This window comes from Capsicum annuum, chromosome 3 (genome assembly GCF_002878395.1).
Source record: "Capsicum annuum cultivar UCD-10X-F1 chromosome 3, UCD10Xv1.1, whole genome shotgun sequence".
NCBI lineage: Eukaryota > Viridiplantae > Streptophyta > Magnoliopsida > Solanales > Solanaceae > Capsicum > Capsicum annuum.
The window spans coordinates 28,093,935-28,149,443 of NC_061113.1; the positions used below are offsets into that span (position 1 = coordinate 28,093,935).

A 55,509-nucleotide genomic window follows, 5' to 3' on the forward strand; every position below is an offset into this window, starting at 1 on the left:
TCTATTAGAAACTAGTAGTATGAATTCTTGTTTGTATGTTTTCAAGCAATATTGGGGTATGTTTGACTCGTATGTGCAACAAGTGATCGATCGTCTATAGATAGTTTTTGAAAACTGAGCAAACAGCTGATTGATAGACGATTTGTATTTAGTAAAAGTACAATCATAAACTTCTTTTTCCCCCTCTATCAAGTATGGAATATAGGAATATTCTTAACCATTATATGATATATTCTAACAGACAACTTACTAGCTAATTATTAAGGAAAAAATTATTTATTCAGTTTGGAAATTGTTTCTTCTCCTTCCTTTATTTGATTCTTTTTTCTTTTCCAGTGATTCTATTTTGGTATGTGTTTTTTTTTTCACCCAGAAAGGATAAATAGTGTTCCCACTTACCTTCTTCTAATATTTCATGTCCATAATGTCATATAAACAGAAATAAAGGGAGTATTATCTTTTAAAAGTCTAGCCAGTGAATCTTTTATGAAGGATAGTAGTGAGATGATTGCGGGACCGCAAACTAGGCCTATACAATGTAAAATTGTGCATGGTACACCATGTATAAGTTTAAACTCTTAGAAAATAAACACCTATGTTTATTTGAAGTGGTCTCTTAGGTGAATCAAAAGTAAAAGGCATACATAATACTGATGAATTTTTATTCTGTCTACTTTTTGAATATTTTGTGTCATAGGTGCGATGAGCTAATTACCATTGAAAGTCTACCAAGAAGTCACGGTTTTTCTCTTACCAGTATTATTCTCCTCTCTCTGCCAAATTAAATTAAAGGAAAAAGCAACATGTTAATCTTAGATTGCATTCTCTAGTCTCGATGTTATCACTGCTGCATGGAAAATAGTTTCCTTTTGTTTTAAATTCATTCCCAATTTTTCTTTGTTTTATATCCATTCTCATTTTTTATTAACTATTTTGTTTTAATTTAGTTTGTATGGACACCTTATGATGACATTCTTCATACCTTATCTCCCTGTTGCACAACTAGAAAGTCGATGTGGCAAACGAGGGTGCCGATATTATGTTTAGAAGTCATAGAGTGGCACCCAGCTGATAGAGTAATGCGACAGTTCAGGGTTTCACAACACATTCCAGAAGCTCCTCTATGACTAGCTGACCACACTAGGCATGATGGTCGATCTACAATAGACCAAGATTTCATTTCAGAGCATATGCGTTGTGTTGGTTTGTGGATTCATTAGCAACCTAGATTTGTGGAGGAACATGATAATGCCAACTTAGATGCCTATATGAGATGGTATTTGAAACACGGTCGATTGTTATTGGCAACTCTACTCTCAGTGATTCTAGGTACGTGGCGATTGCGCCTGCATATGAAGCGATGCGTAGAGGCCTATTATGGATAGAGAAACCAAGACTAGAGTTTAGGGAATTGAGATGGCTAATGATATTATAAGGATCTGTGATCAGGCAAATCAAGGCTTGCAGGGGCCCATAGTTCCAGACGAACAATATCAGCAGTCACTCGAGATGCATGAAGGAAGTGGGGAAGGACATGGACTTGTAAATTCATGTGGACGTGGACGTAGTGATGTAACTGTGCGTAGAGGAGTATGTGGTCGTGGACGTGGACATGATGTCCTCATACACGAGGGAGTAGGTGACCCTGTTGATGACCCTGTTAGACATTATGAGCCAGAGCCTCAGGCAGTGGCAGATGACCCATCTTTTCATCCATCACCGTTGATTCCAGGTTGTTCATCCATGCCTGAGCCGCATAATTTCTCCACATATGTTGCTCTGGCTTGGGTTGATGAACCCAACCGACAGTCCTATTGCGACATGCCTTCTCGAATCCTGACTTCTACTCTACGTTTGAGTTTTGGATCGCCAGAATTTGGAGATATGGCGGTTAGTATTAACAATGACTTTATAAATTTTTTTATTTTGCTTTTTGATTATCTAATTCTTTTTCTAACAGTAAATTATTAATCAGTCTCAGGATTTGCTTTGCTCGTCGTCATCCATTTCGGTTCAGACCTCTGACATGGATGCATCTCGTGGACCAATGAATATTACGGAGGAGACACAGGTAATTATTACAATATATGCACTAATATTCATAATTCGCTTAAAATTATTTATTTATGTGTTTATTTTTTGTAGATTTCGGCACGTAAGAATAATCATAAAAGCAAGCATTATGCTGATCCGGTTGCTGCTATGAATAGGAGGGACACCAGAGATGGAGACGATGCTGCGAATGGGGGGCTCAGGCCGCAAGCGTTGATACGACATAGGAGTTGTGGCACGTAGTTGTGTTGTCCGTTTAAAAATAAAACTAATTATTTATTTTTTAATACTTCTTTGTACATACATGCCTTGGTGACTTCTTTTGTAGTTGAAAGTTGTAATATATATATATATATATATATATCTTTCTGAATATGTTATGTTCGATTTATCTTTGAAAGCATGGTGTCTTAAAGTTGGTGGTGGTAGTGGAGACTTGTAATATTTTGTTGGTGAAGGTGACTTGTATGCCACTTTGGATGAAAGTATGCCACTTTGAATACAAGAGATCTCTGGAGATTAAACAAGCAGGAACGAAACTTCCCACCCAAATAGATTTTAGTTATTTTACACTTTGTATTAATCAATACATGATACAAGCTGGTGTTTACAAAATAGAAAAGAAAAATGAATGTGCAAATAATATGGTTTCATTCTGGACTTCTCTACATGATCAATATGGTGAAAACGATTAGAATCTCTAAAGATTATCTCTCTTCCTTCTGATACTGATATAAACTTCATTGTTTTATGACAATTTCCACATACTCGAAGATTTTTTAATATCCTGATAGGCTTTTGTTCAGCTGTGCTAATAAGACCAAAGGCCATAGCAATTTTATCACCATGTTGGAAAAGATATTGCTCTTTTTGTTCATCCTTGTGCATGGTCCATTTTTCTAAGTCGATATTCATCAACCACTCGTATGCTGGAAAGTGTGTCTCCTTGATCAATTTCATTTGTAACAAGAACTTTTTCTCTTGGGTAGCAGTTGCAATAGCCCATAGTAGATTGTTCAATCGGACACTTTTGTAAGCCCTCTGATAATTGGCCTTCAAATGCCTTAAGCAATAATGGTGATAGGCAAAAGGAGCTTGCCAGTTATGCCCTGTAGAGACACTTTTAAGTATGTCGTGATGTCTGTCAGATATCAACGTAATACCTTGACGACCACGCACGACATGTTGATGCAAATCGCTCAAAAACTTGGTCCATGTATCAAGACTTTCATTCGTTGATATTGCAAAAGCCAAAGGAAAAATAGAGCCATTGCCATCCGTACCAACCGCAATCAACAACTTGATATCATACTTACCATATACATGTGTTCCGTGTATTAATATCACCGGTCGACAATAACGAAAGCCATCAACACATGGCTTAAACGTCCAAAACACATAATTGAAAATGCGTTCATTAACTCCCTCATGGTGTTCGAATCTCCATTCATCGACAAAGCCTGGATTGAAATATTTCATAGCAGCGATGTACCTTGTCAATTCACGAAATAAACCCTCCCAAATTCCATAGACTTGTTCAAAGGCACGCTTTCATCCAAGATATGCCTTTCGCCGACTAATTATTTTGCGGTACTTATTGAGAACGGAGATTTGACATTCTTTGATAGGATACCTATGAACAATAACGCTTAATAATTATAAACGAAAAGATAAGTATTTTTTTTATAGTCAAATGAACTCAATAAAAATTAGTACCTCAGTGTTTTTCTAATATACGGCTCAAGAACAGTTGCAATCATGTTTATATCCAAATTTATGTGAGCTCTGTTACAATCACGCATATTACAAGTGTGTTCGCCGATGTATTTTCTGATTTTCCACAAGTTATTACTACTATCCTTGGTAGCACAAAGTTTGAAAGAACAACTTTGATCTACACATTTGCAACAAATTCTGAAGACTTCTTTTTCCGACTTAACAATAAAAAACTCCCTCCCTTCTTTAATATGATAGAGTTTAACCGCTCGTCTAGATCTTTTTTTGATTTGAACAATATCTGACTAAAAAGAAAAAAATTATCATTTTAAAAATTAGTCGGTTCACGCCACACACCTGCAGGGACAAAAACATTTTCATGCATATCCACAAACACATCGGGTCCTTCCTGAAAATGATTAAGAAATGAAATTTCATTAGAATAAAAACCGAGTCTATTATTTGATTGTGACACTGGTGGCGGTCTTTGAATCGATGTCCATGGAATTGATTCCTATTGAGGATAAGGGCCCATGGACATGAATATTTGTTCAGAACTGAACCTCACATCGGTATTATTAGGCTCACTATCATCACTCTGTGACAATTCACCATAATTTACTTGATCACCATTTTCAATATCTTCTGGAACAACATGTTGATCTCGCATGATATTATCCCTGTATTTTATATAGTTAAATATCTTCAATACATGTAAAAAAAATATAAATTAATATAAGCATGATTATATTTTTCATACCGATAATAGTCGATAGCATCAAAATTCAATGACAGAGGAATATTTGAAGATGTTCTAGCATTGTCCATCAATTCAAGTTGTGATGATTGACCATAATTATAATCCCATCCAAAAAATTCATCATTATTCATCTCACACAGAGTTAAGCTCCTGAAAAAAATATAACAAACATATGACATAACAACGTTTAACAAAGCAGTGATAATAAAAATTATTAATAATAAAATGAATTCATGGATGTTACCGGTCACTTTCATTCAAAGTTTCATTCAGATCGGGTATTGAAGATTGTGTTGCCATGTTACCAGACATGATGTATTGAGAAGCATAATCAGAAGGAGCCCTTAAAAATTCAGTTAATGACTCATCGTCACTGATAATCTATTCCCCATAATTTATCAGTCCTTGTGATGTGAAGGAATTTGGGTATTGTCCTATTATAAATAGATCATAATCGCCACGTTTAATTTTCATCCTTCTAAAAATTGAATCAACAAATTCTTCATAACCGATTGAAATTGCATACTTGACAGTGCACTTGGGAGAAATACTATAATATATTGTATTACCCTCGTGGACAACTTCACCGTCCCAAAAAAATGCAACTTTGACACATTCACTCATTCTCTAAGACTCAAATAAATAAAAATCCAATTGAATTATAAATTTTTTTGGAGATGTTGAAGTGATGAAGATAAAGTATGCTCTATAGATGTTCTCTTTATATAGAATTTTTTATAGCCGTTGAAGAAACTAAACTTTTGATAGAGTGCACAAAAAATATGCACCATATTGAAATGTCTTATCAATGTGAATGAACTTGACATGTTAGAGTAAGATGTGTCAGAATATATGGATAGTGCACAAACATTATGCGCTATCTGTTATATAAAAATATTAAAAAGTGCATAAATTTAGTGTACTGTGTAAAAAAAATTTATAAACAAAGTGTAAATTTAATATATACAATAAAAGAAAGTATCAATTTAGTATATACAAAATAAAAAATTTATGATGTTGTATGAAAAATGTAGATACTACATCAAAATGCTAGATAGTGCACTATTCGAATGCACAAAATTAAAAAAATAAATTCAAATTTTAGAATAATATATGACCAAAAACAATAGTGCACTATATGAAATAAATTAAATAAGTACTAAATAAAAAAAAGTGCAATAAATAGTGTTATATAAAATAAATAAAGAAAATAGAAAAAGTACACTCAAATCACTATATATTAAAAAAAATCCATTTAAATAATGTAATATATGAAATAAATAAATAAATAAATAAATAAAATAGAATGGATAATGCACAAAATAAGTGCACTATATCAAAAATAATTAATAGTGCACTATTTTTTTTGCAATATATAAAAAAATAGATAGTACACTAATTATGTTCATATATAACAAAAAGATATATGGTGCAATAATTTTATGCATAATGTGAAAAATAAATGAATGGTGCACAAAAATAGTGCACTGCATATTTTTTTTTCATATAGTGCACATAATTGAGAAAAAAAATAGATAGTGCAAAAAAAATGTGCATCTTATAAAAATAAATAAATGATGCACAAAAATAGTACACCATATATTTTTATCAGAATGGATGGTGTACTTTTTTTGTGCACCATATATTTTTTTTTCATATAGTGCACAAGAAAAGTGCACCATATAAAAAAAATGAATGGTGCACAAAAAAAATGCATCATATATTTTTTTTCATATGGTGCACTTTTTTTGTGCACCATATATTTTTTTTCATATGGTGTACAAAAAAAGTACACCATATATAAAAAAAATGAATAGTGCACAAAAAAAGTGTACCATCCACTTTTAACTCCATTACTTGCAAACGTTAGAGAAAATATAATATGGTGCACAGAAAAAGTGCACCAAGCCTATTTTGATTACTTTCTACTTTAATAGCATGTTTTTGTCACTTTTTAAAATTTGTGGCATATTTTGATCGCAGGCTCTTCGTTTGAAAAAGGACATTTAAGATTTTGATGGTTTTTGTGTCATAATTGATTAGGATTTGAGTGCAGAAAAAACAAAATTGTTCAATTGTTTCAACTTAGACTATCATAATTATGTAAGTATCGAATATATCTGAGAATTGAAATTTTGAGTACAAAAGTCTGCATGTTTTAAATAAGAGTGTTAGGTGGGTCGGGTCGGGTCAATTAGAAATCGACCCGTGAATTTTAATCGGGTTGTGGGCCGATTTCGATTCGAGCTTGGTTAAACGGGCTGGTCAGGTTTCGGGCCCAACAGTAATTTTTTTTAAAAACAACTCTGAACCGGCTCACTTAACCTAACCCGGTCCAACCCACCTAAAATCGATTAAAAATCCGGTCAAAACCAGTCAAACCCCCCCCCAAAAAATCTCCAATACCCACCTATATACATTTTAAATACGTTAAACAATATATATACACAATATATATAGTATATACTGCATTAGAATTTAAAAAATATATACATATATACACAATTATACATGTAATCGTGTATACGACTATACGTTAGTTAAATATATATACTACTCTAAATAAAACATATACTACAAGATATATACAACAATATAATGATATATATAATAATTTATAAAACATATACACATGTATACGTTAAATATATACTACTTTAGAAAATATACACACATATATACGTACCATTCAATATATGTGCTACTTTAAATAAAACATATACTACAATATATACACACACACTATATATATTTAGTTATATACTAATTTATAAAACATATACACATGTATACATTAAATATATAGTACTTTAGAAAATATATACACATATATACGTACCATTCAATATATATACTTCTTTAAATAAAACATATACTACAATATATATATACTACAATATATACACACACTATATATAGTTATATACTAATTTATAAAACATATACACATGTATACGTTAAATATATATGTCTATAGAAGATATATACACATATATACTTACCATTCAATATATATGTACTACTTTAAATAAAATATATACTACACTATATACACACACTATATATATAGTTATATACTAATTTATAAAACATATACACATGTAGACGTTAAATATATACTACTTTAGAAAATATATACACATATATACGTACCATTCAATATATGTACTTCTTTAAATAAAACATATACTAAAATATACACACACACTAAATATATAGTTCTATACTAATTTATAAAACATATATACATGTATACGTTAAATATATACTACTTTAGAAAAAATATATACATATATACGTACCATTCAATATATACGTATTACTTTAAATAAAATATACTATAATATATACACACACTATATATATAGTTATATACTAATTTATAAAATATATACGCATGTATACGTTAAATATATACGTCTATAGAAGATATATACACATATATACGTACCATTCAATATATATGTACTACTTTAAATAAAATATATACTACAATATATATACTATAATATATACACACACTATATATATAGTTATATATTAATTTATAAAACATATACACATGTATACGTTAAACATATACTACTTTAGAAAATATATTCACATATATACGTACCATTCAATATATGTACTACTTTAAATAAAACATATACTACAATATATATACACACACTATACATATATAGTTATATACTAATTTATAAAAAATATACACATGTATATGTTAAATATATACTACTTTAGAAAATATAATATACGTACATTCAATTTATGTACTTCTTTAAGTAAAACATATACTACAATATATATATACTACAATATATACACACACTAAATATATAGTTATATACTAATTTATAAAATATATACACATGTATACGTTAAATATATACTACGTTAGAAAATACACACACATATATACGTACCATTCAATATATACGTACTACTTTAAATAAAATATACTACAATATATACACAAACTATATATATAGTTATATACTAATTTATATAATATATGAATTAAAAAATTCAATTTAAAAAAAAAAATTAATCGGGCTGGGCCAGTTAACCGGCGGGCTTGGCCTGGTTTTGTTCCGGAATGGGTTAACCGGACCCAAAAAAATTAACCTAGCCCAGGACCCGGGATCCTACAGCCCGTGGGGTGACCGGGCCGGATTTGCTTAGTGGGTCGGGTTAGGCTGGGTCAACCCGGCCCATTTGACAGGCTTAGTTTTAAACCAAACTTCAATATTAAGTTCAAGAACAACTTTCAAGAATTACAATGAAGTTACAATAACTTCAAACACAAGTCCAAATGAATAATCAAATGAATTATCAAAATAAAGTGTTTATCAACTTTAAGAAAGAAGATGAAGTAGAAAATTGTAGAATCAAGTCCACCGGAATGCACAATGTGTCTTTAAGAAATTTATTCCCCTCAAGTATCCAAGGTTATGGAATCTTTCCTCCTAGGATAAAATGATTCTCTTTCTGAAAATAGCGGTACCTCAAATTTTCAGAAACTTCAAACACACTCAATGATTTGATGATCACACAAGAGTTTTTAGAAGAAGAAGAAGATTGTATTTTACTAAAATTAATTGTCTTTACCTGAGGAAAAATTTAGGTATTTATAGCCATCAAGATGTTGCTTCATGAAGAAAAGCAATGGTTCAGAAAGGTGCACCCCTTCATAAAGATGCAACTCTTAGGAAATGTACAACTCGTCGAAAAGTCACAACCCATTGGAAAGGTCATAATCATTCAATTAGAAAAGATACTTATTTTAATTTCATCCTTTCTTTTAATATCTTTTTGAAAAAAACACCATCCTTTTATTTTCCAATCACACCTCTTAATAACCCAACAATCCCCCATGTGAATGGGGAATTGCTATCTTATCAAAAATTTATGGAAAAGTATGTGATCAATAAGCAAAAACTGATTGCATCTGGATAAGTGGATTTTTCATTTAATTTTTTGTAGTGACATGCATCGGATGCACTCGGTCAATCGGTAGATTTAATATCTTTGAACCACTGAACTTTAATGTACACTTAGACAACCCATATTACACAATCAGCCTTTTACTATTTATGGTTCTCACGATTTGCTCGTTTCAGTCATAAACACTTCCAAGTTTCATGAGAGCGTAGAAAATAGTCCTTTACTAACATTCTTCTTGAAACGGCTTTCACTTCACCCTCACATAGGTAATTTCTAAACATTCAATCCTATAGATTAAACTATTTGGTCAAATCTGTCAAATTTATATAACCATTAAAAAGTTTCACACCATAAGCCTTATCCTTATTTTATAAACATTGTCTAATTAATGAGAATGGATTGAGTATAATGACAATATTGAACCGTTAGCCGCAACTTTGTTTGATCTCCTTGAACCTAGCTCTTGGGATCTCCAGTTTGCTAGGTAGAGTTACTGCCATGCTGATTTGTCCTAGGCCGTAAATCCATTTCCTTCAATTTTCTCTTAACTCCCTCTCTAAGATAGGCCTTTTGTAAGTGGATCCGACACATTATCCTTTGACTTCACATAATCAATAGTGATAATTCCACTAGAGAGTAGTTCTCTAACAATATTATGTCACCATTTTATATGATGAGATTTATCGTTATATATCATGCTCTCTTCCCTATATATCGCCACTTGACTATTACATTGTATACATACTAGTGCCAATAGTTTGGACCAATAAGGAATATCTTCCGAGAAATTTCAGAGCTATTCAGCTTTTTCACCAATTTTATCTAATGCGATAAATTCAGATTCCATTATAGAGCGGGCAATACATGTTTGTTTGGATGATTTTTAAGAGATTTCTCCTCTACCTAAAGTAAATACATATCCACTCGTAGATTTTACTTCATTCGATTCGGTGATCCAATTTGCATCACTATGTCTTTCAATTGCCGCTAGATATTTATTATAATGCAAAACATAATCTTTAGTGTATTTAAGATATCCCAAAATTCTTTTCATTGCCATTCAATGAATTTTATTGGGATTACTCATGTCCAACTCAATTTACTAATATCACATTTTATGTCTGGCCATGTACAGTTTATGATATGCATTAAACATCCCAACACTCCTGCGTTGTTCAACTGTGAGTCACTTTCACCTTCATTCTTTTGAAGTGCAAAGCTCACATCAATGGAGTCTTGGCAATACCGAAATTCAAATACTTGAACTAGTCAAGTACCTTTTCAATGTAATGAGACTGTGACAACACCAACCCCTGTGGAGTTTTATGGATTCACATTCCTAAAATCACATCCGCAACTCCAAGGTCTTTCATATCAAACTTGCTCTCAAGTATTCGTTTCGTAGCATTTATGTCAAAAATGTCTCTACTGATGATAAACGTATCATCCACATACAAACAAATAATGACTTTGTGATTTAGATTGTATTTAATGTACACACATTTATCACATTCAATTATCTTAAATCCGTTTGTCGACATGGTTTGGTCAAACTTTACATGCCACTGTTTGGGTGCTTGTTTTATTCAATAAAGTGACTTAACAAGTTTGCCTTTTTTTCTTTACCATGAACCACAAACCCTCAGGTTGTTCAATGTCAATTTCTTCCTCCAACTCTCCATTTAGAAATGTTGTTTTCACATCCATTTGATGGATTTTAAGACTATATACCGTCACCAAGGCAACTAATATCCGAATTGATGTTATTCTCATTACAGGCGAGTATGTATCAAAATAATCAAGGTCTTCCTTTTGTTTGAAGTCTTCCATTACAAGTTTTGCCTTTATTTGTCAATAGTACCATCCGTTTTCATTTTTCTTTTGAAGATCAATTTAGAACCTAAAGGATTATTTCCTGGAGTAAGATCAACCAATTTCCAAGTAAGGTTGCTCAAGATTGAATCAATCTCACTATTCACTGCCTTTTCCAAAAAGATGAGTTTGAATATGACATTGTTTCTTTAAACGTTTGAGGCTCATTTTCTAGGAGAAACATTACAAAATTCGATCCAAAAAAAGTTGACATTCTTTGACGTGTACTACGTCTTGGATTCTCATCATTATGTACATTCTCTCTTGATACATCTCGAGATCTTTTAAACCCTCCACTAGACTATACATGTCTAGTTTTATACGGATAAATGTGTCCCAAGAACTTAGCATTATCTAATTCAATTACCTTATTTTTATTTATATTCGGATGTTCGGATTTCTGAATTAAAAATCGACATGCTTTACTGCTTTAAGCATATCCAATGAATATGCGGTCCACAGTCTTAGGTTCTATCTTTACCCTTTTAGGCATAGAAACTTGAACCTTCATTAGACACCGCCACACTTTGAAATATTTCAAGTTGAGTTTTCTTTATTTCAATTTTTCATACGGAATTCAAAATGTCTTACTATGGGGCACTCTATTGAGTATTCAATTAGCTGTGAGGATAGCTTTCCTCCACAAGTTTTGCGATAAGTTTGAACTTATAAGTAAGACATTCACCATTTCCTTAAATATTCGGTTTTTTCTTTCCGCAATTACATTTGATTGAGGTGAATACGAGGCAGCAGTTTGATGGATAATTTTATTTTCTACACATATCTCCACAAAATGAGATTTATATTCTCCACTTCTATCACTTCTTATCGTTTTGATCTTTTTCTTTAACTGATTTTCAACTTCTGTTTTATATTTGCCTAAATGCATCTATTGCTTCCATCCTTTCTATTTAGCAAATAGACATAACAGTACCTAGTGCGATTGTCAATAAAAGTTCTAAAACACTTTTTTCCACCACGAGATGGTGTTGACTTCATATCACAAATGTTTGTGTGGATTAAGTATAAGGGATTGAAATCTCTTTCAACGGATTTATACGGATGTTTAACATACTTTGATTCTACACACACTTGACACTTTGATTTACGACACTCAAAGTTTGACAAAAATTTTAAGTTAATCAATTTTCGTAAAGTTTTGTAATTGACATGTCCTAACCGTTTATGCCACAAGACATTTGACTCTAGCAAGTAAAAAGAAGCCTCAGCTTTCTTCATTTCAACAACCATTACATAAAGTTTGAAAAAGTCTCCATTGAAGTAGCCCTTTCTTACATACATTTCATTCTTGCTTATTACAATTTTCTCCTAAATAAACACATACGTAAATTCATTTTTAACGAGAAGTGTTGTCGATACTAAGTTTTTTTCTAATAGTAGGATCATGGAGAATATTGTTAAGAGTCAACACCTTGTCGGAATTCACTTTTGAAAATATCTTCTCACTTCCTTCAACCTTAGTTGTTGCATTATTTCTCATAAAGATCACTTTTTTAGGACCAGCGGGATCATAAGTAGCAAAGACTTCTTTATCCATTCAAATATGTCTAGTAACTTCTAAATTAAAGCACCATTCATTTGGATATCCAACTAGATTGTTTTTAATGATCATATCACATAGATTTTTAATTTTTCTAGTTGTTTCCAACATGTTTATCTAATCTCTTTACTTTTTCTTTTTCAGAACTTGACTATTTGGAGCTTTGTGGCCAACATCACTACAAATATAGCAATTGCCTTTGAATATTTTCTTATTCTGCTCTATCTCTTGTCCAGAAGACTTCTTCTCTTATTATTATTTTGAGCATCATCTTTAACAAAATTTGCAATCATCATTGATGATTTTTCATTCAGCTTATTATCCTCGTCTATCTTAGAATGACTTACAATATCTTTCAAATCAGAAAATTGATATTCAATCATTATTTTTTTTCCTAGAATATGATGATCTATACTTGTGAACATTTGCGTTTCAAGTTTGGCCAGACAAAATGGCATTATTTGCTTTCATTCTTTGAAGCTCATACCAAAATATTTTTCTTGTTTCTGTCATTTTCATTGCTAGAGCAATATCTAAACGACTTAATGACGCAACATTGGTTGTCGTTGGGACAACAACCTTCACAACCAAATCAATTAGTATTTCAGAATACTAACAATAAAAAATTTAATCTTTAGCCAACTTGTTTCTAGTCAATGATGAAGTTTTTATATCTTCAAATCATCAATCGAATGAACTTTGAAATATGATGAAGTTTTTATGACTTCAAATCAGAATCAAATTCAAACAGAGTGAAACCCCACATATTTTAAACTCCAGAAATTAATACAGAGATGTTAACAAATTGGTGAAGTTTTTATATTCTTTGAACCAAATTCCCACATCGATATCTCGATGAAGTTTTTATATTCTTCTATCCGAGAGAGTAGAAATTAAAAGATTTTAGTCTCCATAAAATCCGACCCAATACAGATTAATCAAATACTTGATTTATAAATGTTGATAATCTTTTTCACCAAACAAGCACAAAAAATAAATATTTTTATAATTTTCTTAAAATTGTTGTTTTTCTCGGATTTGTTAAAATCTGTATTTTCCAACAATAACTTCAAACACATGTCCAAATTAACATATGAACAATAAAATGAAGTTTAAAATCCGTATTTACAACTTTGAATTTTTAACAACAAGTTCAACTTAACTTATGAACATCGACAAAATGAAGTTCAAACTATTTTTATGGAAAATAGCAAAACCAAATATTAAGAACTTCAACACAAGTTCAACCAACTTATGAACTATCAAAATGAATTTTCAAGAACTTCAAACACAAATTCAAAAAGTTGAAGAACTATCAATATGAAGTTCAAACTATTTACTGAAAAACAGTAAATCAAACAATACAGATAAGTATAAATTCCTTAATATTGTTGTTCCGGTTATAAAAGTCTGTATGTTTCAAACCAAACTTCAATACTAAGTTCAAGAACTACAATAAACTTACAACAACTTCAAACACAAGTTTAAATGAATAATCAAATGAATTATCAAACTGAAGTGTTTATCAACTTTAAGAAAGAAGATGAAGTAGAAAATTGTAGAATCAAGTCCACTGAAATGCACGGTGTGTCCTTAAGGAATTTATTCCCCTCACATACCCGAGGTTATGAAATCTTTTCTCCCAGGATAAAATGATTCTCTTTCTGAAAATAACGGTACCTCAAATTTTCTGAAACTTCGAACACACTCAACGATTTGATGATCACACGAGAGTTTTAAAAGGAGAAGATTATTTTTCTACTAAAAAATAATTGTCTTTACCTGAAAAAAATCAGGTATTTATAGCCATCAAGGTGTTGCTTCATGAAGAGAAACAATGGTTCAGAAAGGTGCACCCCTTCGTAAAGATGCAACTCTTCGAAAAGGTGCAACTCTTCAAAAAGTCACAACCCATTGAAAAGGTCAAATCATTCAATCTGAAAAGGTGTCTATTCAAATTGCATCCTTTCTCTTAATGTCTTTTCGAAAAAAAAAAATACATTTTCATTTTTCATTCACACCTCTTAATAACCCAACAAGAATTAATCAATGTGTGGTCACAATCACTTCTTTTTATTGATCTCATACCACAAAACAAAAACATCCACATTATAGTCCTTACGGAGTCTTGATTAGGGAGAGATTTCTCCGATTATGTTTTATGCTTTTTTATGATATTAGTTTTAGTATGTAGGTTGTTTGACCAAATCATATCTGTAATATGCTTTTTAATATGTTTTACTTTGTCATTTGAATTTTCACCTCTATAATTTGTAAACTATTAGTTTTCGCATGACTCCCTCTCTATTTGAACCCAACAACTGGTATCAAAGTTTGTGGTCAACGATTCTATGAGTCTAATGGTTCAAATTAAGGACAAATTAATCAGGTTGCAGCAACTTGATGATAATGAAGATTATTTTTAGTAAAAAAAGAAGTCAAAAAAAAACTACAAGTAGAGATAATTGTCAATTATATTTTTAACAATTCTACTATTACATTTTTGAAAATAAAGCTCACTTTTAACCCTGTAAAAGACTTAAATATTTTTAACCCGGAAGAGCTCATATATTTTTAACCCAAAAGGAGCTTCATTTTTAAGTATGTCAAACAACAAATATGACGATTATGAGAAGACGAAGATAATGCATATGAAGAAAGCTGATTAAGTTTTGTCGAGAAAATCAAGTCCAAAAGTAGAAATTTACTAATGTTTTTGCCTTAATTTTCTTACCAAATTTGAGTATTAATTTTACGTTAAAGAAAAATAAAAGTAATACCATAATTACTTTTATTTTTTCTAAAAGAAAATATAATTTTTTTTATATTTGGCTAACCCCTTCTTGAAGGAAAATTTTGAGATCTTTATAAATAGAAGACGCCTCTCAAATCACAACATAATAATATTCACAATATAGTCCTTAAAGAGTCTTGTTTAGGATAAATTTCTTTCATTAGATTTTGTTTTTTCAATATTAGCTTTTAATATGTAGATTGAATGACTAAATCATATTTATATTATGCATTTTAGTATGTTTTTCTTATTTGTCTGAATTATCACTTCTATGATTTGTAAATTATTAGTTTCTGCATGACGCCCTTTCAATTTTGAATCCAACAATTTCTAATTCTATCTTTTTTTGTATGTTCATACACCCATCGTAATATTTTCATTTTTGTCACTTTCATTTTTTTATATGTGAGAGTTTTTAACTGATCAAACAGTATCTTAATGATAAGGAAGTTGTTGTTAATGGTCTCTTTTGCGTGCTCTTTTTTTTTTTTTTGTTTTTGTTTTTGCTAAGCATAATGCTGCATACATGTGCAGATTTTTTTTCAAAATTGTAATTAGTTTTTCCCACCTTGTATGCACGTGGCGTCGTAGACCATACATTTTTTCCAACAGTACATAAAGTTTTTTTTACACAATAATTATTTTCTTTAAAAATTCCAACAGTATATAAAGATTTTTTTTACAAACTAATTATTTTATTTTTTTAAAAAAGAACATAAATAAGAAACACATTCTCTCTCAAACAACAGATCGTTTCTTTTGCAAATACTTCTCAAGTTCCGTTCAAATGTTCAAGAATATGTGTTAATGTCAACTTTTATTCCTTTTAGTTTAATTTTTAGAATCTTTAAACGTTAAATTTTGATTTTGTTTCTGATCATTTTGTAAAAGTTGCCTTTTAAGTTTGGCGGCACCTGTTCATTAGACGAGACTCAAAATATGAGCCTTTATTTTATTTATTTTATATCAAAATACACTGAATGACATTCTCGTCAATTCCTTCATTTATCTTCATTTGTCTGAATAACATATTCAAGATACATGAAACTTTCCTCTTTTAAATGCTTATGACTTTCGTAAACCTCATATATTACGTCATTAAATTTACACTTAAAATATTTTATCTCAATCCTATTTGAGCTAAACTCTTTAGACTCTAGAGTGGATTTTCATAAGTGTATTTCAAATTAATTAACTAAATTATCTTTCCATCCATCTTTACTTGTTCATTTTTTTTCATTTTGAAATGCCCAACAATACTTGTCCAATTTATGAAATTAATGAATAATTTATCTATTTTATCTTGGTATTAAATATGATACATCACTCATTGTATTTTTTAAATAAAAAATTATTATATTCAAAGGATGCCATAACAAAATCATCCTTTTATTTATTGCTTTTTAAAATATATGAAGTCAAAAGTGGACAAATATTTATGAACAGAGGGAGTATAATTACAAACTTTTTTCCATTTTAATTGTGTCTGCTTTAGACTAGACACGAAATTTAAAAGTAAAAAGGAATTTTAAATTTTTTAATTTTCTAAATTAAAGCTATAGAAAATATATCAAGATAATTTCTTAATCTTATATATTAAATATTTTATATAAAAAGTCAAATTAAAAATTGGCCAAAAAAAAAAGCAACACAAAATGAAGGAGTTCTACTACTGTGCAAGACATCAACATCTGTTGACCAAAGTTATTTTTTTCTTAGCATCTTCTATACCAAAAAAAAGCCAAAATAATAATTGAAAAGAAAAAAACAATTTTCCAAACCTCCCCAAAGTCAATACAATCATATATACATCGCCGGCGCATCATCGGAGAGAAATCTCATCATATAAAAATCCCAGCATCAATGTTTACTACACGTCAGATCGCTGCCGTTACCCTAACACTTCCTCTCTTAATCACCGCCGCCGTCATTACGACCGTTGACTCCGCCGCCGTTGACGTGGCCGTCGACGGTGTCACTTCGCTCACCGCTTACGACTTACTGTCAAGCTACGGCTTCCCTATTGGAATTCTACCAAAAGGTGTTACTGGATACAATCTGGATAAGAGTACCGGGAAGTTCAGTGTTCATCTTAACGGCGATTGCAGTTTTGCTCTAGAAGGTTCTTATCAGCTTCGGTATAAATCGAAGTTCGGTGGATACATAGCGAATAATAGGCTTACGAGTTTATATGGAGTTAGTGTGAAAGTACTTTTTTTGTGGTTGAATATTGTGGAGGTTGTTAAGGATGGTGATAATCTTGGGTTTTCTGTTGGAATTGCTTCGGCGAGTTTCCCACTTGATAATTTTCTGATTTGTCCGCAATGTGGACGTGGATTGAATTGTAATAACAGTGGAGAAATTTTGAAGATTCGAAACAGTCATCTTGTGTCTTCTGTTTAGCTGCGTACAAAAAGGATGATGGAATTTGCTGAAAGAGGTTAGTTAGATAGTAAAGTGTTGTCTTGCTTTCCCTGATTATTAGTTGTACTATTAGTCGTAGTATTACTATTGCAGTTTCTTGTACGTTGAGTTCAGTTACTATCTGTTGTTTTTTGAGCTTTGATTATCGTGTCTTGTTGTAATTACTGTTCAGGATGATTTGTTAGGTTGTCTATAGTATTTTGCCACGGCTTCTTCATTTCCATTATTCCTTTTTCTGTACTGCTATGGACTTTTTTTTTTTTTGGTATACAATCTACGCTGGATAAGTTGTTGCATTGTTTTGTGGTAATGATAATTTGCTCGTTTATGAAAGAAAAAATGATAATAGATTAAAAGGAGGAAGGGTCAACAATGAACACAAAATTATGAAGGCATTTGATTTTTCTGATTATGTGCTACTTCATTCGTCTGTCAACTGATATTTGATTCACTTGAAGAACTTATTAGATGTTTAAAAAGGGCGGCCTGGTGCACAAATTTATGATGAAGCACTACAAATTTCATGAATTTTTGTATTGTTTATGTTACAGTAACTAATTCAATGAAACAGTAGCTCAAACTATCAACTGGTATTAATAAAACTTTAAGTGCAATCACAATTAAAATAGCTTACTTCAATGGAAATTGCATGAAAGTAATGTAACTAGAAATAGGTACCAGAAGGGGATGAGATGCCAGCAGAATGACCTAGGGAGAGGTACTAGAACAGGATGAGATGCCAGAAGAATGGGGGATGAGTAACCTTAGCACATAATTTACATTTCCTACGCAGAGTGATACCCTTTACTGTTTATTGTGTCGTCAGCCTGGATCCCAAATTAACCTTTGTGAGGGCCTGGCCCAATTTCTACTTCTCAGCCCAATATCCATTTGTCTGATACCCTTGTGTGCAACTGTATTGGGCTGGATCTGATTCATAGCAGTTTAGGTACCTTGATTTGTGACATTGTTAGCAGTTGAAGGAACATTTTGAAGCTTCCCTTATTTAATCAACTAGATAAAGCTGTCACGTATCAGGAAAAGAAATGGTGTGTTGGAATAATTGATCATTAGCAGATAGACATGGCCAAAAGTAAATCTGATCAGTATTTAATCTACAATCCAGTACTCTTCTATGATGACCTCTTTTTAGTTTTTGTACCCGGGAAAGTGATTTCCTTTTGTCTAATATCTGATGGAAATCAAGGTAACGGGTGATTTCCTTTTGTCTAATATCTGATGGAAATCAGGGTAACTCTTACAGTTCCTTTTTTTTTTCCGTTCATAACTAAATGAGAAGCGCGAGGATTCCTTTTTGCCGCCACTCCGGCATTTAAATATGTGGAAGAAAGTCTCCCTTCGTCCTTCCTGGCCCTACTCACCGCCAAATATGAATATAAAGGTCTTGTTGTGAACAGTAATTGCACTTATTGATCATTTGTTAGGGTGTTTATCAATAAATAGTTGGTCACTTTCAGTTTTGGGTGTTCCTTTTATTCCCCCTTAGTGTGTGTGTATAAGCATCTGCATATCTCTATGCTTGTCAGAAGATGCTCAGGATTCAGCAGATTAGGTAGATTGATTTTTTATGGAATTTGTGAGGAGGATCCGTGAAGCATTACTTGCTTGCTCCTCAAGTCATCTGTAGTAGCGTGAGCCTTGAAGCTGATACTCATCCCATGGCTGTGCCCTGTGATGTTATTCTGTACGCTTTTGCATATTTTGTTAATCCTCTACAAGGTCAACCTCTAAGTATTTCATGCCTAAAATTAAATGAAAGAATGAGATAAGGAAAAAGAACCAAAATAAGAGCTTGATCTAAAATTCATCTTTGATGACAGAAATCCAAAGACCATTCCCCCATCCTTGTTTAACAAGACACGATGATTAGTAAGAGAGTTATATTTGTCTGCTTTTCCAGAGAAAACATGGTTGAATTCTTGGTTAAGAATTTTAAGTAGGGTAGTAGGTCACATTTTAACTGGTGGAGAAACATTCAGTAACGGGGTGGGGGTGGGGGTGGGGGTGGGTGTATTCTTTTAACTGTGGTGTAGGGAGGTGCTGAGATGAGAGAATACTCGTGCTAGAGCTCCCAAAAGCGTAGAACAAGTGTAAATTTTGGAAAATTTCAGACTAGGTCATATTTGTAATTTTGGACTGGCTCCTGACTTTCATCTAATCACAGTCATCATCGTACTTGGGCAGTACGCCACAGTGCCATCTGCACAGTGCCCATCGTGGTGAACCTTACCGTGTTGAGAATCACATCGTGGTGACTGGTACCATCCCACACTAAGAAAAAAATCTCATGGGTCTCTAATATTCTTCATTGCAGGACAGTTACCATAGCGGTGAACTTCAGTGCATTGGGCATCCATCGCACTCAATGAGGGTGTATCAACCCTTAGAAATATTTCATCTTCTTAGGTAAAACGTGTATAACTTCTTCTATCGAACCCGAATATATAAATTCGTGTTAAAATCTAATGATGTTACCTAACTAGAGGTGGATTTGGAGAGGAAGTAATTGAAGCTTAGCTTGCTGGAAAGCAAATTATTCTGTCGCTTAGTTTGTATAGGAGTGTAAATGAAATAAGAAACAAACATAATAAGAAAATTTGAGATATGGTAAATACTGTTGAGATATTCTAGATATGGTACAATATATTTAGACTTTAATTGTAGAATATTCTAGAAGATTTACATTAATTGTAGGTATTTATTTCTGTCCATTCTTTTCCTGGTCTCTTTTTCCTTGAAATGAGGGTCTATTGGAAACAGTCCTCTACCTCTGCAATTGGTGTAAGGTCTGCTTACATTCTACCATCCCCGACCCCACTTTGTGAGACTACACTGGTATGTTGTTGTCATAGGAGAATGGGCAGGGATGAAGCACAGAATTATTAAGGAATTTGATATTACTGATTATATGCTACTTGGTTGCCCACTGAACTGATATTTGCTTCACTTGAAGAATTTATCAAATGTTTAATACTTCAATTTGTGGCGAAGCACTACAACTTTCATGAATATTTGTATGGTTTAGGTCCCTTGATTTGCGACATTGTTACCAGTTGAAGGATTTTTTTGAAGTTTGGCATCTTAATCAACTAATAAAATTTCACTTATCAGGAAAAGAAAGGGTATGTTGGAAAGCCTCAATTCATCCATCAGCAGATAGATTAAGCCTAAATAAATCCAATCAGTGCTTAATCTACCATCCAATACCATTCTATGATGACCTCGTTTTAGGCGTGTGTCCTGGAAGAAATCATTTCCTTTTGTCTAATATCTGATGTAAATCAGGGTAGCTCTTACAGTTCCTTGTTATTTTTTCTCAAATAACTATGAGAAGTGCATGAGTGTTTCTTTCTGCCACCCAACATTTGTATCTCTGAAAAAAGTCCCCCCTTCTTCCTTCCCGGCCCTACACCATCCCTCGAGTATGAATACAGCCTTGTTGTGGAACAATGATTGGAATTATTGATCTTCTGTTAGGATGTGTATCAGTGCATAGTTGATTTCAGTATTGAGTGTTTCTTTTTGTGTTTGTGTGTGTGTGAAGTATCTGCATCCTGTACATTTGACAGAAGATGCTCAGGACTTCAGCAGATAATTGAGTTTGATTTTGCATGGATTCTGTGAGGATGATCCATGAAGCATTATTTGCTTGCTCCCAAAGTCATCTATAGTAGCGTGATCGTTGAAGCTGATACTCATGCCATGGTTGTGCTCTGTGGTGACGTTCTGTACACTTCTGCCGATTATGTTAATCCTCTAACAGGGTCAACATCTGTATATTTTTAGGCCTGAAATTTAAAAAAAGGATCCAAGTTGATAGAGGATAAGGAAAAAGAACCTAAAAAAGAGCTAGATCTAAGATCTATCGTTGATGACTGAAAATCTGCAGACCATGTCCCCATCTTTGCTTATAAGACGCATAGATTATTAAATGAGTTACATTTATCTGGTTTTGTAGAGAATCATGGTCCAATTATGGATGAACTACTTTTGTTCACGTTTTAGGTTTTTAAGAATGGTCTTCCATACTCAAGTCTGACTTTGATTATTGTTTCCCGTCTCCACAAGATGGATTTGGGCTTTGTGATTCACGTAGTAGGTCACATTTTAACTGGTGGGGAAACATACAGTTGAAAGGAGGTGTGGGCTGTGGGGAAAGAAAGAAGTGAATGACAACTTTGAAATGAACTAAAAGCAAAATGAAACCATCTCTGCGTTGACATTGCGTGTGAAACTACAAGCACGTTTCATGCGTGTGTTGAGTGGTGTAGCCATATTGTACCATGTATATGCTAAAATTTGATGGAAAATATCTCTCTGAGAAAAAATGTAACAGGTCAAGAGATAGGTAAAGAGAAGGTTGTCTTTCCTTTGTGGTTATTTTCTGGTTGAGAGATGCCACAGGAACATTTATGTTAGAATTTAGAACCTTGGGCCAGAGTTGGTAGAAAGTTCTTTCAATTGAATTATGTTGTCCATGACTCGGTATTAGCTGAAGCACTTTTTTAGAGCCAAGAGATTCCCGAGGGCCAATGGTGATGGTTTGAAACTTGTTGGATAATAGACCCTACTTCTACCTTTCCCCCCTTAATTACCAGGCTTTTTTCTGTGCCACGGTTCAAACTCGTGAGGTGCACCTAATAACTCACTCATCACATGTTGCACTCTTACCACTAAACCAAAGCCGTGGGGTATATTAGCTAATTTTTTTGGGGTCGTCTTTTAGGCGAAAAACATCCCGGGTGCGTTTAGCCATAATCAAACACTGGATAAATGCATTCCCAACTGTTATGTCAGGATTAGTATCCTGATCCCCATAACCAAACGACCCCTCATAGAACCTCTCGTATGGGATATGCACCATTCATGCATATTACTATTTTTAAGTTAATTGTCGTTCCTGATTCAATAGATGCTGAAAGTTTGAAAAAATGGAACCCTACCCTGAAGTCCAATAAACAGTTTTAGCTTTTTCTTTTTTCGTTCTTTTAGAGGGTGAAACAATTTAAAAACTTTTCATTATTTGGCGTAAAAAGTGCAGTCATCTGTCTGTTAATTTGTTTTTTCAAATAAACTGTGCATTCTATTCTACCAAAAATGTCAGTACAAAACAAGTAGATGTTGACCATCTGTACTCCTTATCAAATACAAAGAACCTATGCACAATGCAGCGATAACAAGAGAATCAATCCAACAAAGCGAAAAAAGAAAATACAACAGCTTCTCTAATTATGGAACATAAGTGAATCAATTCAAAGCTAGTAAAGATCTGTTCCAGCCAGAGATGCTTCTGCCTCTGGTGAGTATATGCTGCACAATATCCTGGCATAACCTCTATGCTGAAGATACTCCCCCCGGAACCTGATCATATTCCTGTCTCTCCAAACCAAGTAGACCAGCATGCCAAACACACAGGTAACAATAGTCCGGTGCCCAAATTTCCTTTTAGCTCCTCTGTTTATCCATTGAACCTCAGATGACCAGTCACAAATAGGTCTGTGGTGACCTAGCAGACTAGTAATCTGGAATGTAATTCCTTCACATAAGGAAAGGTAAAGAACGAGTGCTTAAACAATTCATCATACAGTCCATAAAAGACGCAAGTTAGAGGCACTTGAATTCCAAACTTCAGCTACTTCTCCACAGTAGCAAATTTTCCTTGAGCAGCAAGCCAAAGATTGAACTTAAACGTGGGTGCAAATTAGGCTGCAGAATCATAATTTTCCGGGGAACTTTTTGGTCTGAGGTGAGAGCAAGCTTCTTGATGCTTTAGCCTCCACTCTGCCGGAACCGAGTCAATCTATCTGTTGAGTTTGTTGTTTTGTCCCCCTCCCCTGGTTTCCTCTCTTTGTCATGGAATGGGGGAGGGGTGGGTACACAGGCTTTAACATCCAAACTTCATGCATTTTCCTGAGGGTTGAATGGATCTTTACTTGAAAAACATGCATTGGAACATTGATCTGCACTCGACTCTCGGTAAATTGTGCTTCAGTTTTGTGTTCTTCCACTCTTTGGTGCTTCTAGTTAATAGGTGATGTTTGCAAGAACTTTCCCTCTATGTACGTCCTAGTCAGAACACTTCTTTTTTTGGGTGGTCCACCAAAATGGTAGCTGATATACTGCAATAATGTGACTGTTACATACTACTATGGTTCCATTTATCAGAATGACAACTCTAAGGGCTACTGGCAATACAAATCAGCTGATGTATATTGGTATCTACCAACATTCCAGAGTCCGGACCAGCTATTTGTTGCTGAAAAGCATGAGTACAAGGATCTCTAGTTTTTCCTTGACGGTTGTTTGTTTGAAAACAACAAAACGAGAGGCTTGCTATTAGTTCACTAGTGTCAGCAAGCAGTTGATGTTGATGTTGATGTAGTGGCTAAGCTTTTTAAAATACTAATAAGAATATCATGGTCACAAAGAGAGAGTAAATATTTGTATTGTTTATCCTTCTATGTTTGTTTATTTGGTTTGGTTTGATGATGATGAGAGTTGAGCGCTTAAATGAAGAATCGAGTATTCATATAGCCGACCCCAACTTGTTTGAGATTGAGGTTTTGTTATTGTTGTTTGTAGTAACTTTTCAGGTTTTGGTTATTAGGTTCTGCGACACTTTATAGTGTATTCAATTTCTGTATTGCCTTGAAACTTAGAAGGAAGATATCTAATACATGACTCCATTTGCAGAGATCAGGTGACGTTGTTGCAGTAGACAGAAAGCCTGAGGTGGTCATTTTCCTCCTCAGCTGAGTCACAACGCAAAACTGAAAGTTGAAAATTCCAAGAGTTCATTTACATTGTATTTATGTTATTACTATTGTTATTGACTCCAACATGAATGCACAATCTTCTTGAAATTGCTGTTTATAATGAGATTCTTTTCCACGTTTTAGAACTGTACCAAATTGGTCCACCCAGTGTGAATCACACATATGGCATTAAACACTCTATGGCTCGTATTAGAACTCTGTTACATCAGAGGCCATATAAAGTCAAAAAAGTGAAGCTAACTAGGAACAGATGGTGACATGCACTATAATTCTCCATGTATCATGTATAATATGCAATGCATCTTAGTACTCACAGGGTGTGGCGTCAGTGGAGTGGGTTAAAAATCATGAGGTATTAGGCTTAAATTTCAGCCGAGACAAAAATGCTAGGCGATTTCTTTTCATTCGTCATAAGCTTGGCGGACAGAGTTACTTGCTATCTATTCCTAGTGGGAGGTGACTGATATAATGGAATTTAATTGGGGTGCATGTTAGTGCAATGCATCTTGACTAAACACGGTAGTCATTGATATTGCCTATGCTATATTTTAAAACTTTCGTGAAGAAGTCGGGCATCTCATGGTTCACATTGTTTCGTTATTTCCCCTCAGGCTCTGTTGGTTGTGTTTGCCATTAGTAGCATTGTGATTCGACTTATCACTCTTTTAACACGCGTGGAAAAACACATGACTAAGCACGATGAAAATGACAAGAGAACACTTCTTTGTTTCTTGAATATCAGTTAGGTGTTGTTTGAAATAAAGTTATTCATATATTCAAATTATCTAACTTTATACGTTCTTTGGTTACAAAAATGAGGAAAAATAATACTCACATGAAATATAGCATTAAGTTATACAGTGTTTGATTCACTGGGTATGTTGTCGATACATTGTTTAATTGGTTTTTACTCTTTCCACATAAAACATAGAATTGTTAATATTAATGTTTGGTTCATGTTTTTCTTTATCGCATAGCTTATATATTTATAAGTTTTACGTATTATTTATGCATGATAGAAAATGAATTAATTAATACATTAATAATTAAACTAATATTTACATAGGTAATTGCTACCGTTCTTATACTTCATAACTCTAACAAGACAACCCGTAACGTTTTCAAAGAAAGTAGTCTGAACACAAACTCGACTTCTGCTTTTAGGCTCAAGAAAATTCCAATTTCAACAAAGGTGTGGACCTCTTTGATGATGGGGTTCAAGAAGAGCAAGGTGTACAAAGAACAAAAAGATTTACTGCTACTTTATTAGTAGCTTGTTCTAATAATTAATTAATTAATTAATTATAGCCTTAAACTTTCCGTAAGCAAAGGCAGCATTCACAGACGTTACTAGTGTCTTTCCATGATTAATGGCCCTAATTAATTTGATTAATTTAATTAAAAATTACACAAATACACAACTTATGTTTTCAATATTACAAAAAATCTCAACTTCCTACACATATTACAAAAATCTCAACATATACACAGAATGCTGTGTATATAGCGGCTGTGTTATGTATATTAATAGTGAAAGAGAATAAAGTAATTAAAAAAATGGGAGAAAGTATAATTACTTTCAAAAGAGTTGGTATTTATGTTATTTATACTAATTATAAAGTGAACCACACTGTCCCCTCCTCGTTTCTAAAGCATGGCATAATATTGTTTGCCATCTTCTAAAGATAAAGATGACGGAGGCAACGACTGAAGGGCATATAAGATTAATAAAAATACCTATAATTTAGAGTATGATTAAGGATATTAGGTATATTGAGTAAGAAAGAAAATACTTTTAAATTTTTTTATGTTCAATTAATTAAAATTTTTGAAAAATATTTTTTCAAAAAATAATAAGTTGCAACCAAAATAATAAAAAGAATTACCTAATAGAAATAAATTAAAAAAAAATTGCAAATGACATTTTACATTAATTATGTCCTTTACAATCTTCATAACATCATCTTCACCCCCAACCATCCCATAGCACTCCTACTCTCATTCTTACCTTATAACATTCTTCTAAATTGTATATAAATATCCTGAGATAATGTTACGTATCAAACATTAAAAAAAAAACATACTTATTTTCTTGAGAAGAACATTTTCCTTTCTATGGAAAACGACCAAAGTAATATATAGATAATATGTACTAAAACGTTTCAGTTTATTGAAATAAACTTGAGGTTTTACGATTTATTAAAACAAGTAAATATAATTAAATAAAGTGATCTGTATTATGATTAATTAATTTACATAGTGAGCATTTGAAAAAATTATATGAAAACTATTTCAAAATTAATATAGCTTGAGCATCTAAATAAAATTTACTAATAATTGTAAGAGGTAATTGATATACTTCAGTCTTTTTTAATTCAAACATCACACATGCCATAGTGAATACAGAATACATGATATGTTTTTTTGCCTCCGATATATGATCTGTTCGACACAAATAAATGACTTTGATATGGAGGAAGTATCTGTTTCCAATCAAGTACATGTTTACATCATTTCCTCTAAACATCTGCTGTGTTTTATATTGTGCTTAATAACTTTAGTATGATATTTGACTTATTTCATTGTATTGAGATGGTTAAAAAAAAAACTAAGATATGATTAAAATTTTAGTTTGATTAAAAAAGTTGCAACAATGTAGACCTTCCCAAAAAGAAAAAATGAATGCCGTATTAAATAATTACAAATCAAAAGAGTAGCTGGAAATTGGAGAATTCTGAAAGAATTAAATACACCTCCATATTCAAAAGAATCATAAATGTTAATCCCTCTATTCCATAATAATTGAATTATTATTAGTGTTTAAAATAAGTAATTTTTTAAAAAAACAAGAGAATTGTTGGAACATTTTTTTATATTTACCTATTCATTTAATGAGGTTGTTAAGTATACTTCACATTTTCTAGAAAAATAGATTAAGAATCATTAAAAAGGTAAAAATGGAAAGTATTCTACCAATATGTCCTTAGATATTTTTCTTAAAAGGTGTATCATATTCAATAATTCAATTATTTTGAAATGAAAAAAAAGTAATACTCAGATTGTCAGTCAATGCAGAAGGCAAATAAATAAAAAGAACATGATTTACCCAAGTTTTTTCCGCAAAATATGGTAGTACCATTTAATTAATGGATGCTGAATACTGTTTTACCTTTTCTTTGACCAATTTACAAAATAAATACTCATTTTGTTTTTAATTTATTTGTGTAGTTTCGACTTAACATGAGATCGAAAGAAACTTTTGAATTAGATGATATCGATCCTCCTAATGCTTTCTCAATCTAACTCATCACACGGGGTTTACCTAGTGCGGTTTACATCTTTTGTGTGATTTACGAGCGATTGCACAGTGAGAAATTTACCCAGTGTGCACAAAGTGCTCATCCGAAAGACAAAGATTATAGCGGTTGCGAATTTTTCTGAAGTTTTTTTTAAAAAATATACACATACCAATGTTATTTTTTAATGGTATGACCTTAAATATATTAAGTGAATAATTATATTAAAGAGTAGTATTTAAATATGTTAGACGAAAAGCTACTGCATTCTTTTCGAAATTGTTTTTGAAATAAACTAGAAGAAGGAAGGTAAAACTAGTAGGGGTCATTTGGTCGGAATAATTAATTCTAAAATTAATTATTTTAAAGTTGGTTATTCCATCATCTATCTGGCATAGTTTATTTTATTATTATGGTGTAAATAATAAGATAAATAATTTTAATATTAATTAATATCTCACATCAAACATGAAATAAAATAATTTTTCATTTTATACCGTGATTATTTGTCTCTTATGTGTCATAAGAAATAACTACCCTTAAAAAATGAAAGTATAATAATACTGCAATTGTTATTGCATTAATAAAAAAAGATGTAGATAAATTACAAAAACATCAAGCTTAAAATTAAAAAGCAAGGAGTACATTTCACTATTTTTTTTTTTTTCTCATAACAGAGTCTCCCTAAATTCTCCAACTCATTTCATCGTCAATCAAAGACCTCGAATGACTAACCGGAGATCAAAGACACATGTTTGTTTTTAATCAATAGCTCTTTTTAGTTGTTTGTGGGTTTGTGCTTCAGCAGCATCTTCCGAAGCTCAGCAGCGTCAATCTCATTCGCTTTTCCCTCCGGCCTGTAGTAACCGGTAACTGGATCTGGCACCCATGAAGTCTTCAACGTTTCCTCTCCGCCTTTTTGCATCATCACATTGCTCCTTGGCATTCCTCCTTTAGCTACACTGGATACTGCACCTTGTGATGCAGCCGCATATCCACGCCTGCATACAAGAAAATTTATATGTATCAGAACAAACAAACACGTTAACTAGACCCCCAATGTAATGCTACCAGTGTTCAGTATATGTATATATTGAATGATCGAACTAATTTGATTTTGAGACGCACAAAACCGATTTAAAAAAAAAGCGGCTCAAGGTTTTAGGCCACCAATTTTATCGAGCGAAAGGGATTGGAACATTCATTATACTGGGGCTTTTTATCCGCAGGATAAACGGATGTTCCGGTCATTGCCTGCTAAGAACAAAAGAAACAGTCTAGTACCCTGTTTTCTTAATTTTATAATAATGCTACCAACACACCACATATTACTACACAAATGCTATAAATATATATTTATACAGTTGAAGAAATTTTATTAGTAGTATATAAACCTTCGCCAAAAGAATTTAACATATAGATGTAAACATCAACAAAAAAAAAAAAAAGATCGCAGAAACATATTTTTTTTTGACTTGCACCGGGTCTCCGAGACTCTTCGAGTCCCGACTAATCCCGGGGTGCACAGACCTCGGCAAGGAGTTTCCCGCAAGTGCACCACGGGTAATTCAGGGGCACCACAGGTAATTCAGGGTTTTCACCATGGCCCTCAAAAATTGTTTGCACCCAGTGGAAATCCAACTTGAGACCTTAAAAGGAAGCATCCCAAAGCTGAAGCCAATTACCACCCGCCCAACCCTGAGGGTTCGCAGAAAACATATTTATAGCATTATTTCCCTGATTTCAAATATTGGATCACAGAATTTGGAGAAAAAGGATTGGAACACTAACATTCATTTACCTGCTGAGAAAAACAGTAACAGCGTCTCATCCCCTGTTTTCGTTAGGCATAATTTTATAATAATGCTATGACAAAAATCAGAGAATTCGACTCAGATGCTTTATGATATATTCTTATATAAGTGAAAATATTTTAGTAGTATATGTATTTACACAAATATCAACGTAAAAAATTAAAACTGATGATTACCTGCTTAAAAAATAGAAACAGAGTCTCTTCCCCTGTTTTCCTTATGCATAATTCTTACTATAATACTGTGATAGAATTCGATTCAGATGCATATCTATATAGAATTCTTACTATATATAGAGAGAGAGGTTTACACCAAAAAGATAGTATAAAAATCAAAATATCAACAGAAAATTCAAATAGATGAAGCTTTATTCACGTTCATCGATTTCAAATGCAGGATCGCCTCGATCTAGATTCTTATATGTAAGTATCAATCATTATCTGCTAAGAAAAATAGAAACAGTCTCATGTTCTGTTTCCGTTACGCATAATATAATGTTATGAACACACTAAAAATTCGATATCTCTATTTATTACCTGCTAAGAAAAGCACAAACGGAATCGGAGACGACAGCAGAAACAACCTTAGAGTTAGAGAAAGAACGAGCCATTTTTTTTCAAATGGGAGACGAAAGCGAAAGAATCTCTAAATAAGAAAGAACGCTGCGGCGGAAGGGAATTTTATTTATTTAGCTTCCACAGCAGCGAACAGAAATTCTCTAGCTTTCGACTTTCTGTCTTAAGGAGAAATTTAGGGTAAGACGAGCTGAGGAGGAATGGAGGAGAGAATGAGGGAAGGTATATATAGAGGGAGAATGGAGAAAGGAGGGAAGACTAGGGTTTAATTGGGGCCACGTGAAAGGGTCGGCGTTGGCCTCTATTTAGACGCAAAGGTCCACTCTTTTTTTGACACTTGGTCGATGCCTTTTCCCAATTCAACCCACTTCTTTTGTTTCAAAAACTGTCCTCCTTACAATCATACAGACTAAATTAACAGAAAAAAATATCTAAAAAAATACATAAATACATACCTTATGTTTTTAATATTATAAAATTTTTTAATTTTTTTAAATGTATTACAAAAATTTCACATATACACTAAATGCTATATATATATCGACTATATTATGTATATTAATAAGAAAAGAGTAAAATAATTAAAAAAGTAAAAAAGAATGTAATTACTTTTAAAAGATTGATATTTATGTCATTTATACAATATATATATATAACGTAAACATACATCTAAACGTAACAAATTTACCAACTTTTTAACTTACATAAATCTAACCAAGTTTATCTCTCATTGCTCTATATCTCTATTCTTTATTAAATTACAAATAACTTTTTATTTTACAATTTTTAAATATATAATTAACATTCAAATACACAACTTTAAAATTGAGATACATAATTTTGAACTTAAGAATATAACGGTTAATTAATTTATTTTTATTCGGATACATAATTAGCATTTAAATACATAATTTTAAAATTGAGATACATAATATTGATTACTGAGATCCATTAATTTCTAAAATTATTTAATCGAGAAACATGATGAATTAACTAGACCAAAGAGATACATAATTAAAATTATGTATCCGAAATTTTATGTATTTGTGGATGCATGCGACATTTTTAAAAAGAAGGAATTTAGGTAATTAATAAAACGAAAAAGGGATTAAAATGTCCTTCAACTATATAAAATGGTGCAAAAACATTCTCTGTCTACCTATTGGGCATAAAATGTCCTTCACATCTACCTATTGGGCCTAAAATGTCCTTCTCACCTACCTGTTGGGCCTAAAATGCTTTTTCCGCCTACCTATTGGGCTTATTTTGCCATTTTATTTAGGTAAATTACATGAAAATGTTATTTTTAAAAAGAAGGAATTTAGGTAATTAATAAAATAAAAGAGTGACTAGAATGTCCTTCAACTATATAAAATGGTGCAAAAACACCCTCTATCTACCTATTGGGCATAAAATGTCCTTCTCACTTACCTATTGGGCCTAAAATACTCTTTCCGCCTACTTATTAAGCCTATTTTTCTCTTTTATTTAGGTAAATTACATGAAAATGCCATTTTTAAAAAGAAGGAATTTAGGTAATTAATAAAACGAAAAATGGACTAAAATGCCCTTCAACTATATAAAATAGTGCAAAAACACCCTTTGTTTAATCATTGGGCTAAAATGTCCTTTTCATCTATCTATTTGGCCTAAAATGTCCTTCTCACCTACCTATTGGGCCTAAAATGTTCTTTTTGTCTACCTATTGGGCCTATTTTGCCCTTTTATTTAGGTAAATTACATGAAAATGTCATTTTTAAAACTTAATTACATAAATAGTAATATTTTTCAATATTACAAAAATAAAAGTTTTTTTTACATGTATAACCATTTAAAAAAATCAGAAAAGATAATTATAATTTCTAGTTTAATGTTATAACTAATTATCAATTCACCTTAATTTAAGAAATATATTTTCATTCTTCAAATTAAAAGTGGAAAGGATAATCCCTGCTTTCAAATCTTTTTCTCTCTTATATTCAAAATTTAAATATTTTTTAATAAACTAAGAATTTCATTATTTGCTCGTGTATGTTTTGTTTTATTTTGTGTATGTTACTCACCTAGTGTTATTTCATTATTGCGTATTTTTAATTCTAATGTAATAGGTTAACCATAATTTTTATGGATAAATATTTATAAAATAAAGTTCATTATGTTGGAAGTACAAATACATCACGCATTTTTATTGTATAAATATAATTTATGTCAAAGTTAGATTATTATTATTATTATTAATATAATTTATGGGATCTTTTTCTGGAGAACTCGTCTTAGACTGACCGGCTGAATCCGACGTCGAGGATGATGTAGACCCGTCGAAAACAGTTCAGGGTTACTCCCTTTCTCCCCCATTCTGTCTCTCCTGAGTTCTCTCTCTATCCCCTTCTTTTTCCCATCCCCGATTCCCCATCTCGGCACTGCTATCGCCGGTGGTACTAAGGTTTTTGCCGGCTCGACTCCGACGACGGTATAAGTGGGCAGCACCGAACATTGCTCAGAAGACACTCCAGCAACTCTACCTGGCGACATTCAGGTGTCAGGAACACTATCCCGATGACACTATTCCGGTGATACTATTTCGGTGATACTATTTTGATGACCAATTTCTACCGCAAATTGCCAGAATCCAGTGACTCAACCAAGTATATGGACACAACCCATCTTCGATCGGGTGCACGCAGTTCATCTTTTCTAGTTGTGTATAGCTTTCTTGATTTTTAGGGTCTGTTATTGGTAGTGTTCTGCACTATTCTTGTTGGGATTTCTGTTTTGTAGCATCTTGGCTGATTATCTGGTTGTGGATGTTGAATTTCTTGTTGATTGGTTACTTTGTAATAGTGTTTTACATGTGAATCTTTTTATTGTTCTTAGTAGTTTTGGAGTGTGTTACCTTGTCTGATTACTGTTACTTGATGTACTAGCATATACATTAATTGTGGTAGTATTAGTTCCCACTATTGACTATTATTTATCAAAATTTGCGTTATATTATTAGTTTTGTTGCTCTCTATCTATTATAGATTGTTGTCTGTGCCCCTAACTCCTTTATTGACTTCATTTTAACTAGTGTGCCCTTTTACCTTATCTTGATCCCCTTTTGTTGCATAGTGGCTGTGATTGGCGATGGTAGACTAGGATTATGTCTAGGTCGGGGTCAGGGTTAGGATGTGTTGGATCTGGGTTGGGGTTTGGGGGGTTTGGTTCTGGGTCGGGTCTAGGATCAAGTTTGGGGTTAAGGGCTAGGGGTAGTAAGGGTAGGCGGGATAACGGAGCTTCTAGGTTGTGAGTTGGGTCTTGGAACATCGGTACTTTACAGGGTAAGTCTATAAAGCTGGTGAAGATTCTTAGAAAGAGGAGGGTTAGTGTAGTGTGTGTTCAAGAAACTAAATGGGTAGGCACTAAAGCGAGAGATGTGGATGGATATAAGTGTGGACTCGGGTAGCATGAGACATAGAAATGGGGTAGGTATCTTAGTAGATGAAGATCTTAGGGAGCAGGTGGTAGAGGTAAAGAGAGTTAGTGATAAACTGATGTCTATTAAGTTGGTCATGGGAGGGTCTGTGGTGAACGTTATTAGTTCCTACGCCCCGCAAGTAGGTTTGGACGAAGAAGAGAAGAAGGAATTTTGGAAGGTTTTAGATGAGGTGGTGAAGAGCATCCCGAGCACTGAGAAGCTTTTCGTGGGAGGGGATTTCAATGGGCATATTGGGTCTTTGTCGAGAGGGTATGATGATGTGCATGACGGTTTTGGTTTTGGTGAGCAGAATGAAGGAGGAGTTTCTCTATTGGATTTTTCTAGGGCTTTTGGGTTGTGGATAGCAAATTCGAGCTTTCCGAAGAAGTAGGATCACCTTATTACGTTTCATAGTTCTGTGGCCAAGACTCAAATAGACTTTTTGCTTCTTAGAAAAGGGGATAGAGTGCTATGTAAAGACTGTAAAGTCATACCTAGCGAGAATCTCTCGACTCAACATAGGTTGTTGGTGATGGACTTGGTTATCAATATAGGCAAAAAAAAGAGAAGTGGGGAGGCACATCCTAGGATTAAGTGGGGTAGCTTGACTTTGGCTAGTGCTTTGGAAATGAAAGAAAAGTTGAAGAGTAGGGTGGTTTGAGAGAGTATAGGGGGTGTGGATAATATGTGGGAGACGACTGCCAGTTGCATTAGGGAGACCGCTAGAGAGGTGTTAGGTGTCTCGAGAGGTCGATCTGGCAAACATCGAGGAAACTGGTGGTGGAACGAAGAAGTCAAGAGAAAAGTAGAGTCTAAGAAGGTGGCTTATACTAAGTTGGTTGTGAGCAAGGATGATGAGGAAAGACAGAAGAATAAGGAGGAGTATAAGGTAGCTAGAAGAGAGGCTAAGTTAGTAGTTACGATGGCTAAGACAACAACTTTTGAGAGTTTGTATGCAGCTTTAGAGGAGAAAGACGAAGATAAGAATTTGTATAGGATGGACAAGGCCAGGGAGCGAAGGGCTCGTGACCTTGACCAAGTGAAGTGCATCAAAGGAGAGGATGGTATAGTATTGGTTGAGAATACCCTCATTAGGGAGAGGTGGCAGTCCTATTTTTATAAACTTTTGAACGACGAGGGGGACAGAGGTTATGTGTTAGGAGACTTAGAGATATCTGAGAAGGGTCATGATTATAGTTCTTGTAGGTATATCGAGGTTGAGGAGGTCAAGGGAGTTATTCGTAGGATACGGCTGGGTAGGGCGACGGGGCCATACGAGATTCCAATAGATTTTTGGAAGAGCACTAGCGAGGTAGGTCTAGAGTGGTTGACAAAGTTGTTTAACATTATTTTTAGAGTTGCTAAGATGCCTGAAGTGTGGAGGTGGAGCACGATGATTCCAGTGTATAGGAACAAGGGAGACATTCAGAGTTGTAACAACTATAGAAGTATTAAGTTGTTGAGTCATACTATGAAGGTTTGGGAAAGGGTGGTAGAGTTGAGGATGAGGAGGATCGTGACGATCTCTGAGAATCAGTTCATTTTCATGCCTGGTCGCTCTACCACTAAGGCCATTCACCTTGTGAGGAGATTAGTGGAGCAGTTTCGAGAGAGGAAGAAGGACTTGCACATGGTGTTTATTGATCAAGAGAAGACATATGATAGAGTTCTCAAGGAGATTTTGTGGAGGTGTTTGAAGGCTAGAGGGGTTCTCGTGGCATATACTAGGTCAATTTATGATATGTATGATGGTGCGAAGACTCATGTGAGGACGGTAGGTGGAAATTCGGAGCTCTTCACAGTTTTGATAGGGTTGCACCAGGGATCGACTCTTAGCCCATTTCTATTTGCATTAGTGATGGATGTTTTGATACAACATATTCAAGGAGAGGTGCCTTGGTGTATCCTATTTGCAGATTATGTGGTTCTGATCGACGAGACTCGGGGTGGAGTTAATGATAAGTTGGAGATTTAGAGACAAACGTTTGAATCTAAAGGTTTTCGGTTAAGTAGAACCAAGACGGAGTACTTCGAGTGTAAGTTCAGTGGTATGTCGCAAGAAGATGGGGTGGTTGTGAAGCTAGACTCTTAGGACATCCAGAAGAGGGAGAGTTTCATGTATATGGGGTCCATAATTCAGGGTAATGGTGAGATTGACGAGGATGTCACGCATCGTATTGGGGCAGGGTGGTTGAAATGGAGGCTTGCCTCGGTAGTCATTTGTGATAAGAAGGTGCCCCCGAAGCTTAAAGGTAAGTTCTACAGAGTGGTAGTCCGGACGGCTATATTATATGGAACGAAGTGTTGGCCAGTTAAAAACTCCCACATCTAAAAGGTGAAGGTGATAGAGATGCGAATATTGCGATGGATGTGTGAACATATCAGGAAAGATAGGGTGAGGAATGAGATTATTTGGGAGAAGGTGGGAGTTGCCTCAGTGGAGGATAAGTTGCGAGAAGTGACGCTACGTTGGTTCGGGCATGTGATGAGGAGGGGCTCTGATGCTCCAGTGCGGAGGTGTGAGACTCTGGCAATGAATGATTTTAGGCGGGCTAGAGGTAAACCAAAGAAATATTAGAGGGAGGTAATTAGCCATGATATGGAACAATTACAGCTTACAGAGGACATGACCCTTAATAGGAAGGTGTGGAGGACGTGGATTAGGGTAAAGGGTTAGGGGGTGGGAGCGCAGCGGTAGTAATAGGGGAGAGCTCATTTGGGTCTGGAGTTTCTCGTTCGTAGTGTTGTGGCTGTAGTTTTTGGGGCTAGTGGTGTTGACTTTTTTGCATCCCGTACTAGTTTATTATGCACTTATCTTTTGGGTTTGTTATACTGTTAGTTTGTTTTGTGTACCATACTAGTTTATATGCGCTTACTTTTTGTATTGGTTATACTGTTATTGGTCCTAAGTCGGGGGTCTATCGGAAACAGCCTCTCTACTTCTCTTGAGGTAGTGGTATGATCTGCGTACACTATACCCTTCCCAGACCCCACTAGGTGGGAATACACTTGGTATGTTATTGTTGTAATATAATTTGTGGGATAAATATTCATGGTATATCTCATTATGTCGAAAGTACTTTTCTTGTTAAAAATTATTTATTAAATATAAATCTATATTTTCAGTATTACATGATATAAATTTTTTATATCTAAAATATATCATGTATGTTTATGGTATAAATATAATTTATATGATATAAATATACCATGTATTTTTATGATATAAATATAATTTGTATAATATATAAATATATCATGAATTTTTATGGTATAAATATACCATATATTTTTATGGAGGCATCGTCAAAGCAGGCAATAAAAACGAAAAACATAAAATTTTGATAAAGTATATAAAATATGAATGAACAAAGGTTTCCATAAAAATAGGAAATAAATAAGAAATATGAGAATTTAATATATAATTATTTTTCTATAGATTAGAACCTGTTATAAAAGTAAATATTTTATATGTTATAACTTACAACCAACTAATACGACTATGTATATGTAATAATTTTTTAAAAATGACTATTTATGAATTTTTTTATTTATCAGATCAACTTAAAATGATGAAAAATTGATATTGTGCATTATTTATTTGGTTAATATTAATAAAAATGATAGGGATTGTATGTAGTTTAATAAAGATAAGTTGTGGTATTATGTAATTTTTTTCTTAAATAAAAGGGCAAAATAACCTCAATAGGTAAACAGAAAGGACATTTTAGGCCCAATAGGTAGACATGAAGGATATTTTAGGCCCAATAGATAGACGGAGAATATTTTTACACCATTTCACATAATTGAAGGACATTTTAGGCCCTTTTCCGTTAATAAAAAAGATATGAATTTTATGTAATTTAGTAAAGATAAGTTGTGGATTAGGCGGAACCCATCGGCAGACCCTTAAGTTTCAGCGAACTTTCATTTTAGAACGTCAAGTGGACGTTGTTCACTTTTGCCACTTCAAGTAGCGTACGGGTGTGTCATTTTAATACTTTTTTCACAATCAACAATAATATACAATGTGCGTGACAAATAATACGTTGGACATTTGTCATTTTTGTCCAAAATAATTAATTAAAAAAATTAAAAAATCAATAAATAAATAACCCCCACCCCTCATTATCATCTTCTCCAAGTAACCCTGCCCCTAACCATCCAATCACCTACTCCACCCCACCAAGATTATCTTCTTCAATGTAAATTTTGAGTTGGGAAGAAAATGATATGGTCGGATTGAGCTTTTCTACAATTCTCTTCATTCAAATTGACAAGATTTTTCTCAGAACTAGATCGATTTTGCTGGTTCAAATCGTTGAAATTTTGCACTTCTCCGAAGATTTTATCATTGTCCAACTCATCGAATTTGTTTTCAATTACTTGAAAAAAAATGGAGTTTCGCAAGACTTTTTTTTTCTTGTTGATTTTGTTTATGAACTTAAAATTCATTTTTGACTTTAATTTTATGCAAAAAATAAAATAAAATCACATGTTCTAAGAAAATGGTGGTGGTCTTATTATTTCTATTGAGTAAGATAATAATGGTGAAAGATTTGTTAATGGTAGAATCATAAATAGAGGAGAAAAAGATTTGAGAACTCTGAATTACGGTTCTTCTTAATGATGGAAACTTCTTAATGGTAGGATTTGGGTTTTTCTTCATTTTAAACAAAAAAATTAGTTTTGTTGTAATTGAAGAGTTGATCTAGCTTTTGCACTTTCATAGCCCCTTTTGCAAAATGGTTCTGTTAGCTTCTTGCTGATGTTTCTTATACAAAAGTGTTGCCCACTTTGATAAGTATCATGACGACTTGTTAATGTACTCTAGTTATGCAGAAAGTAAAAATCTTTTCATGTGTGCAATTTCGTGGCATTCCATTCTAGTGTGGGTTTTGATTTATTTTTTCTTCATATTTTCTTTATGGATAGCTCCATTTTTTAGATTTTCTTCATTAATTTTATTTCGATTTTCAGTTTTTCTTCAACGGTTTTGCTTAATTTTCAATTTTTCATCGATTTGTCTTCTTGCCTCCAACTGAAGCTTTAATAACCTCATAAGCTTTCACCAATTGAAGGAACATCTACAAAAGTATTTTGTTGAATTATATTTATAAATAATTTAATTTAAATACTATATTTATTTATAATTAACTTTACTGATGTGATCATACAATAATTTATAACAACAGGTATTTTTATATTATTTAAATACAATAACTTTTTATTAAAAAAATGTGCTAGTCAATATAAATTTAATTGAGGAAAAAAATATTGAAGTTAATTCAACATAAGACAAAACTCAATTTAGATCGTTAAAGACTTTTATTCAAAAATTTTTAGTAAAATAAAAAGGAGAAGAGTTTTAATGCATACATTTATTTGAAAAACTTTTTCTTTAACTTACAAAAACTTTTCCTTCCTCTATTTCAATTTATTTGTCTGAGTTTGACTTAGCACAAAATTTTAAAAAGAAACAAATATTTTTAAATTTTGTGATTTTAAACTAAAGATATGTAAAAAAAATTAAAATATCTTTTAATCTTATAGTCTTAAACAGTTCCCAAAAAAGAAAAAAGAGGTTCTTTCTAAAACGAAATGAACTAAAGAAAATAGGACAAAAAATTGAAAAGACTATGTAATTTAATATTCCAGAAATATTGAGAAATTATTGAACTAGTTTTAACTAATATAATATTATACAAAAATAAATAAAAAAAATAAAAAAATCCTTATAAATATAAATATTAATGTAGTTTAGGTCCGGGTTGAGCACAGACCAAATTAGACTAGTATCAATAAGATATAAATTTACTAATCTAAAATTAAGATATTGGTTTCAATTTATTCTAGACATAATACATGAGATGGAGTAATTTGTATCAAATTTTAATATTTAATTATTGCATTGATTATTAAACTTTAAAAGACATACAAGGGTAAATATGCAAAATGCATCTCTATTTATTGATTTCTTAATGAGTATGTCAAATCTATAAGAGTCAACTAATTCGATACGGAGGGAGTATGTCACTCAAAACTATTTTTTCGAACGCGGCGTACTATTACTAAAGTTCTAATTCCAATGTAGGTGTACTATCTAAGGCCTCATTTGTTTGCACTTAATGGAGGTTTGAATCTGAATGGTTCAGACTTCAGACCATTAAGTGCATTTTTTTTAATTAAGGTTTTAACTCTTAATAAGTTTGAATATGTCTTAATCATTCACATCTAGAACCAAGTCTTAATAGGTCTGAAGGGATATTCTGGTGTTGGATAATATTCACCACTTTATTCATAATCAGCAGTCACCACCACTAACCACCTCTGCCACCGTTACCATTGTCAACCACCACCCACCACCACCAACCACATCCACCATCACAACCACCATTGACAACAAATACCCCTACCAACCACAATTGTTAACCGCTACTACATCTATACCTCTTTTATTCTAATTATATTCATCGCCACCACTACCGTCAACAACAACACAATCAACAACCACTACCGGCCAATCTCTACTACCAACCAACTCATCTATCACAACTAGCACCACCACTAACTACCACTAATACATCATAACCTCTACACATTCTTTGGCCGCCACCATCATTGTTACTAGTAACGCCACCTCTACCACCACTTCAACTAGTACCATCGCTACAATTTATCTCTACTAACAACCATCTCAACCATCACAACAAATAACATTTTTAACTAGCACTAACACATTGTCAATCATCATGCATTCATGTTTCAACCAACACAATCAACACCTAAAACTACTAATATCAAGCAACGTCACATCACAACAACCACCACCGCCATCAATCGCCACCATCAGAACAGTCACTACAATACCAACCATCATAATTATCACCACCAACATTATTAATCACTAACGTCAATCATTGTCACCGCAACCACCATTATAAGCCATCTCCACTATCACTGACAAACATAAATGTTTTTTCTCAATCAAATACTAATAATTTTGTTGTATTAAATTACATACTTTTTTAATATATAATTAATTTTTTATTTGAATTGTATTTTTTATTTTATTATGTATATAAATAAATATTTTTTACACATTCAAATGCTGAAAAAAAAACAGTCTTAATCATTCAACTTTCAGATCTAGAAACAATATCTTAATCAATCAAATGTGCATTCAGATTCAGACATCTGAACCTTAAAAAATAAACAAATAGAGCCTAAGTAAGTTACTAAAATTCTAAGTCCAATGTACGTAACATATATACTTGGTAAATTGGAGTCAAACTTTTAATAAGTTTAAAAATATTATCTTCTATTTTCAACATATAGTAGTAGGTGTAGTTTAAATCTCAACATAAGACATAAGTTATAGATTGGAACTATACAAATAAAAATGTAGCATTTTAACGAGAAAGATCAGACGGATAACATCAACGAATCGAATTTTCAACTAAATAAAAATCGTTTTTTAAGTGAAGAAACAAAAGAGGGCAAGCATATGATTCACTGAAAATATTCAATTGTGTATTCAACATGTTGCAATTGCCACGGGATATCTTGCTTCTTTCTATGCAAGACATGAAATAAACATATTCAAATAATTCTACATTGTTTGTTTTTTTTTTTAAAAATCACTCGATATTTGGTATTCATTTTGAAACTTTAACTAATTTAGACTCAGACTGTGTAAAATTCGTTAAAGAGAGAAACACTTTCTAATGGACTTTTTTCTCATTCACAGAATTCGAGCCGAGACATCCGAGTGAATGATTTTATTGATTCCACTAAAATTCCTGTTTAATTCTAATTGTGTAAGGCAAGTTTGAAGATAATTTTATTTCGCAGAACGCCCCTGCAATTGTTTCTCGATCATATAATTTGCAGCAACAAAGCTGGTCAATGCAATATTTATCTATATGAGTTGTGGAAGAATGTTTAAAATCCCTTCATTATTAATGAGAGATCTCGAGTTCGATCACTCGAAAATGAAAAAAAAATCTATTTGGAATGTCGCCTTCATTAATGAACTCTACAATATGCGAATTCGAATTTAATCGGAACTCAAATATATCAAACATCAGGAAAAATCGAAAAAACAAAAAGTATCAGCTTGAGTCTAATTTCAAAAAGAGGTCAACCAAACTGATTTGTCGTTCAATTTGATCATTTTTCTTAAATACAATTTATGATTTACAGAAATCATCATTAATGTGTGGAGTTCAAAGTAGAATTAACTAAGTGATTCTTTTTCGAAACGATGAGATAAAAATTGTGATAACTCTTTATATTTATTCAAGTCTTAGTTAACAGGATCACTACTTACCCGATATCTTGTTAGGAGTAGAATATAACAGACACCTCATAAAATTAGTCGAAATATGCACAAACTGATATGAATACTGCGGTCCACATACTTATTAAAAAAATCACATCCTACAAGTTTAAACAATTGTATCTCACTAAGCGCTTAATTACCTTTTCCTATCATTCTCATGTCTAAGTACATCCCACTTAACAAATAGAAAAAAAAAAAAGAAAAAAAAAAAGCAGGTTGATTATCTGCTTCATTTTTCCAGTGCGTCAAATCTTTTAGTAACAATATTTATTATTTTAACACTTTTTAGTCGCCACAGTGAATTATTTCTATATATAAAAAAAACACATAATATAACATGATATAAAAAATTAATTTTAGGAAAGAAACCTATGATTATAGTAAAATATTATTATAAAGAATGATTGTTATTTTTAAAAAATAAAATTTTGACGATAAATTTTATGTTTCTCTCAATATCTGGTTATAGAATAAGAATCAAAAGTGGAAATTATTGGCAACACAATTAAAGGGCTATTTTTGAACACACAAACACTTTCGTGGAGCCTAAAGGTTGTAGGCAAATTGGCAAAGATAGATTCCCTATCAAGCTTCTATATGACCAAAATTCCACACAAAAAATCCTAATCTTTGACCCTTTTAGACTACCAAGAGACAATTATTTTGTGGAAAAACTAGATCAAAATATAATTTGCTCTCCCTATCATTCGTTCTTATCATATATTTCAGGCTCACAGAATATATATTTGTGTATGTCATTTCTATACCTAATTTGTGGAGCAAACCTAATTCCTACGAGGGACCAAAAAAAGGGAGACAAAAAAATCTTAGTATGTCATTTAGTGGTGTCAAATGCACGGTTCAAGTTGTTTGGTTAAGGTTAAGAAAGAGTAGGCTTAAGTAATGTAACAGGGGTCAGGTCAATAATGGCTATGTTATTATCCTACTGATTTAAGGCCTCCATCATATTAATATTCACAAACAAAGATGATATTGAATGGGCTCCTCCATTGCGTCGTACTATTTGCTTTGAAACATATTCGGATGGCGTGAGATATGATACGTTTTGCTTTCTTGTTGCGTGAAAGTGCTTGAACGACCGTCGGAAAAGATTTTGGCGGGGAAGGATAAGTTGATTAAACTGGTCTATAAGTAGTTTTTCTCTTGTCTGCGACTCTATGGATTTGGTAAATACTTGAATTATTTTGTTGTTCATAAGTCAACCAATCAAAAGCCATATACTTGTTATTCTTTGCTTATAGTTTTTCTGACTTATAAATACTTTTGAGTTGACAAAGTTTTTCTTATACTACTATATATTTTAACATAAATGTTTTTTTAATTTTCAAAATACCTTCCATAAAATAAAATGCCTAAGTTTAACTTTGCTTTGCATTCATTGTTCTCCTTTTTTTTTTTCCCCAAAGATTTTTCATTTATTCAACAAACATCCTACTTTGCTCATATTCATATTGGGGTTCGACGAAATTGAATTATTACCCGAAAAATTTTATTATTGCGGTAAAATGCTCCTAATAGCCAAATATGATTTCATACTCAGAATTCAAATTACAGAGCTCTAATTAAAGATCGAGAAGTACTTACCACTCCGTCATAATCTTACTAACGAAACTCTAAATTGACTTTTCATTTAGCGATGCGTCCAAATTAACCCATCAATGAATATATTTTCAATTTAACTTGTTCTAAGTTCGAATGAGTTAAATATATATAATACTACATTTTTATGAGCCAAATTTGATACCACTCGAGTCTTATTTGATATCCCACATGAATTTGACATTTGATCTGATCTAATGATCTTATCCATAAACTTTTAAATTTACCAATAATAGGTGACCACATCATATAAGAGTGGTTAATTAGACGTGTTGAGAAAGCATAGGTTTCTTTCTTAATCTGTTTTCAGTTTGAACTTATCTTTAGTTTTCTGTACTCTGTTATTATTATGCAGTACTCAAAAATCTTAATTTATGATTCTTGAAATATAATTTTTTTATTCACTAAGTTCTAAATAGGTTATTTATGTATATGCAGTAAGGCATTTTTTTTTTTTTAATTATTATTACAAATACATAATTTGAATTAAATTTTATGAGTTTTGTCGAATTCATAACTATTAGTATGGCCTCAATTATGTTATTAGGCCGTAAGGTGCATGATTTTTTTTTTTCTTAAATAAAATAAAATTCTAAAGCTTATTAGCTTAGTAAAAAAAATAATCATAAATCTTATTATGATACGTTCCATTTTCATGAAGTTGAGCCGATATTACTTCCATTTGATATAAAAAAATCACTCTTTTAAACTTTAATTTCAGCTTTTAAAAAAAATTTAAACATCAGCCACGTCGCGTCACGTCCATTTTTTTTTTTTTAAATTTCATCTGATGTCTGATATATGCATTAGAGTTCCACTAAATTCAAATTCATGCTAGAAAGTTCCATGTTGGGAATAAAACATTCTCTAACAAACGCAACTCTATGTCCAAATAAATTAAAATCCGAAACCTCTAATTAAGAATGAAGGGTACTTATTAGATCACGTTTAATTAACAATAAGGATCTCTAGAGAATATATTTGATCTCGAATAACACTATTCATTGTTCGGCATCTCAATATATTTTTTTGGGTGACTTTGATATCATCTCCCAATTATTGAGAGTTTTGTGAATAAGACTGATTAATTGATGCTTTGATCTCATGTGTGATTGACAAAAGATATTCTAATCTGTCCACTCGAAACTTGTGATGTGGCATTTTTCTAGAGAATCTAAAGATTTTTTCAAAGAATAAGTGCCACTAATGTGGTGCATGCACTTAATTGTGTAGCTTACAATCAACGAAGTGTGACAATAACATATGGGAAAACAGGGTTCGCTTTCTGTCACAAAAAATATCCTAGGTTATAAATGAAGTGCGGTTAGTTGAATAATCTTCGGTAAAAATTTATATCGAGTAAATAAGAAAATTATAATATGTATAACGAAACTCTTGATTTTGGGTAATTTCTTCGTATTTGTTAAGTCCTTATAAGTTAGCTCAAGAGGTAAAGAATTCTCAAAATTATTTAATGAGATCAATAATATACTTCCCAAGGATGAAAGCGAGTTAGAATGTTAATTCCACATCTGCAAATCAGCTCTTTTCATAGGTTATTTTTTCTAAAGAATAATGAATTGAAGGAGAGAAATTCCATATGAAACTCAATAGTCTTGACATTTAAAGTTACTTAGTATTTGTATAAGCGAGAGGTGACTAGTAGATTTAAAGTGAAATAGTTAAAATAAATGTGCACAAATTAATTCAAACATCGTCATTATTTTTGTTTCTTTTTTAAAATAGGTGGTACTGATGTCTCCAAATGTTCTAGTTAATGGTCACAATTTCGTTACTCTCAACATAACCTTTAGAACTGAAGCATCACTACTTGGTCTATATATTTTTAATACTCTTAACTTCTTCAACTTTAGGAAATCCAATAAAAGCTCAGTCATATTAATAGTGCTCCCAATATAAGTGCTAGATATTTAGTACGAGTTTAATATATATTATTTTTATTTTAATTTATGTGATATAAAGGAAATTTAGATAATTAATTATATTTTTAATATGTTTTTAGATATTTTAAACTGTTAGTTATTGTAATTTGTAATATTTTTTTGACATTGTAATTTATCATTTTAAGCTGTTAGCTATTATAATTTATAATACTTTTCTTATTCAAATTTTTATGGCATTGATAGTCAATTATACTCTAAAAATAATTTAAATTTTTAATTATTGTATTTTATAATATTTCTTCTATTCCATTTTAAGTGACACTGATATAATTTCGAGAAACCAAATATCATCATTGACGTAACGAAATAGACATGTCTTAAATGACTCATAATAACTAATTAGAAGTGATATAACAAAATTGCTATAGAAAATACTTGCGCAAAAAAATTTAAGTGGACCTCATATAAAATGTCAAGTTAATTTAAAATATTAAGAATTAATTTATTATTTTATGTCTATCTTACATTTTTTAATTAAATATTATTATTTTTTAATACTTATATGACTTCTAATAATTAAATAGGAGTGATATAATAAAATTATGGTTGAAGCAACTGAAACAGATATGTCATAAATGTCTATTTTATTTATTTTTTATTAAACATGATTAATTTTCTAATATGTAAGAATCAATCAAATATCGCGATTGAATTAGCGAAACAAACCTGTCTTAAATGACTTAATAACTAATTAGATGTGATATAATAAAATTGCTATAAAAAATACATTGAAAATATCTAAGTGGACCTCATATACGATGTCAAGTTAATTTAAAACTTTAAAAGTTAATTTATCATTTTATGTCTTTTGCTTTTTTTTTTTTTAAAATTAAATATTATTAATTTTTTAATTATTAAATAACTAAGAGAAAAGACATAAAGTCATCATTGAACTTGTCCAAAATTTATAAAAAGGTACTTTAACTTTGCGGGTGATCTATTACCCTCCTAAATCATTTCAAAATAATATCATTATGTCATTTTTGAATCAAACTCAATTTTTAAAAAATAGGTGTTGACCACACGCCAATTACTAATTGACATGTATTTTTTTAATTTAAAATATTTTTTTCCTATACTATTTTTTATTTTTTATTTTTCTCTGTCCTATTCATCATCTTTCTCATATTTCTATTTCAATCAATCCATACCCGATTTTTTTCCTTTTCTTATTTAACTAAACTCTCTTGCCCTCCACTCTCTTAACTCCACCATCCTTTATCATCTCAAAAAAAGAATCATAGAGATGCAATTATACTTGCCCCAAATCCCCTTCTTCAAAAATTAGCAAAGACATATATTTGCCTAAAATTTCTTGTTGATAAATTAGCAAAATTGTATGGCTTTTATCCCTTTTGCAGTGTAAAAATTAAGATTTTATTTGTCATTCTTCATAAACAACAAAATTGGTTGTCTCCGTTTTTTTTTTTCAGAAAAAAAGAAATTGAGAAAAAAGAGAGAGAAAAAGGAAAAAAAGAGTGCGAAGCAACATGAGAGAGTTTAAGGAGAAAATTGAAGGAAAGATGTCTTTTAACTCTTCATTGTGGAATTGATGACATTGACCAACTTAAAAGGTCAAACATAATTAGGAAACTTAATTAAGTTAATTGTGGACTTGATTAATATTTTCAAATTTTTTTAATCTTTTTAAAAATACAAATCAACCCAGACCCCTCTCCTCTCGAAATTAACCGTCTCTCTCCTCTTTTCCCTCTCTCTCGACAGTTTTTCTCAACTTCTCCCAACTAGTAGTTTAGTAATTTTTTCTCTTTAATCCCCGACGACTTCAACCTCCAGCGATAAATAGTTGGGTTTTGAGTTTCTTTTCGACTTTCAACCGCCAATCCACGTGACGAAATTGCTCTCCAGTGACAATAACTTCGAGTTCTTCATCGTCTCTTTTCTTCTTTCACAGATAAAAAATTATGGCTTTTTCATTATGAAGAAAAAGAGAAACTTTAGCAACTTCTCTTCTAGTATTGATTAACAATTTCAATATTTGTTTTTTGAATTTGAAATAGGGACTGAAGAAAATCTTAATTTCTGATATTTTTCTCTTCTCTTTTCGGAATGAAATAAAATTTTATGTTGTTATTGTAGTTCTTGTTGTCGAACTGTTGATTCAATTTGTTGGTGTCTGTTGAGTTTTTTGAAAATTTGATTTTTGTTGTTTGTGTTTATACAAATAAAACAACAATGTTGGTGTTTTTTTTATCACTGTTGATGTTCTTGGTGTGTGTGTTGTGTTGGTGTTGCTGGGTTGATTTGTTGTTGTTCTTGATAAAAATGATCTATTTGATATTAAATGGTGATATTGCCGTTGTTCTATTGAAAAAAATCTTTCTACTATTTTTTCTGCAACAAATGAACCATTTGATGCAACAGATTAACCATCCGATGCAACATATAAACCATCTGATGGAACAGATGAACAATTTGTTGGATGAAATTCTATCAACTATTCCAACAGGACGACATGTCCAAAACTTTGATTTCTTCTAATAGATCATTCATCTGTTGTGACAGATGACCCTTCTGTTGGAAGAAATCTAAAAAATATTGACAGTTGATAACAATTCCAATAGATCACTCATATGTTGCAACATATGAATGATTTATTGCACAGACCAATATTCTTTTTCAACAGATGATGATTTGTTTTTATTATTTGCAACAGATTACTCATCCATTGCAACATGTTAGTTATATGTTGCAATAGATAACCCATCTGTTGCAAAAGATATGTGATCTGTTGAAACTGTTATTTTACCGTGTTATATATATTAGATTTACTATTATCCTTTTTTTAATGATGCATTAATCAATTATAATTTTTTTTATTTTCCTGTTATTTTTAGATAATATGGTTCCCAAAAGAAAAGAAATCAAATCAAGTCCAAGTAAAGGAACAAGTGAAGCAGCTAGGCTTCATCCACCACTCTATGAGCTTGCTTTACAAATGTTATCTCAATCAGAAATAGAAGATAATGAACATGGGGATGATGAATATTTCAAAAGAGATGATCCAAATTCTAATAGCCCTTCCACTGAAGAGTTAGTCAAAACCTTTTGCATTGATAATTATCCTGTGAGAATGCAGTGCGATGGTGCCATAAATTTAATTGATAATTTGGTGGTTAAGTCAGCCATACGCCTTTAGAAAAATACTTTGAGACCAAAAATTGAATTCTTATTTCAGGGACAGCTGCTTTGGGCAATATCTTGATTTTTCGGAGGACAACAATGCTCATTTTCAAATGTCCATGGTATATGATCTTCTCAAGCGTAGGTTTATGTATGAAAATAAAGATAAGATTGATGAGATGTGGATAAATTACTGTGGCATGCCTATTTATTTTGGTTGGAAGGAGTTTGCCATAGTTACTGAACTAAAATGTTATCCTCATTCTCCTTCTCAGCTTATACCTATTCTAACCCCCCAAAAAGCACCTCGCACACCCAAAAAAGACAAAGACAAGTGAAGTGATGGTGATGATTTGGTGTCCCTTGTTGGTCCAAGCTTCAAAATTAAAAATTTAATAGAAACGTTGAAAGATAAAAGACTTTTGAAGAAGCACAAACAATTATTGTGCTTGGTTTGGTTTGTACATAATATTCTTTAGACGAGAGACGTTAACAACAACATATCACTTGATTTAATAAATATCTCCGAGGATCTTGAGGCATTTAATAGCTATCTTTGGGGTTATGAAAGCTTCAAAAAGACTGTCAAATATTTATTGACTCCATTAATGCCAAAGACAGTCAACTTATATGGCTTTCCATGGGCTTTTATGGTAAATATTTCTTTTATTATGATTCATTTATTATTTTTTATTGAATAATACTTTTGATTTATTGGTATTATTTTATAGGCTTGGACATTTGAAGTCATTCTTTATTTGAGACAACAAGTGAACTACCAGGAAGAAGTTTCATGTCCAAGAATCCTGAGATGGTTGTCAGCCAAAACTGATAAAAATATAAAATTTCTTGATCTCTTCAACCCCTGAAGGAAGAAATAAGTCTAATTCTAATTAAGTTTTTATTTTAATTAATGATTTTTTAAAATGATTTAACCATTATCCTAATATATGTACTGATTTATTTTAGATTGTGCATCTGTGGCTTGTTTCGGCCAATTGAGAGTTGAAGATGCCATTTTTTCTTACTTTATGGTCTGTGCAAACTTTATTGGACCCTAAGGTCATTGATAGAATGAAAGAGGAATTATTTGGAGCAACAGATATCACAAGAAAAATAATTCCAGAGGGTAGGGTTGTTGTTGTTAATAGTGTTAATGGTGACGGAGCAGTTGGGGGTGGTAGTGGTGCTGCTGTTGGGGCTAATCATGCTTCTCTTACAATTTTTGAAACAACAAACCATTATGATTCTGATCATACTTGTTTTACAGATCTTTCCCTCTTAGCCAATGTTCTGCATGCAAATGTCAAGACTGTAAGGCGAAACATAATAGAGAGATTAATGTTATTAATGCATTAACCGCTTCTGTAAGGGAATTAACATCTAATAGGGGATGTCATTTCATCAAAGAGAAATTTTATATCCATACACTCCATCAGAGATTATGGTGGCTAAGAGGAGAAGGAAAAAAATTTTCAAGGCATCATCAAATATTGAAAAAAGCAAAATTGCAACTTCTCTGTCTTTATGTTGCACTTTTGATCAATGTAAAAGGACCACAAGAGAGCAGTATGAGCTGAAAAAGGTGAATATATATCATCTGTTCCAACAAATAAACAAATTACATATCTATTTCAATACACGACACATCTGCTGAACCCTATAAAATAGATATATGCATCCATTGCAATAGTTGACTAACCGTTTGCTTCAGATGCATTATCTATTGCAACATATGTCTCGTCTGTTTTAGAAAATCAAACAGGTCTTCCTACTATTTTAAATTATACCATAGATGACCTATCTGCTATAACAGATGAGGAACCTGTTGGGATAAATTAAATCAAGACTTTCTACTATTTTAGTTTGTCCAAGCAGATGAGTCATATGTTACAATAGATGGGTCATCTGTTGGAAATTATCATACAGGTCTTCCTCCTATTTTAATTTATCCCAACAAATAAAGCATATGTTGCAACAGATAAGTCATCTATTGGTACAAATTAAAATAGGAAGAAGACCTGTTTTATTTGCTAAAATAGATGACTTATTCTTTTTCACTTTTTTATATTTTTGTGATTAGCATTGACAATTCTGGCTTTCCAGGTGGATGTCACAGTAGAACCTATGCTGAATAGCATAATATCACAGTTGATAATCCATTAGTCTGGAAGAATGAAAGAATCACCCGTTTGAAGGGTTCAACATCTCAGATGAGGCTCCAAAAAAACTAACAAAGTGGATCAATGACTATTCAGAATGGATTGTCGATGGGCTGTTAAAGCTTCATGATGGTAGGTACATAGATCATTTTTAAAGATATTGATTTATACAATTCTTTTTGTAAAATCATGACTTTAACACATAAATCACACAAAAAATAAAATGACGATGACCACAAAGTGAACCAATCAGGCCTTGATTTGATATGTTTGACTTTGTTTTGCACATCCTAGAACAAAGAATTGGTTCTATTTGATATCTCAACACCAAACTTTCTGGAGTGATAAGGTTTAAATGCAGACATCTTACTATTAATACTTTATTTAATCGTATCTGTGTATTAATTTTACTATCACGTAATCTAGAATGTTTTATAATATGTGCAGCACATCGATGTTATTTTTTACTACCTCCAAAAGAAGGCCAAATGGCAAACACAAGAACAATATAGATACACGACAGATAATTATTTGTACAAATTTTATATCAATAATGTCTACGATAGGTATTGTCAACAACAGTTTTCCGAAATGAGAAATACTTAATCAACACCATCAAAGGATTCAGCATTCCAGCGGGCTTACCTTGGCATTTGGTGGATGAAGTGTATATACCAATCAATTATGGTGATGAATTCCATTAGGTGTTGGCTGTCGTCGTTCTAAAAGAGAGGTACATCTAAGTTTATGACTCGATGTCAGGAAGGAGACGTTCTAAGTCGTCGTCTAAGATACAAAAGCTAATTAAAATATTTCCTACTTATCTTGATATAAGTGGCTTTTTGGATCAAAAGGTTAGTACTGATTGATCTAAGATTGAACCATATCGGAATAAAATGGGTAATCTATTTGATGTAGAATATATTTAAGGAATTACTCAACAACCTATTGGTAGCTTGTAAGTATCAATCAAGTATCATGATTTAGTTTCATTTCGTAAATTTCACTACACTTACATTAATTGCAAGATATGGATTATCTGATTTTTACAAATGCAGGGATTGCGATCTTTTTGTTTCTTCTTACGCCGAGTATTTGAGCGATGAATTAAAAGTACCAAATGATGGACTTGATGCCGAATTACTCTGTATAATATGTGCTACTCTTTTATGGAAATACGGAGAAGCAAAAGTTCAGAAACCATATGTAACCGACATTAAAGATCCACGATGACCAAAGCCAAATTTCATAGCACCGAATGGTGAACAACATGTCCATATTGAGTAGATCCTTATAGCTTGAGTCTGTCAAAGTAATAACCTCTCCTTAGGAATAGTTGGCATCAAAACTTGAATTGTTGAGTTATTTATTGAGTAGATCATCTGTACCCATAACAATTTTTTACATTTCATTTATTTATTGATTTATTTCATGTAATTTTTGAAGGCTTTGATTTATTTTATTTTGTTTGTGAATTTTATTTTACCCTTAGATTTGCACTTATTAATTTAAATGGAATACTAGATTCAAATATTACAATATATAATGAATCTGTTGCAACAGACGACATATTTATTGAAAATTATTAAACAGATTTAGACATATGTTGCAACATGTAGGTCATCTATTGGAAATTATCAAACAGGTCTTCCTACTATTTTGATTTGTTCCAATAAATGACCTATCTGTTGCAATAAATATACTATATTTTGCAACAGATAGTATATCTATTGCAATAGATAGACTTAAATATAAACATCTGCATAATGCAACAGATGACTAACCTATTACAGCAGATAAACTATCTGTCAGGATAAATAGACTATCCGTTACAAAATATAGACTATCTGTTGCAATAGGTTGGTCATCTGTTGTAATAGATTGGTCACTACATGGATGCATTACCTAAATAAAAGGTAGATATATTTAAATCAAATAATAATTTGCAGTCAGTTGGGTAATATGTTAACACAGATAACTTATGAAACAAATGATCTTTATATTGCAACAGATGATTCATATGCGGCAACAGATTAACTATCTGTTACATCTAATTACACATCTATTGCATAAGTTGTAGTGGATGGGTAATCTGTTAAGTCAGGTTCAGAGAACCAAAGTAACAGATAGGTAATTTGTTGCAAAAAATGACTTATCTGTTACAACAAATACCAATCTATTACACCAGATGGGTAATCTATCAAGATAAATTGCAACAGATGATCCATATGTTGCAACATATGAATTATCTATTTTAATACCTTTTTTTGAGTCAAATTATTTTACTTTACTTGAAAGAAGACTTACTGCGGAGGGTTAACGAGATCAACCTCCTTAATTTTTGTGTTTCTCTTTGCAGCCAACCACTTTAAGATTCTTGGATGAGAAACCTCATCGGGTAATCATTGACCTGCTTTCAGAAGGGAGGAATGACTTCAAATGCCCAAGCCTAAAAAATGTAAACAGGAAGCAAACAAAAAAAATCATAATAATTATTCAATATAAACTAATGCAAGAGTAAACAAATAGTGATTAAATTTACAAATGAAAGCCCAAGGAAAGCCATATAAAGTGATCGTCTTTGGGGATAGCTTTATCAATAAATATTTGACAGTCAACTTGTAGCTGTCATATCCCAAGGGATAATTGTTGAATTTCTCAATATCCTCAACAAGCTCCAATAAATCATCATCTATGACTTTGTAGACATCTCTTGCCAATACAACGGAATGGGCAAACCAAACTAAGCACAATTGCTTCTTGTACTTCTTTGGTATAACTTTATCTTTGAGATCTGTAGCCTCATCCAGCAATGTACAACAACCCATCTAATTTTTCTTGCATTTGTTGGTTTTGGTGGGTGGTCGCTTGGACAATGTCTTGCCTTTTATTTGATGGTGGTGGTTTGGCTGTCCTGCTTGTCTTGGAATTTTTGAGGGGTGTTTCCTTGATGAAAGGTTCTTTTGGAAATCTCAAGCCTGTCACTATGGCAAACTCTTTTATGCAAAACAAATAGGCATGCCAAAGTAGTTGATCCAAATTTCATCCATATTTTTGCCCCCTCCTTCAAATCTTTATCATCCCCCACGTATTTGATCCTGCGCTTGAGAAGATCATATACCATGCTCATTTGAAAATGGGCATTGTTAACCCCAGTCAGCTTAAGAAAGTGTCCAGAGTAACTCTACTTACAAAATTCATCTAGTTTTCCCTTCTTCATAGTATTTCTAAATTCATCAAAAGGTTTCCCCAATTGAGATTTAACTACAAAATCACCAGTTAGTTCTTCAGGGTTATCTATCGATATTTCAACTTAAAAACCCATCAATACTAATAGTTCTAACAGGATCATGTTGGGATTTTAATCTTAACTCACGGCCCATTGGTGATGCATTATCATCATGTTGATCATTATTATCTTTCTCACTTTCTACTTCCCCCTCTTCTTGTTTATCTTCTTTTTCTTCCTCCTTACTTTTATTTTTCTCACCACTCTCTGCAGACCTTTCTTAACCTCACTGAACATCATTTTTATAACTTTCCTTAGCTTCACTTTTTCCTGACTGAGATCTTCAGGAAGCTCACCCGAATCAATCTGTACTCTAGCCTTTTTTTGTTAGGTGGCCAGAAGTTGATCCACTTTCAGTTTCTTTTCTTTTGGGAGACATCTTTTACCTACAAACAAGAGAAAAACTAAAATAAATTACAATTGATGTCTGCATAATTTAAAAAAAAGCTAAGACAAAATTTAATAAATTTTTATACGTCATACTACAAAAAATTCCAATAAATAACCTATCAGTTTGAATAGATGAATCATTTGTTATAATTGATTCACCAGCAACTGCAATAGATGAACAACTTGTTGGAGGAGATCAAAACAGACTTGCTACTAGTTTATTTTATGCCAACAACTGAAATATTTATTGCAATAGATGGGGAATCTTTTGGAAAACCTAATTTAATATCTCCCAACAGATGTTTCACCTGTTGAAATAGATGGATCACCAACACCAATACTAACACCACCAATACCACCACCACCAACATCAACACCACCACCACCAACACCACCAATACCAATACCAATACCAATACCAATACCACCAACACCAATTCCTACACCAACACCAACACCATTATCACCACCAACACCGTTATCATCACCAACACCAATACCAATACTAATACCAATGCCACCAAAACCACC

General features: G+C 32.2%; 3 protein-coding genes across 3 annotated transcripts; 2 read left to right on the top strand and 1 right to left on the bottom strand.

Moving 5' to 3' along the window:
- The first annotated feature begins 326 nt into the window (after window positions 1-326).
- On the top strand, window positions 327-2,425 carry LOC107865494. Its single transcript, XM_047409230.1, has 3 exons — window positions 327-1,890; window positions 1,976-2,071; window positions 2,146-2,425. Exons 1-3 carry the CDS (start codon window positions 1,417-1,419, stop codon window positions 2,293-2,295), a joined length of 720 nt encoding a protein of 239 aa, XP_047265186.1. The 5' UTR covers window positions 327-1,416; the 3' UTR covers window positions 2,296-2,425.
- A 14,952-nt stretch (window positions 2,426-17,377) lies between these two features.
- Window positions 17,378-25,058, top strand: LOC107864043. Its single transcript, XM_016710298.2, has 2 exons — window positions 17,378-18,142; window positions 24,841-25,058. The coding sequence occupies exon 1, from the start codon at window positions 17,566-17,568 to the stop codon at window positions 18,103-18,105; it is 540 nt and encodes a 179-aa protein (XP_016565784.1). The 5' UTR covers window positions 17,378-17,565; the 3' UTR covers window positions 18,106-18,142; window positions 24,841-25,058.
- A 3,714-nt stretch (window positions 25,059-28,772) lies between these two features.
- LOC107864041 (protein SENESCENCE-ASSOCIATED GENE 21, mitochondrial) lies at window positions 28,773-30,924 on the bottom strand. The gene is made up of 2 exons (XM_016710297.2): window positions 30,570-30,924; window positions 28,773-29,220 (listed from the first exon to the last, which is right to left on the bottom strand). The coding sequence occupies exons 1-2, from the start codon at window positions 30,641-30,643 to the stop codon at window positions 28,998-29,000; spliced, it is 297 nt and encodes a 98-aa protein (XP_016565783.1). The 5' UTR covers window positions 30,644-30,924; the 3' UTR covers window positions 28,773-28,997.
- Between the last annotated feature and the right edge of the window lie 24,585 nt (window positions 30,925-55,509).

Coding starts and splice junctions, on each gene's coding strand:
- LOC107865494 (XM_047409230.1), top strand. CDS start 1,417: ATGGCTAATGATATTATAAGGATCTGTGATCAGGCAAATCAAGGCTTG. Junction 1,891..1,975: donor CAGAATTTGGAGATATGGCG/GTTAGTATTAAC, acceptor ATTATTAATCAG/TCTCAGGATTTGCTTTGCTC. Junction 2,072..2,145: donor ATATTACGGAGGAGACACAG/GTAATTATTACA, acceptor TATTTTTTGTAG/ATTTCGGCACGTAAGAATAA.
- LOC107864043 (XM_016710298.2), top strand. CDS start 17,566: ATGTTTACTACACGTCAGATCGCTGCCGTTACCCTAACACTTCCTCTC.
- LOC107864041 (XM_016710297.2), bottom strand. CDS start 30,643: ATGGCTCGTTCTTTCTCTAACTCTAAGGTTGTTTCTGCTGTCGTCTCC. Junction 29,221..30,569: donor GTTTGTGCTTTTCTTAGCAG/GTAATAAATAGA, acceptor TCTTGTATGCAG/GCGTGGATATGCGGCTGCAT.